General features: G+C 37.2%; 1 protein-coding gene and 1 non-coding gene across 2 annotated transcripts; one reads left to right on the plus strand and one right to left on the minus strand.

The window, feature by feature from the left end:
* Positions 1–38,467: 38,467 nt before the first annotated feature.
* On the minus strand, positions 38,468–39,073 carry LOC145099093 (uncharacterized). The gene has a single exon (XM_079036682.1). It carries the CDS (start codon positions 39,071–39,073, stop codon positions 38,468–38,470), a length of 606 nt encoding a protein of 201 aa, XP_078892808.1.
* Positions 39,074–40,019: 946 nt separating this feature from the next.
* Positions 40,020–40,126, plus strand: LOC145103591 (small nucleolar RNA R71). The gene has a single exon (XR_013706674.1). It is a non-coding gene; the product is annotated as a small nucleolar RNA R71 (small nucleolar RNA).
* The last annotated feature ends 31,963 nt before the right edge of the window (positions 40,127–72,089 follow it).

The following is a 72,089-nucleotide window of genomic DNA, read 5'->3' on the forward strand; positions in this document are numbered from 1 at the left end:
ACTTTTTCATGTAATTAGCATAACTTTTAAACTAATACAAAACATGAATCTATTGAGAATTATCTTTGAAATTGGATTAGCATGAACATTACCACATCAAAAACAAGTTTATAAGTTCAAAAATAGCTTCTGGTAATGTTTCTAGTCCAATTCCAGCCAAAAAATCCGAAGATATGCTGTCTGGAGGCCAAACTCGTCGAGTTCTTCATGGAACTCGTCGAGTTCATGCTCTAACACATGAACTCGTCGAGTTTTCTACCAGAACACGTCGAGTTTTAGGCCCTGACAGATTCTTGGCTTCGAAAAATCTATTTGCATCAAGTATAAGAGAAAGCAAGCCTAGTCTCTGATACCACTGTTGGGTTTTGAGCATTCTAACACTCCTAAGTGTACATGAAACCCTAAATACCTTGGATCTATGTTTTCTCTATTATACATGCAAATATGAACTTTCCAAGGTATTCATCCTAACTAACATAATAACATTGATTCATATGAATATATATAAATTTAGAATTACATACCTCTTTGATGTAGAATGTCTTCATGAAGCTTGAGTGCCTAGTCCCCCAAGTGTGACACCTCAAATGGTTCACACAATACCAAATACACTTGGAATAACTTGAGAGAACATACACACTTCATGAAATCGGCTAGCCCTTCATTCTCATACAAAGTCTAGTGCCGATTTTGTCAACAATAAGATGCTTATATAGTTACTGACAATTAGGGTAAACCCTAATTGTCATGGCTTCCCATTTCCTTGGATCCATGGGTTCAAATACACCATGGAGCATCCATGGATCATCTTATGGGTTTTAGCCCAACTTGACAATCCATGAAGAATTAGCCCACTATGCAAGTATGTATGGTTTATACAATCAACCCATATATTTAATTAGTCTTTTTTGATCACTTAATTAATCCTAGATTAATTCTCGATCAATACTAATTAAATAATCTTATTAATATATTAGAAATTATAATCTATTAAAAAACCTTAAGTGTTATTTCTCTCAATATAGTCTATCCAAATGCATGATGCCATGCAACCCAAAAGGACCATGTCAGGTCGGGTCAAGTGTTACCAATTATAGTTATGGACTTAGACATTAATCGAAGAATTTCGCCCAACGAACTCATCTCGAACCTATTTTTCATAACGTCCTCGAACTCCTTGCATAGATGTGGACTTGTTGACCCGAAAATGATGTCGTCTACATAGATTTGTACAAGAATTTGATCCTCACCGACATGCTTTATGAATAGGGTCTGATCGATAGTGCCACGTGAGTAGCCATGATTGAGCAAGTGCTATGTGAGAGTAGCATATCAGGCTCTAGGAGCATGATGCAACCCATATAGAGCCTTGTCTAACTTGTAGTCATGGTTGGGAAATTTCGAGTTGACAAACCCAAGAGGTTGATCAACAGAGATCTCTTTATTCACCTTCCCATACAAGAAAGCCATCTTGACGTCCATCTGATAGACAGTGAAGTTCATGTAGGAGGCAAAAGCTAGGAAGATACGAATAGCCTCCAAGCTTGCCACCAAAGCATATACTTCTGTATAATTAAGACCTTCTATCTGTCTGACCCCACGGACAACCAATCTCACCTTATTTCGGACAATTACACCCGAACCGTCTTGCTTATTCCGAAATACCCATCTTGTGTCGAGAGACTTCTTGCCTTTAGGCAATTCCACCAACGTCCAAACCCTAAGCTTTTCAAACTGATTCAACACGTCATGTATTGCATCCACCTAGCTGGGCTCATTCAAAGCCATTTCTACGTTCTTGGGATCTATTTGAGAGATAAAACAAGAATAGAGACATGTGTTGACGTCTCCACTCTAGCTTCTAGTTCTAACACTGTCGCCCAGCTAGCCAATGACATTCTCGATCAGATGATCGCACTGTATACGAGAGGGTATTTCTTGACTGATGTCGTTGAGTGAAACAGGAAGATGATGAATATTAATAGCTCCTTCATTTGCTGAAGAATCCATGGTAGATGAAACAATTTTGTTTGTTGGATTTGCTACAAACCCATCAGCGGTTCGTTCAGGAAAGAGAAGTTCCATCAGATTTTGAGTGACAGCAGAAGCATCTTGGTTAGAGGAGTAGCATTAGCATCTGGAACAGATTGTTGAGTTGAGGACTCTAGAGAAGCGATTGGAACAGATGACTCCACCGAGGGATCAGTAGCAGAAACCAATGGCGGTTTGTAAACAACCTCTTCATCATCGTCTTCAATGATATTCTTCGAGCCATAGGTAGAGCCAGCTTGGTTATCAGACGACACACTAAAAGATTTGAATAGAGATGTGTAGTCAAACAGCCAATTAGGACCCACCCTAGCATCTGTTTCATTCTCTTCCAGCCAGCGTACATCAAAAGATTCAACGATTTGCTTCGTCTTCGTATTGTATTCTCTGTAAACAATACGAGCAGCATATCTGACGAAATAGCAGTCATCAGCTTTTGCATTGAACATTCGGTTGGACTCCAAGTGAAGAAGGGTGCAAGGGCAACCAAATACTCTGAAATGGCTGACAGATGGCTTGTGTCCATATAGAATCTCATACGGATTTTTCCTCTCAGCTTTGTTGATCAGGACACGGTTTCGAACGTAGCAAGCAGTGTTGATCGTCTTTGCCCAAAAGAAAACTGGAAGTTTAGAATCACATGTGATAAGGTCAGCGATCATTACAATGAACTTCTTGATAAGGTCAGCGATCCCAGCTTTCTTGGATAGAAAGAAGACCCATGTGAAGCGAGAGAAGTCTTCTATCCCAACAGACAGTATGAATTTCGGTTGATGTTGAGAACGTTGACCGGACCAAACAAGTCTATGTGCAACAATTGGAGCACCTGACTGATAGAGTTGACCTGCTTTTCCAGATGTGGCTTTCGATGATGTTTTCCTTGAGCACATAACACACATTTTTCAAAAGTAATGAAGTCTCTGACAGGTAGACCACATACCATTTCGGTTTTGGCAAGACGGTTCAGATTCTTTGCATTTGCATGGCCAAGTCGACGATGCCACAACATAGCGTTTTGTTCAGAGACTTTTGAAAAGAGACAAGTGACTTCATCGGGTATGTTGTTGTTCATGTCAATGATGTAGGCATTCTCATCTCGCTTTGATTTGACGAGAGTCCACTCCTCTAGGATGACAATGCCAGGCTTTAAGATTAGACATTCCTTATCGGTGAAGTGTGTCGAATAACCCTTGTCGCAGATTTGAGAAACACTCCAAAAATTGTGCTTCAACTCAGGAGCATAGTTGACGTTCTCAAAATTAAGCACTCCATTTGTCACCATTCGTTTTTGCGTGATTTCTCCGCCCTCTCCACCGGCGAAGGAGACATATCCCGCATTAAAGGTCTGAATGTTGTGTAGTTGGGAGATATATTGTGTCATGTGTCGGGAGCAGCCGTTGTCGACAAACCAGGGTCTGACGACATTCCTCTGCATCTGTCCCTGCACGATGAACGGGATCATTTAGATTTCGGGACCCAGGTCATTACAGTCCTGGGTTGACCCTTAACGTTCACAAATGTATCTTTTGATTTTCCTGAATTTGAACCCTCATTTACAACAGATACAGAGGATGATGATGACTGATTAGAATTTAATTTTGGCACCCATTGATGTTTAGGTTTTGAAACAATTTTCTTTTCAGTTTGCTTAGAGCAGGTGGATTTTCTACTTCAAGAAGTTGAAGAACCAGACCTGCATTTTGGCGAAATCGACTTTGGCTTAGCTTTGGTCGATTTTGGCAAACTATTTGTGATTTTATTGAAAACCTGTTTGTTCTTATGAAACACTGCCATTTTCTTGTTTTGATTTGCTTTTCAGTCATCATCTCGAGAGCGAGTTCTTGAGGACTTTCTAATTAAAGACCGTCCTCTAGACTCATTCTCTCCTCTTTGTGACAAGTAATGCACAAACATCTGATTGAGACAGTTTCGGGCAATATGACCAGCAATACCACAATTGAAGCAAATTTGTTTATTATCATTGGACTTGGTACTGCTTTTTTCAGATTTCTGGCTTTTATTATCTTTTCTAGCATTTTCACATTTGCAAGAACAAGTACTAGATTGTGTAGCAAATGTAAAATATGTAGAAGCACTCGAACCAGATTTAACAACTTTATCAGAAAAAACATCATTATTTTCAAAATTATCAGTCTGAAACAACACACCACCAAAATCAAAAACATTAGTTTTTGAGTTTAACACAGACTCATCACAAAATTCAACACCAAATTTAGACACATAATTATTCGACTCAGACTTTTCAGCTTCTTGCTCCCCCTGAGCTACTGACACATCTGCACTTAAGCTAGAAATGTTAGTATCCAAAAATTTATCATTAGTTGTGTTGCTTGTTCAGAGGTTGGCTTCCCATAAACCAAGAAAGGTTCTCTGTCAATTTCCTATTAAGATAAAGGAATAGCAGTGTAATTATGATTGAAGGGAAGAGGGACACTCTCAAATCCTAATCCTACTTTTCTCTGGTTACCACAAGTAATGTCCTTCCACTGCATTTGTTCCTCAATCATTTTTGCAACTATATCACTTGACCCATCGTATTTTTTAAAATTAAATTCAGCATTTTCAAATCGGTTTTTCAATGCGTCAAGTTCAGCGGTTACAGCAGCAAGTTTTCTTTTGAGATGATCATAATTCTCACACTTGTTGTAATCCACTTGCAATTTCTTAAAATCTTTTGTTTTGTTCTCTAATTGAGTTTTCAAAGGCTTTTGATTTTTTCTAAGAGTATAGCCTTCATACTTAAGGTCCTCATTCTCTCTCTTAATTAATTCAATTTGGTCACGTAAGAATTTAATAGTTTTCATACAAGATTGAGAGCAACTATTTTCATTGACCTCGGGTTTGGCAGGCTCTGGAGTGGTTTGCACCATGACTGCAAATTGAAGATTCATCATTTCCTCTTTAGGATCCTTCTCTGCTTCTTCTTCCATACCATCCTTGATCTGGGCAAGATGTGCATTTTCAGGTCCTGAAGTATTCAGAGCCTGAATCTGGACTTGCCAATCAAAGGATTGAGCCACCATACCCAAGTTTGTAGTCTGATTGTTTGCAGAGGATCCCCTGTTGTTGTTCACCGGCACCATAGCTCGCTCAGAATTCTCTATTCGGTCAGGTTTTGGACATTCTTGGGCAAAGTGTCCAGGTTCATGGCAATTATAGCACCTCAACTTTCCTTTGTTGAACCCCACTTTCTTGTCAGAGTTCACACTCCAATTGTTCTTCCCAGTTTTCTTGGAGAATTGTTTTGCCCTAAAAACAGCCATAGCCATTTGCCATGTGATGTCCATCTCCTCCACATCCTCTGGATGGATTTGATCTAGGTCAGCAAATGATAATTATGGGGAAAGTTCTCCGGCCACAAAAGCATTGTAACAGTTTACTAGACCAATAGCTAGGGCCAGATTTTCTTCTTTTTCTTTCAATGATGAAGATCGAGGATTATTTCCATGAGCCTGAATAGGAGCATTTGAGGATGAACAGACAACAGAACCAGCTTGTTGAAGAGAAGATTGAGGTTGTGAAACTTGAATGTTTTGCATTGATGGGAAGACGTATGAAGGGGGCTGATGAGTCACAATGGGTTGAACTTCAGGAACATGAGATACTTGAGGAATAGAGACACTTGAAAAAGCAGTGTTGTTGGTGGTTTGGATTCCAAGATTTGCAGAGGAGTATGAATTAACATGATTAATCTCTTTTTTCTTATCATCGAGATCGCAAGCCTTAATGATAGCCATTGTTTCAGCCAAACTCTAACGGTTCAAATCTTTCGTCTTCTTTATCACTGAGACATTCATATCCCAAGATTTCGGTAGAGAATTCAACAGCTTCTTGTTGATCTCAGATTTTGTAACCATAACACCAACAGAGCTCATCTCAGTGGTAAGTGTGATAAACCTTTGCAATTGATTCTCAATAGATTCCCCCTAGACATGGTTAAACATGTTAAACTTCTGTTGCAACATGTCTTGGCGACTTTGTTTCATGTCTTCATTTCCTTTGTATACTTCAATCACTGCTTCCCATAATGCCTTTGCTGAAGTGTACTCATGGAAACCTTGAGCAATTTCTGGGGATAATGCCATAATGAGTGTGGCAAGAGCATTTTCCTGTTCCTCGACTCTCTCGAAATCATCATCGGTGTAGTTCTCAACTTGCTTATCAATTATAGTGTCATCTGCCAATGTTGTTGTGATACGGATTGGACCTCTCAGAATACTTCTCCGAATTTTAAAATCCTTCATCTTGATGTATTTTTCAATCCGATATTTCCATTCAAGAAATCCTTCTACTTATAACAATCGGGGAATTCGAGAAGTGGTACCCATAACAGCATCCAATTCATGATGAGCAGACAAGTTTTGAGATTCCATTTTTTTATATTTTTAATTTTTAATTTTTAAGACTTTTTTTTAAATTTTTAATAAAAATTAAATGGAAAAATAAACTAAAAATAAAAGAAAAATGGGTTTTCGGTTGAAGAAATGAGGTTTTCGGTTTCTGAATGATTCAAGAGTTTTTTGTTTCTGAAGAATCAAGAGTTTTCGGTTTCTGAAGATTCAAGAGTTTTTGGTTTCTGAAGATTCAAGAAGTTCTGGATTGAATAAGATTTTCAGTTGAAGAACACTAGAGTTTTCGGTTGAAGAACAGTTTTCGGTTTATGAAGATCAAGCCGAAAACTTCACAGATTTCAATGAAGAGCTTGGTTTTTCGACCAGATTTGATTTCCACGAAATGATAATACCAATTAAAGCTTCAAAAAAACTTATCAAAGAGAATTCGGTTGAATATGAGTTTTCGGTTGATGAAGATGAAGCCGAAAACTATAAGAATTTAACCAAAAAGATGAATTCCAAACAGATCTTGATTCCACATGATGTAAACTCCAATCTGATCTTCAAAATTTTATCAAAAACAATCTTGTAGTGACCGAGAGCGTGATGAATAAATGCTTCTAAGGCCGAGAACTAAATAATGAGCTTAATTGACACCGGTTTGAAGCTATGATACCAATTGTAAGGTCCTTGATGAAAGGATCTTCACCAATGATCAATTAAACAAATGAAATATAGAAGAAGATGAGTAGAAGAATGATTAAAATTGAGCTTGCATACAATTAAAGCTACAAACTGTCTGATACAACTCAATGGACCGAAAAGCACAGTGAACAACTGCTACAAATGACAACTTGACAACCTATTTATAGCAACATACATTGACCGAAAGAAGGTTTTCGGTCACACCCTGACCGAAAACCTTCCTAGAACGAAAACACCAAAAAGACTAAAAAATAACAATCTCATATGCCCTAACTCATCTATACATGTATTCCCTAGCCCAAACCATATAATTTGACCTTTCACCATATGTCATCCATATCTCATGCATGGACTCCATAAGCAACTACCATGTTGACCAATTACCCATATGTCTTCCATGGACACCATAAGAAACTACCATGTTGACCAATAACACATATGTCATCCATGGACACCATAAGCAACTACCATGTTGACCAATGACCCATATGTCTCATATGTCATCCATGGACACCATAAGCCACTACCACGTTGACCAATGACCCGTATATAATATATAGACAACATAAGCAATTACCATGTTTACTAATGACCCATATGTCATCCATGGACACCATAAGCAACTACCATGTTGACCAATGACCCCTATGTCATCCATATCTCATCCATGGACACCATAAGCCACTACAATGTATACCAATAACCCATATGTCATCCATGGACACCATAAGCAACTACCATGTTGACCAATGACCCATATGTCATTCATGGACACCATAAGGCACTACCATGTTGACCGATGACCCATATGTCATCCATGGACATCATAAGCAACTACCATGTTGACCAATGACCCATATGCCATCCATGGACACCATAAGGCACTACCATGTTGACCATTGACCCATATGTAATCCATGGACACCATAAGCAACTACCATGTTGACCAATGACCCATATGTCATCCATATCTCATTCATAGACGCCACAAGAAATTACCATGTTGACCAATGACCCATATGTCATCTATAGACACCATAAGAAACTACCATCTTCACCAATGACCCATATGTCATCCATGGACACCATACGCAACTACCATGTTGACCAATGAACCATATGTCCCATATCTCATCCATGGACACCATAAGCCACTACCATGTTGACCAATGACCTACATGTCATCTATGGACACCATAAGGAACTACCATGTTGAACAATGACCCATATGTCATCCATAGACACCAAAAGCAACTACCATGTTCACCAATGACCCATATGTCATCTATATCTCATCCATGAACACCATAACCAACTACTATGTTGACCAATGACCCATATATCATCCATGGATACCATAAGCAACTACCATGTTGACCAATGACCGATATGTCATCCATGGACAACATAAGCCACTACCATGTTGACCAATGACCTATATATCATCCATGGACACCATAAGCAGCTACTATGTTGATGTAACACCCCGTTTATAAAATAAATAAATAAATGTATAGAAGCCCTAAAATGAATAATAATTGAGCGAGGCGTTAGTTTCGAGGAGTTAAAAGTCATAATTACAGAAGTCAGGGTGCGTTTGGTAATTAATGGACTTAATTTGAAAATATTTGAAGGCTTAAGGGTTTATTGGTAATCTAGGGATTTATTATGAAAGGAAATCATAGAATCTGGTAAAGATGTCATATGGGTAGGTATATATGAAACCTTAATTCGCTAGAAACCCTAACCCTATGCACCACTTATGCAGCCACCATCTTCACCTTATTCCCCTTCCCCCTCGTCCCAGCAACTGCCTCCGTGAGGCCATAGAAGGATCGCCGACGACTCCGATGACGGGCCTATAGCCGGTGCCGACATTACCATGGTGTTCCCTCTTCCGAGACCGTTCCACATCAACTAGCCGTTGCCACCACTTGTATAACCAACGAAGGGAGGCTATTCCATCGTTTTTCTTGGACTGCCATGGGCCAGCATGAGGGTGGCTATGACTGGGTGCGTTCCCTTGCTTGGTTCACCGTCGCTTAGCCTTCTCTTTTCTCCATTTCTTTCCGATGGGTACAACATCGCTGCCTCTCCGTTTCTGCCGCTTCTGTCGTCGGAGGAGGACTCGTTTCTGTTGCTCCAGTCAGCGATTACCACCCTAAAGGGGGGGGCTGCTGTGTGGGTTTTGTGTGTAGTGGTAGTTGATACGTGTGTTGCTATGACTTTAGGTGTGTGATGGCGTATTGTGTTTAGTGTGGGATGTATGTAGTTTTGTTTGGCAGGAAAATTGAGAAAGGGCCACCGCCACCACTGTGAGGTGGTGGCTGCCGCTAAGCATCGCCGCCGGCCACCATGGTGTGGTTGTGTGTGTAGTTAGCTTAGTTAGTGTGTGTGTGTGTGTTAGTTTTAGAGTAAAACCTTGTAAGTGTAATTGGCATGAATAATAAAATGATAGTAACCACCACCGTAAGGTGGTGGCCGCCGCTGCGAGCCGCCATGGACCACCACTACCCGTGGTGGTAGTGGGTGGTGTCCCGCCAGCAAACCCTAATGGGCTTGCGGATTAGTTTTGGGCCTAATGGGCCGTGGTTTGGTGAAAAACCCTAATTAGGGTTTAGAAAACCATAATTATGAGTATTTGGCCTTAGACCTATTGGACCCACTTTTAGGCCCTTGAGATTGGATTGTGTAGTAAGCCCAAATATCACATATCACTTATCTAGTAGAGTAAAGGACTTAATGGATTAAGTCCTTAATGGGTTAAGTGAGAAACACTTAACCCTAATTGTCATTTCATGTGAAACCCTAATTTCACTTGGGCTTAGTGTTGGGCCATCCAAGAATAATCAAATGGACTAGAGTAATTAGTTGGGCTTTAGGGTAAGGCCCATATGAAGGATTGGGCCCAATTTGGAAAATTAGGCCATAGATGGGCCATAGTTGGGGCCTAGATGGTTGTATGATATTAGGCCCCTAGAACGATACATGTTGGACTGGACTGATAAATTAGGCCTTAAGGGAAGTCAATGTAGAGGCTTGGGCCCAATTTGGAAAATTGGGCCATATGTTGGGCTCTGATCCCTAGTTGACTTTGGGCCTATGGATTGGGCCTTGGGCTTGGTTAAGCCAAGCTAGGGGTAATGTAATAATTACCCAAAGTATGTATTTATAGTTATGTGTTAGAACCCAATTATTAATTGGGTGTTATTTTGGTGTTGACAGTTTGGGAATCTGTCATCTAGCAGCTGGGGTTGAGTCTGTGGGACTTCAGCAGTGTGGGATTGTGTCTACAGGACTTCAACAGTGTGAGGTGAGTTTCCTCTCAGTAGGAACGGGTCTACGGCCACAATGCCGACCCGTTTAGTTAGCAGTAGTTCCGGACTACAGTCTGATGCAGTAGTTCAGTATGCTTGGTGTCTTTGTGATACAGACATGGTATGAGTTATGTGTTCCGGACTATGTTCCGATGCAGTATGCGGTATATGTGTTCATATTATATGCTATGATTATGTTATGCTATGTTCAGTTAGTTCCGGACCTCGGTCCGATGCAGTAGTTAGAGTGCTTGATGTCTTTGCGATTCAAGCATGTTTTGTGTTATGTGTTCCAGACTCTGGTCCGATGCAGTATGCAGTATATGTGTTCATATTATATGCTATGATTATGTTATGCTATGTTCAGTTAGTTCTGGACCTCGGTTCGATGCAGTAGTTAGAGTGCTTGATGTCTTTGCGATTCAAGCATGTTTTGTGTTATGTGTTCCGGACTCTGGTCCGGTGCAGTATGCAGTGTATGTGTTCATGCTAGTTGATATGTTTATGATATGTTCAGTCAGTTCCGGACTTCGGTCCGATGCAGGGGACAAGGTCCTAGTTAGTTCTGGACTTCAGTCCCTATGTCATACATGGACACCATAAGCCACTACCATGTTGACCAATGACCTCTATGCCATCCATGGACACCATAAGCAATTACCATGTTTACCAATGACCCATATGTCATCCATGGGTGATACCATGACACCATAAGCAACTACCATATATACTGACATGACCCGTATGTCGTTTGTATATAAATTTTGGTTTAATCATAAAAGCATAGAGATGAATAGTTTATTAATGTTTAATCTTCGTTTATAATTTTAAATTAAAATTATACTATGAACAACTCGTTAGTGTATGTTCTCTCTTGACGTTGGCTAGATGTATATACCTTATCTATAAATCTGGAACTAATTTAATAAATTTGAATTACTAAATATTTAGCAGTAATTAGCACAGGTTCAATTTTTAATTAGCGGAGGTTCAAAATATTTCTAAATTTGTTTCCCTCCAACCTACACACGTTTAGGCTGCATATTAGGGTAAGTTTACTATTTTGAAATAAGGTTTATATTTTCTGTAATCATCATCTCCGACAGCTAATTGATCGAAATCTTTGTTGATTATACGTTTGTGCACTGACTTTGGCGATATAGGTTGTCACTCATCAAAAATTAATTTTTATTTAATTTACTATTATTGTGATGATCATTTATTGTTCTCTGATCGTCTTCATGTATATTATCATCTTAAATTAGAAGTAAATTGGTTTTGATTGTATTCAATACTTTGCATGCGTGGTAATGCCTTCATATATAATTTATTTATATTGTTTGTTTCTCTCTTCTCATCAGTACTTTATCATCTTTAATATATTGGTATTGACTATAGTTTTTTGTTAATTTTTAATCAAGAAAGATGTCAAACTCGAAAGAAAAAGGAGCATCCGGTGTGAAGCCAACTAAATACATTGCACCATACGTTATGAAACGCAACAGGATTTCAACTGCAAAATTCATAAACAACAGACAATTACAAGATGAAGAAATTGACTTCCCAATACCAACAACCACATCCAAATCACCTATAACAACTATCAACAACACCCCGAAACCTATATCATTAACATCAACCATGACTACCACTACCTTGGCATCACTTACAACATCCACACCGTCCATAGAAAATACATATAAAAATTCAGAAATTGGAACAATACAATCCTCAACACTTACATCAATAACCAAAACTTCAGCACCTACATCATCTAAACCATCCTCAACACCGACACCTACTACCACATCATCAACACTTATATCTACTACCACAACCTCAAAACCTGCATCTACATTGCCAACCTGCAAAACTACAGTAACTACCACACCCTCCTTAAGTAAAGTAACTACCACATCCTCAACATATACATCTATCCCAACACCTACCCAAGAATATACCTGATTAACAACACCTATCCAAGAATCTACCCCATCACCAACACAACCAACCATGAATGGATCTATAGTGGAAAGTGTAGAAGTTGAAAACAATTCCTCTGAAGATTGTGGACCAGATGAACATTTAACTGTTCGTGTTTGGAAAAAAATGTGAGTTACCAATCAAATCTTAATTACAACTTTTTCTATGTATAAAATTTTGGTTTACATGTACATATCAATTCATAACTTAGCACATCACATGTTTACTTGTAGGCTAAGTCAACCAGGCCCTTGTGCACACTTTATTAGTTAGTCCTTTAAACAAAGAGTAGATCCAAAAGGGTACTCTTAGGCAAAAGTAAGCAAAGAAATATGCAAATTATATTGGGAGGAGTGTCAAGTAATTAACTATATGTGATAAATTGTTGTTTGTTAAACATGTACACTTAAACTTATGTTTATATTGTTAATGTGTAGAAAAAGTATTGTTAGGGTGAAACAATAGACTCGGTGGTGAGGCAAGCTTGGGCGAGGAAAGCAGCAGAAAGTTATGGTCAATATGTCTTCAACAAGAGGAGCCCAAAAAGAAACAAACATGGCTTTAAACCAGCTCAGATTCCACAGGAAGTCTGGAACTCCTAGCAAGAAAAATAGGCGTAACAGTGTGGCTGATGGAGTAGCAAAACCTACACATAACGCTGGATCCGTAAGTCATTTGAAGATAGCTTCTAATTTCGTAATTTTTTAAATGGTATATCATATCAATGTTTGTATATGTTTATCTATATATTTGACATTTTATATGGTATTTATGCAGAAGTGGAAATTACGACATGAGCCACCCCATAGTGAATTGTTCCTGTATACATACACGAAGAATCACGATGCAGTCACTTTCACAAATGAAAAAGATAGACAAATTCATGTAATATTCATTTTAGTTTAAGCTTTTATATTGTAGCTACTCCATAATATCATTCCTAAATTTGATATCTTTTAAGTTGTAATATTTATATTTTGTAGGCGGCCTATATAGAAAAACGGGAAGAGTTGGAAGCTATAGGTGTTGAGTTTGAGGAGGACAAGCTATTTTATGCTATTGTTAGTGGTCATGATAAAAAAAAAATAAGACTTTATGGATTAGGATCTTTTGCAAAGGCGGTTCCAAATAGGAATGGTAAAATGGATGTATCTTACATTCCGGAAAAAATGATGAAATAGAAGAAATGAGGCAGCTTGTTGCAAAACAAAAACAACAAAACAAAGAGCTTAAAGAAATGATGAACGCCCAACAAGAGGGAAACAAAGCAAGGGTCGGGCATCTTGAAAAACACTTCAAACGACATTGGATCTTATTAATGGGTTTACAAAACAACAAGAGTAGTAGGTTAATATATGTTTATTGCAGATTACATATTTTAGAGTAGCAACTTTCTCTTTTCCATGTAATAAATAATTATTTTATTATTTTATGATATAATGGTTATGGTTTTTTTGATTGTTTTTGTTTTTCATATATTACTACAAAGTTATTTGGAGATAATTTATAAATCAATTATCCGTCGGTCCATATAGAATCTGGTATATAATATACACCACTAAAATTGCTAGGGATTCATGGCTACGAAATTTGCTAGGATGTCATCAAACGGAATTTGCTAGGGATTCATGACCACAAAATTTTCTAGGAAATCATCAAACGGAATTTGCTAAGGATTCAGCACGACGAAATTTGCTACGGAATCACCACCACGAAATTTAATAGGGAATGACCACCATGGAATTTACTACGAAATGACCACCACAAAATTTACTAGGGAATCACCACCACAGAATTTTCTATGGATTCATCACCACGAAATTTGCTAGGGAATCACCACCACAGAATTTGCTAGGGAATCACCACCACAGAATTTGTGATGGAATAACTACCATAGATTGTGCGATGGAATCCTACTACGGAATACCTGAAGGAATACCACCTACGACGGATTTCATTCCGTTGTCACATTTGTAACAGAATTATCTTGTCCGTTGCAAACCCTCGCTACAACGTTTTTAGGGACGGAAATAGGTCGTTGCAAATTTCGTCGCTATTTGACTTTTGCAACGGAATTTCATCTTTTCGCAACGGATTCCTTCCGTAGCAAAAACTCTTTTTTCTTGTAGGGAATTAATTGATCCCCAGACGTAGATGACTCCGACTCAATCTTCTCGATCCACATTTGCCTCTCATCGCTTTTTGATGAAACCCTGCTCAATTGATTGGTTAGGTTTGAGTTTGTTAACCGTGTTCGTTTCAAACTATCACTAATGCTTGAAAAAGTGAAGTTTAGATCGTTCAATTCAGTTTCATATTTAGAAACAGGTATATGTAGAGATTCAAGAAAGGAATTTACCTTGCTAATCAGTTGTTCGCATTCGTTGATCTGCTCTGGAACTGGTCATGCAGCGAAAAAACTATCTTCTCCTCTTCCACTTCTAATGGCACTCGTTTGTGATCCCTCATTTGTCACCATCAAACACTTGCCTGCAAACTAAGAATTTTCTTCCTTTGCAACGAATCCCCTTCCATGTGTGGGCTTGCGTACTTCATCATCCTCTGAATCTATTGACCAGACTTCGACCCTTCCAAATTCATCTTCTACAACATTTTCCTGCAGAATCAAAGCAGGAATAGAGTTATCAGTAGTTTTCTTCCTCTTAATCTCCTCTATCTTTCGCATGTCATACGCCTCATCATCTTCTCCTTCTTTTCTCTCATTCAACTTTCGCAGCATGCAATCCTTGGCCAAATGTTTTTTTCCATGACAATAGTTACAGTCACAGCCAGAGTTACCAACGACCTTTTTATCCTTTTTCTCAAGTTCCTTTTGAGAAGCACTTTTACTTTCTTCCTTCACCTTCGCCGAGCTATAACTTCCTTGCCAATTTCTATTCTTGTTCAATGGAAATTTCTTCCTTGCGAATCGCTTGGGATTCGAAACCATTAAGGCATACTCTTCATTGGTAATATCACATTCAGAGTGATCAGATTCAGATCCATCCACTGCAACTATTTTGCATTTTGCAACAAGAGCTATAGACCCCATACTGGAAACAACCTTCGCTTCCTTTAACACTTCACTCTCATCAGCATTAAGAATACCAACCTGCTTTGCCAAAGTATAACTCGTAAACTGCTCGTGCGCCTTAACTATAGAGACAAATGCCATCCATTCTGACCTAAGTCCATTCATAAATGTAACCTTTTGCTCGGTTACTTCTCTTCTAATGTCGTGTTTGGTCATCCTGCTGAGAAGATGGTTGTAGCGATTAAAGGTCTGACTTAGATTTTCTTCTGGCTTTTATGCAAAAGCCCCAAAATCCGAAAGCAGGAGTGTTTGAGTTGAATGTTCAAGGTTTGCGTTTGTGGAATACAGTTCCTTGAGCCTGTCACATATTTCTTTCGCAGTATCACACGAGCTTACCAAGCGAAACGTGTCTTCTTGCAGGGAAAATCTGATGATTCTCATAGCCTTAACATTGCTAATGAGTTTTTCTTTCTCACCTTGGGGCACGTATTTGACATCGAGAAGCAATTGGTTGTATTCTTTCCGAGTTTTGATTTTTCTTTTGGTCTTTGTGTGAAAGAATGGACCTAGAGTAGTGGCTTCCCATATTAGATAACCATTGTCGTCTGAACCAAGAACATAATCTTAAAAATGGAGCGCCCAAACTTCATACTCGTGAGGGAAGAGTATTGGGATCCTTCTTGTTGATCCAATACTGCTTGAGATATTCAAGGAGTTAATACTTGAGTCGTCGTGCTGCATCTTAACAAGATCTTTGTAACCTGTTACGGATCAGATGTGCAAACTAAACAGATAAAAGGGTAATATCAAGATCATAGTAAGTCATCTGAAAACTAAAAAAGATGACTAAATGAGATCATATATCATCGGAAACCCTAGTAGCTCAACAAACAAAAGAGATACATATAGATTACACAATCTCCAGCTCTGATACCAATTGCTAGGATATAAATCCTTAAAGATCAATTATATTCAACAGGCAAACAAAGAACACAAAGGTTTGTCGATTGGTTAACCAAATCCGCCCATTTCCTACCAATGGAAGAGTCATACAAGATGGAAAGGTTAACACGAATCTACATAAAATAAGTGGCAATCATTTCAGAAGGCACCGGGGACCCAGCTTGATATGAGCGGTGCTTATCACTGTCAAACCGACGACTAAAGCGAGCGAACCATTCAAACGTTAGAAGATATGCTTTGAGCTCGTGTAATAGATTTTGGCAGGGCATGGGATACCCACTTTCCCCTAATAAAATTCTCAAACAACAGCAACTATAACACAAGCATTAAGGTTGTTCTTTTTGAAGCCTTGTATGGCCGAAAATGCCAATCACCTCTATGCTGGGCTGAGGTGGGAGACACTCATCTATCAAAAGGGAAAACACTGAACATCACTCTTACAGGCCCCGAGATCATTCAGGAAATGATTGAGAAAATAGTTCAAATCAAGGCACGGCTCCAAGTATCGCGAGACCGATAAAAGAGTAATGTTGACAAACGGTGAAAGCCTCTGTAATTTCAAGTCGGAGATCTACTACTATTGAAGGTCTCTCCCAGGAAAGGGATGATCCGATTTGGGAAGAAGGGAAAAATAAATCCATGATACATTGGACCATTCGAGATCCTTACCCGGATTGGTCTGGTGGCTTATAAGCTACAGTTACCCTCAGAACTTAGCAACGTACATCTCGTATTCCACATGTCAAATATAAAAAAGTGCCTATCAGATGAAAACCTAGTTGTTCCCCTGGATGAGATCGATGTGAATGAGAATCTCCTATTCGTCGAAGAGCCAGTTGAAATCATGGACAGAGAGGTAAATTGTACAAAACAAAGTCTCATTCCGATAGTGAAGGTTTGATGGAATGCTAAACGTGGACCGGAATTCACATGAGAGCGCAAAGATCAAATGATGCAAAAGTACCCTCACCTTTTCTCTAGCTCTTAGGATTGACTTCCAAAAGAATTTCGGGACAAAATTCCCTCTAACGGGGGGATGATGCCACAACTAGTATTTTAAGGCTAGGAAATTCTATCCAAGTGTAATTACTTTTGGAGATAATGTTATACATGTTATTCATTCAACAACAACAATTCGAATCAAAATTCACACTTGAAGCGCTAAACCTAATTCAATGCACTACACTCACTCAACTGTGGGTTTGAAACCGTAACTTCCTGGTTCAAACTTTTATTGGACCAGGATCCTCTTATTGGGCCTAATGGACCAATAAACCCTCAACTTGATTCTTTTGGGCTAAGAAACCTCGTTTGGTCCCTAATTGGACCCACATTCACTAACTAATAGATTCTTGGGCCATAAGACTCATCATGGGCCTTATTGGGCCGAAAAATCACCCATTCAACCACATTGGGCCGAAAACCCATTTCTTTTACCATTTTGGGCCATAGGCTCATGTGTGAGCCCAATGGGTCGAAAAACTTCTTATTGGGCTATACAATCTCGATTGGTAATTAAATTCAAACCAAACATCTAATTTTCCCTCCCCTCTCCTAAATTCTCAGCCATAATAATAAATAATAAAAAAAGAGAAATGTGGCTTGGACTATAATGGAGACACCTCACTATTATATGTTGAATATCCATGGAAAACCTCCCATATATCTAGAATCAACATTATTAAACCAATGTGTATTACCCATTAATCAACTTGATCTTACCTCACTTCTCTTCTTATTCTCGGCCCTTCCACCCTCTATTCCAAACTTCATTCTACTTCCAAAATCCTCTCTAAACTCTTAAGAAGTCTCTCACTTTTCCTCCAAGAAATCGTGAGATAGTGTGAGTGTGTGCTTAAGAAGGTCCTTTGAAACTCACATACTAGGTAAGCTACTTCAAACTTAAGTTGAATAAATCCATTTTATACTAAGATATTCCCTCAAAACATCACCATTCTCGTGTTTATGTTCCTAGAATCATCTTGTTTTCGATGTTCTTCCCAAAGGAGCTTGCTAGGCCGAAAACTCCTTCAAACTTCTCTATAAAACCCAACAATCACTAAGGTGAGCTTCATACCCCCATTGTTTTCGGTTTTACTATGTTTTGGGGGAGAATACAAGTTGGTTTTGTGTTAGATATAAGTATTTATGCATGTATGTGAGTATCTCATGTTAAATGTTGTGAATATGTCATGAAAGCTAGCTAAAACCTCACAAAATTCAAAATACCTTCCAAATATTGGTGATATTTATATACAAACTCCTAGAAGCCACTTTGTATCATGTTGAAAAGATTAAACATGCAAAAGTTACTAGAAAAACAAAGAAATAATATAAAAAGGGCATTTTCGACAAATAAACAAAAAGTGAGCCTTATTGTGACGACTCACGGTTTTGAAAGGACCAAAAGAGTCATTTTTGGATAAAAATGGGTTTTTAAGACATTCACGGTTTTTTAGGGGTCAAAACTGTTATTTTTGACAAATTGGGCTTATTTTGAGCCTTTACGGGTTTTAATTGGCCAAAATGGACATTTTTCATAAAAAGGGGCCTTATGTCGAAATTCAGGTTTTTATGGGCTTGAAATGTAAATTTTTGGCCTTAATGGGCTTAAGACGTCATTCTTATCAAAACGGGCCTTATTTACAAAGTTTCGGTTTTTAATGGGCTAAAAATGTCATTTGAAAATGAAGATAGACCTTTGTTGTAGATTTTGGTTTTAGTGGGCCAAATAATTAAAAATTTCACAAAATGGGCTTTTATTGAAAAATCTTGATTATTTGGGCCAAAAAGCTCATATCTAAGGAAAGTGGGCCTTTTATGCCACTTTGGTAGTAATTGAGCCAAAACAAGCATTTTAATAACAAACGGGCTAATTACGTCATCTTCACTTTAGTTGAGCTTTGTATACTTCTTACATGTTTATTAGGCCTTATTGACCCATTTACACGTTTGATGGGCCTCGTATACTCATTTCATGTTTATTGGGCTTTAAATTCCTAATTACATGCTTATTGGGCGTTGCGTTCTCATTACATGTTATTTGGGCCTTATAGGCCCATTGATTTTATTATTGGGCCTCACAAAACCTTTTATGTTAATCGGGCCAATAACAAACAATACTTGACACCTTGATAAAAACAAATGGTATTTTCATCACCAATATTTTGTAATCAAATGCACACTCAAAATATTATGTTAAAACGGTAAACAATGTGATACAGTGTTCGCGTAAATTTAGTTAAGGTTCTTGTGAGACGTTCTTTCATTCGTACCTACCTACTGTATAATCTTAAGTCCTGTAGTTATAACTAGAGTCTCATGGAGGAAGAGAAATAGTTTGTGTATAGATTTATACGGGGTTGACAGTCCTGCACCTGAGTTGTTCGCTACAGCTAGACTAGGCCAGTCTAGGGTGACAAATGTCTTACCTTAAAGAAGTCGACGCCTGAAAAACGTCATGACAGGAAAATCAGTCATATCAAGCATGGTTATAATGACTCACATAGAGTTTAACAACATGATAAATTTACGGAATGCATATAATATACATTTGATACACATACGAGCTATTCATTTCTATAACACTAGGGTCTTATGGTTTAAAGACTACAATTCTTATACCGACAGAAAATATCGTATTTTCTGGGAAATAAACAGGATACCTTACATTTTATTTATTACAACAAATATATAAATTTCACTGGAATTCTCTTTATACGCTTTTAAAATATGAACACACATGCTATAATACAAGATTTGAAACAAAACGCTCAAACAATTTTTGCGGAAAATATCGGATTTTCTAGTGTTTACAAATGATACGAAACTTTTCATACAAACATTCTTATGAACTCACCAACATTATATATGTTGACCATTTTCAAAATAACTTGTATTCTCAGGGAATCGTTAAGCACGCTGGTCATCAACAACACGTGGATTTTTGCATATTATTGTTATCATCATACATTTGACATTTGGAATGTAATTTGTAAACCCACACATTGATGTAAACTATGATGGTTGTTATATTTCATGTGTGATGATGATGTTATCTTTGATTTAGTTATATACATTGTGATGATATTACAAGATGAAGTCACCCAACCCCCAGACGTTTCCACCATCTGGTTCGGGGGTGTGAGATTCATCAATGTTTTAACAATGATGTTACCAATGAAACTCCTTTAGTCACATAGTTTCATTTGCAATTCTAGCTAATTTCAATATACTCTCAGTTTATTGTTACAGCATCTATGGTGTATTACTTATTACTCTTCAAATAAAATACTTCACCATTTAGTAAAAGACACAAATTCCGACTACAAAAGGAATTATTTTTATAAGTGTGGAACTTAGAATTAGTGTAACATTCACATTGGTATCCTACATAATAATATCATATCATTTGTTCTCCTAAGATACTATGTATATGTCTTATTTTCGTTTCACGAAATTCCCACTCTTTGAACTTTCTTGTTGAAACAAAATCCCAATTACTCCTTCTATTTTCGACATACCTTATGGTCCATCTTTGTTTCTCGGAATTCAAACTCCTATAATTATGTCATTGAAGCAAATATCCTATCTTGCGAGATGCTTGTTTAGAAAACTAACTTCATACGCTTACATATTCTTCAAAACCTATCTTCGTTCGACTATGTGATTGTCCCCCCCCCCCCGGTTTGTCTTTCTTCTTAAAGATTCAATAACACTTATGGTTTTGATGTGAAAAATTTGATCAAATATGTTTTCAAATTTCAATAGATTGAATCTCACTTGCCATGTCTCTCGTCTATAGTGCATCCTTGTATGGCCTATTATCACTTCCAATAGCTAGCATACTCTGATTATTGTCTTTCGATGACTTATGTAACCTCAGTCTGTGTAACTAGGTATATGATGTCCTCTATCAAGTATATTTGGAAGATTTGGAGGCATATTAGCTTCCTCAATAACTCAACCAACTTTTGGTTCTTCATTGCGCGATTCTTGAGTCTTATCAAGATAAGTGTCGCATCAACTAACTCTTTTGGATATCATCCGCTTTTCGTAGAAGACTACCCCATGAGAAACAAACTTTCTGTTATGAAGATCTTGGGAAAATAAATTATCTAAAATTCATGTTAGGATGTCCGACGACACACCACATCTCTAATATAAGTCCTAGATTGTCAAGCACTTCACAAAGAACGTAAACCTTATTATCATAGAATTCCAATTCTACTTAGTGAGGGATGAACCCTTTCTCTACATTTTAGAAAGTGCTCCATAACCATACAAGACCAAGGACACTTGTAATACTATTCATCTTATAATCCATGATCTCTTCTACTAAGTGTAATATGACCTATCAAGTAACAAATCAAATAATGATTTGTTTCTCTTCTCCAACAACAATCACTATTATATTGTTTTAGGCAGAGATATCATATGAAATGTTTCATAATTACTTAGTTGATCGATATGGTTTTGACTAACATGATCACCAATCTTATTGGATATGAGTATCATATCCTTTGGCCAAGTTGATTCTTAGCTTCGTTTTATGAAAACTCTGAATAGCTAGAAGGTTCCGGTTTTAATGTTTCTTCAGATACACATGTTTACACAAGGTTAGCATTATTATGTATTATGGTTTACCTGAATGGTCCATTAGTGAAATATTTATGATATATGTTTATATTACTATGTGATGTGTTAAGCATTTATCTTGATAAACATGATTTACATTTATCATAAGCATTTTAGTCAAATTATATCCAAGATTTGACGCAAAAGGATACTTGGAAATGCATTTCATGTTTACATTTTCAAGATAACGATTCTGCGAATACATTTTTATATAAACTTTTAGATGCATTAGAATTAGTTTTAATTAATGATCCATTCAGACTATCCTTAATACTTACTAATTCTAATGCATTTCCAAGTATCCATTTGTGTCAAATCTTGTCATTACTGCACATATGATTCCCTTTGTTACAGTCCTTTTACTTCCACTTTTGTCATTACTGCACATATCATTACTTTATACTTTAGTAAAATACTCAAGGAATGAAAATGAAGTTCCAATGGCGTTTTAAATTTAAATATATCCATGACATTTGGGGCTAGATTAGGTATATTACCACAAATCGTATGGGAAACTGGCTTTCTTTCTTTTTGGCACTTCTATTCATGATAGTGAATAAAAGAGTATTTGAAGTTAGAGTTTCTATGATTAACTATGTTAGTCCCAAAGGGTCTCTACATCTATTTAACTCCTTAATGGGCATTTCTTAGTTGTTCATATTAAATTCAAAGTAAAATGATTATATGTACATGGTTTGCTTAGTTGATAATCATAGTCAACTCCTAACTAATGAAACTCCATATTACTTCAATATGTTAATTTAATAACTATTTTTAACAGTTTTAGAATGCAGTGGTTAGAGAAACCATAGGAAGAGCTTTAAATAAGACATGATCTTTCTATTCATAAATGAGAACTATTCCAAAACATGAATTTGAGCACCCTTCCAGCTAAACCTTTTTAGAGGTTTTATTGTAGTAGATTTTAGTGAATTATCATGTAGACATCATTCAATTTTAATTCCATTCTTGTCTATTTTATTTATTATTTAAATAATAACCCTAGTTCATAATTTACTAAGGTTAGTATCCATATTTATCTTTTCGATGTGTAGAGGGATGTCGTTAGGATACCGATAAGTTATTTAGGTAGGCAATGCACTTTTCCAATTTCAAAAGCTATAAAACTCTTAGATCTTTTGAGTTTCATTAAAAATATTTAATGGGATGTTAATCTTTGATTTGCAAAGCCTCTATTTATGAATGGGATATCGAGGTCTCACAAATAAGATAGTGAACCAACCATGCAAAAAAGTGTGACCCCTTGATTATGTTACGTTTGTCTAATTAACGTGTCAGATAACCACAAATGCTCCACCAACAAACCACGACCACAAGTGAAACATCTTATTCTTCTTCTTATGTCTTATATTTATGTGCCGGTTAACCATACAAACTCCATAATTACACAATAAGGAATAAAGTGTGTTTTTCATTGGTTAACAACTATTCACAATTTCCAACGTAACAAAGACTATAATTTTGTTTCGTACTTTATGTGTTATACTTTTAATGAGATATAGTTCTATCAAACCCTTTCACCTAATGACAATCAACCACACAAAAAAGCATTGAGTGAAAGGGAACTCATTCATCGGTCATTTTGTAAGTCGTTTCCTTATACCTCTATTATAACATGGCTTCACGAATGAGGCCTACTCTTGATTCGACTAAAGATCTTTAATTAAACATGTGAGGACACATATTGTATTATTGTTTTACATATAGCAATCATATTACATATATACGTTCTTTTTATTTTACATATTCTTTTATAAAATTTTGTAATTATATGTAAGGTGAATGTTAAACATTTTAAAATTATATGATTTAAACAAATTATCTTTAACTAACTGTTAAGTAATTAATTTGAAATCGCTATCTATAATTTCAAATCACTTAGGAATACTTATCCTTTCACATGAATTATCCAACTTTAACACATTAAAATAATATTTAAAACTAAAGATAAACCCGAAATTCAAAATTATAGCAAAAATTCCAAAACCTGAAAATCTATGAAAGTGTGTCGCGTCCAGATCTAGGCGCAACACGCCCTATGACTGGCAGGTTTCTTTTATTTTTCTTAGTTTTTTTTCAAGTAGTGTCTATAATTATAACTTAATGAATATGATACTACTTAAGGGACTTCTATGCATCTATACACTAATAATGAGAAAAGAAGCATTCATAAATTATCATAAGTGTACATGTACCCTAAATCTAGGTTTTACAATTATAGCAACCTACTTTCATGACTATGAATATAAAACTAACAAGATGGGTAGAAATACTAACCATTCAACAATAATCGAATATACTTGTAATTCCCTTGAACATCTTGAACATTTGGAAGCTCTTGGAAGGACTAGCCCCCAAAGTAGGAATGTCTCTAAAGGCTTACATGTGAAAGTCTAAAACCCTAGAAGATTAAGGAGAAAAGATAGAACACTTGAGAAGTCAGATTCTCTAAGTGTATAGACGATTACAAATGAAATTATGAATCCTCTAAGGGTCTATGTATAAATGAGGTAACATGTAGATAAAGTTCATTTGAATCAATTAAATAATCACATTTAATCCTGATTCAAATATTTTCCTTATTTGTTACATTGAAAAATTCTAGAAGCCTTCTTGGCCTCCCAAATATGGCCATCCGCTTTAGGGATTCTAGAATGTTCCTCTTGCTTAACTATTGAACAATTAACATTCAGTCCCTATACCATTAAATAATTTTGTGATTAATTCTAAGTAATTGCAATTATTTGAATTAATTCTAAATTAATTTCGACAAGTTTCTAATAAATTTGTCAAGACATGACAAATTAATAAACTATTTATCTCACTCTTTTGAATCCTTTTCTAGCTATTTTAGCTCTTGTGGGGCATTGAAAAAAGACTTTGTTATTATTTCCAAAGTTATATAAATTTAATTATGACATTGGACACATATTTCCAACATTTAGTTCTACAATATCTTATGCATTTTTTTCCAACATTGTTCGTAATCGGAACCCATTTAGGGAATGTTTAGATATGACGTGATGCATAGTGTCACACCCCCAAACCGAGACGGCGGAAACGTTCGGGGGCGGAGGACGTCATGTACAGTATCATAATAAATGAATAATAGTTATCAAAGCAACAACAACCATTGAATTGATAATACAATGTTTACATTGTATTTGAAACATAGCTTGAATGACTCCAAATGTGTATAGTAAAAACTAAGACTAGAAACTATTATGCTCCATCTTCTTGAAAACCTGTGTATGTACCTGCCTACTGGTTTCCTAAGAATACAATTAATTTTGAAAGTGTATCAACATTTAAGTTGGTGACTTCATAAGCATTTTGTTTTAGAAAATAAGTTCTTTCTTCCTTAAAAATGTTCGTATGATCCTCCAAAAAAATCCTATATTTTCTTAGTAAAATGGAATGTAGTCTTAGTCCCTTCGGACCAAAATGTATAAATGTTTTTGTATTCTTAAGTAGTAATATTACGTAGATTTTAATCTATATAAAAGCTATTTGGATGTATGATTTCTGAAATGAAATTTGTTTTGTACTTGAAAAGAGTGCAATGTAGTTTTATGATGATACAAGCCTTATGTATGCATGCCCCCGGGTAAAACTTACTCCATATATGTAAGTTTCTGTGTAATAAAATAGTGTACTCCTAGAAAGACTTTTAGCTTCCTTCTATAATCCCCCAATGTATACAAGTTATATAAAATCAAGATCGAATAAACTGTCGAATATAATGGGTCTACCCTAAACCCACAACCAAACAGGGAACAAGTTCTAAGGCGAACCCAACCATTTCCAAGTCGATTGTGTCTAAATTTTATATAACTCTGTCGTATACACCTAGCAATTATTGACGGAATATAACAATTCTAGATGAAATGTAGTCTTAACTACCCTAAGACCAATATGTGTGAATGTTTGTTCGTGAAAATAGTATATTGTAGTAGTACATAAATAAAACTTCTTTCTTTGTAAATATAATGTATGTTCAAGAAAAATCCAATATTCTTCTAATAAAATTTGTTGTAGTCTTAGGACTGAAGACTGAAATGTACAAGTATTCTCCATACTTATAATAGTAACTGTTGTTTTAAATAAATAAAACCCTTATGAATGTAAGAATCCTCGTAAACTTTATGTGTCGTTTTTTCCCTGTGTAATTTATTACAACCATGCAATTGACATAGTAAATCTGTTATGACGTACTTCGGACGTCAGAATGTTTTAACATTTGTCACCCCAGATCTGTCGGCCTAGCTGTTGCATGCAGCTTAGGTGCGGGATTGTCTGTCACAATATAGATCTATACACAAGTATCATGCTCACCCTACAATAGACTTGGTTATAATACAAGACTTTAACCAGTACTTTAAAGAGTACAATGAAGTAACATCTCACAAATTTGATTCAAAGAGTTTACGTCTAGTATGAAGGAAACCCTTTTTGTAATATAAATGAAACCTTCCTTAGTATGTTCGTAGTGTTAATGTACCATGAACTATACCTATTATAGTTTATCATATATATTTGTAATGATGAAAGACCCTTATATGAATGACTATTTCTATTTCATGGAAGTAAACTAACCTGAAATTCAATCAACATGTATCTATTTATTGTTGTACACTTTGCTCAACATGTTACAAAGTGTTAATGAACTTATAAACTAATTTACTAGTTTAAACTTTTCTTTCACTATTTTAGAAAGATCATAGAAAAATCAACGTAAGTCGAAAACTGAATCTGTAAACTCTAGGATTTCAGAAAATGTGTCTAGTTTGTTCATAATTTTTATTATGAGTTTTAGTAGTCTCTAACCCGTGTGAAAATGCCAATTTTCACAGACTGGTCCGAAATAATTTCTAAAATCATAGGCATTTTTGTAAAAATCGCCATAAATTGTAGAAACATCGTATGAACATGTGCGACTAGTCCTTAGAAAGGTATGAACCTAAACAATTTGCATGTTTAACAGTTTTGAAATATATTAATTTTAAGATGTTCAAAATAGTCTGTGAACGGACCATAACTTTTCTGTTGAAAGATGTTGATTAAGTTTATAATATGTTTTGGGTGTAGTAACTTGTATTCCCACCCCCCCCCCCCCTAAAACTTGAAGAAAAAATGAAAATGTAGGGGTATGAACTCACCTTGAGTGATTTCCTGAGGTGGAAGGTTGAGGAAGGGGAGTTTCATGTCAAGAACACTTGAATGATGCTTGAAGATTTGAAGATCCTAAGAACAAATATGTTGATATTTCTGAAAATGATCCATGATTTATATGAAGAGTTGTAGAATATTTAGGAGATGAATGAACATACTTACAAAGAATGGAGGAAAACTCATGAACTTCCTGGGGAAATTGGATTCCAGAGAGAGAGCGAGCGAGCGAGAGAGAGAGAGAGAGAGAGAGAGAGACAGAGAGAGAGAGAGAGAGAGAGTTTGCTTTGGAGGGAAGAGTGAAATCTTGGAAGAGAAATGAAACAAATCTCTTGGATTTGTTTATAAAAGTTGATTGGATGGGAAGAGTGTTGCAGAAGCTAAATGAATTGACTAGCTATATGGGAATAGTGACATAAAGTTGATGTGGGGATGGCTTGGTGTCATAACTTTATGGAAAAGTCAACAAGCCTTTAGATATTATCTTGAACAAAAGATATGATTTATAAATAATAAATCCTCAATATGGGAATAAAGTATAAGTCTAGGGGGTCTAATATGTCAAAAATATGAATTGGGCGAATATCCCACGTCAAAATCCTCAAAAACGGACTCAAAATGCAAAACTGGACAAAAACCAGACTTGAGAAGCGAGAGAATTCGCTACTGAGAGGGTTCTCATCCTAAGAGGGTTCGCATCTTAAGAGGGTTTCGCAGCGAGAGGGTTCGCATCATGAGAGGGTTTCGCAGTGAAAGGGTTCGCATCCTGAGAGGGATTCACAACGAGAGGGTTTGCTGCGAGAGGGTTTGTATCTTGAGAGGGTTTCGCAGCGAAAGGGTTTGCATCCTGAGAGGGTTCGCTGCGAGAGGGTTTGCTGCTGAGAGGGTTCGCCGCTAAGACGGTTCGCATCCTAAGAGGGTTTCCTATCGATAGGGGTCGCTTCTTGAGAGGGTTTTGCACCCATTGTGTTGTTTTTCGTATTTTCTTCCCGTTTTAAGTTATTTTCGACTAATTGAAGGGTTAGGATGGTACGAAAGTTTACGAAAAATTGGAAGAGATTTTGAGAGAGATTTAGGATATATATATATATATAGCAAGTGAGATTGAGAGAGACTTTTCTTGTGGCCTTTGTTAGTGTTTTGCCTCATAGTGCTCGGATTATAAATTCCACTATGCCTTTGTATGAGTGTTATACGCGCTCAAAGGGTACGTACTAGTGCTTTATAGAGTCGTTAGATCACTCACCCTGCTTAGGGTTTAGAATTTATGAACATATGAAACTTCTGAGTCACACTTTGTATTAAGATAGAGAGTTGTACACCAGTAAACATAGAGTAAGTCCCATCATTCCAATACTAGTTGAGTTGACCGGTTTGACTCGTTGACTTAGTTTGACTTTGACTTGACCAGAAATTGAAGGTTGTCACATCATCCCCTCGTTAGAAGGAATTTCGTCCCGAAATTAGCATTTTGAATGGGACTTCAAGGGTTTGGGAAAAGATGGGGGGTATTTTTGTTTTATCTGATCTTCTCGACCTCAAGTAAATTAAGATCCTTGCTTGGCATTCCAGCGGATCTTCGCTATTCCATCTACTGTTTTGATTAGTAAAGAGTGTGTGGGTTTGGCTTTACTTGTGTATGTTCGTCCGAATGGTAGGATGTCTACTTGTAGACCTGGGTAGCTTTGTCCTGAAGTTCATATTAGGACTCCTACTTGGTTCTTCTATCATTGCCTCACGTATACAATGAATATAATTAAGATTGACAAGACGGTCGAATGGGTAACTGTACTTTAAGTCCACAACCAGACAAGGAACAGGAAGGAAGGCGGAAATATACATCCTAATTCCGTAGAATCTTAATTATATACCAATCTCCATATATACTTAGTGATGATTAGTTAACCGTATTTGTCCTTAGCCTCTGTGCTTGAACTTGACATGTTGCCCCAGTGGTATTCCCAAAAGTTCTGTTGAGAACACATCGAGAAGGTTTCGGAAGATATAGTACTCCTTGCATGAGTACTTTTGGATTTTGAAGCCAGAGATGATTCGGGGGTTTGTTTCGGGTTTGTCGTTATGGGTGATGATGGTCTCTTTAGTCGGTCGGTTAAGGCAATGGGTCATTTTGCAACACATATAATTGGTATGGCGAGGACCAAGACAATCCATTTCAGATGATGACGTCGAAACTTCTTAGTGTAACGGGTATTAAGTCGATTCAAAAAAAGTGTTTGTTAGAGAGATAGTGCATTATGTGTGTACTTTTTAGTGCTTTTAGTTTTATCCATGTTATTACTACTTCGAACACTTTGTACCGCATTAAACGAGTACTAGCAATACGAGTTTCCTGATAACTGGTAATGATATTTCATATTATGATCCCTACTAGTCCTTCCATAATCACTTGGTGTCTACAATTCATATATAATTAAGGTTGAGGAGATAGTCGACTGAGTGACTCTTCCCTAACTCCACAACCAAACAAGAAACATGAGTTATGGTGGAATCACGCACTCTAAGTCTGTAGAATCTTAATTACGTATGGCCTTAATGTTTACACTAAGACATCATAGCTTAGTTGTAAGGACCCTCAGTTTTATATTAATGTGGTGCTTTGTACGGACAAGGAAGTAATTTATGATTAAAATTTAGTTGGTAATATTTTTCATAAGAAATTTAAGTTTTAACATAATTTCATTTAGGAAGCGTACCACTGTCCACAGGTGGTTCCAGAAGAGTTTCTCCAACGGTGATCATCAGCACTCTTCCATCGTCGCCAGAGTTCCATGTTATTGGACATTCATTCTTGAAGTGTCCAGTTTTGCCACACCTGTAATAGGCCTGGCTTACTCTAATGTTGGGGACCTGGGAGATTGGTTGTGCCGATGACCTGCAGAAACAGGCAGTGCCCCCCATCTTGTTGCAGTTTTTAAAGTGAATTACTCGACAAACTCTCGTGTGATGGATGTTGGACTTGGTACACTTTGGAAGGTTTCCAGCATATCGATTGGGGGGTGTTGGAGTGGCAGATGGTGTGGCTGTAGGGACTGCCACAAGTTGTGGTCTCTTGGGAGGACCTTGAGTCGAACTGCTCCCTTTCTTGTTCCAGAATTTTCGTTTCTTGCTCTTAGGTTTGTGGTCTGAGGTATCCTTGTCAGCAGACACTAGTCGGTGTCCCTAGTTGCTATTGCAATTAGCATTGTAGGTATAGTTTCCGTGGCCGCTTGTGTTGTCACCATTGAGTTGTGCCATGACGGTTGTCACGGCGGTTGTGACTACAGCTTGAAAACTAGCGGAGTCTATCTGCAGAATTGGTGTTTTGCCGGTTGGCTAATTACTTCCTTGTGAAGGCATGATTCTGTTGTATGATGAGAAATGAGATCGTTAGCAACTATGGTTGTTTCGAGTCATATTCCATCTATTTATATATAAATATATAAATTTTTCATTTTGTTAAACTCTTCTCAATGTTCCTGCCAACATCCATGAGATGTACTTATGGTTTAATTAGATGTAGGTATTTTACAAGTGTTAGGTTTACTAAAATAAACTATGGGTGCCCAGGGCTTTCTTCGTGGTTAGGATGGTTAGCACCATTACGCAACCCGCTGGTACCACTTGTGTTGATTTGAGTCATGGCAGCTGTTACAACGGCCTGAAAGATAGTAGCATCGTACAGTGAGGATTTGTTGACGTGTTGTTGAGGGCGCGCCTTATAGGTCTATGGGGAGGCACCCTTCTTCCATGAGGATTTTAATAGATGGAATGGTGGTAACTCCTTAGTAGTGGTTATAAGTCGAGTGTCGTTTGAACTAAGTTACCTTAGTTTAGTGTGTATCATGTTCCGACTTTTATAGTGTTTTCAAAACAATTCATAATAGAGGTCTATGAAAATAGACTTATGAATTTTTAATAGTAACCACCCTCAAATGAAATTATATGACATGATTCATTGTTACTAATTGCGATGAAAGAGGCAATCAGCCTAACACATAGTGTGAGTAGTATAATCACTAACTTACTAGTTATATTTGTTTATTAATTATTAGTGTGACGCATAAGGAGCTAGGCCTCCTCATGTGATTCGCGAATAGTCTCTTTTTCTCTCTGTCCTAGTTATGGTTTTGCTAAACTGGACCTAAATGTTCGATCGGGCTCTCTAGTTTGTTTCTGATAGGGTAAGGTTCGTTAGTGATCTCTCTAGTGCCTTTCTCTTCGTCCGATTTCTAAAAATTATCCTCGTGTCCCCTCTTTTGGTTCTTCCTCAACTCCTCTGTTGGTTGTGGTAGTGGGGTTACGATGTCTACATATTTCGTTTGTATGAGAATTAGGGGTGTATAAAGAATCTATGAGATTAACAAAACATTTTTATATATTTTTATGGGGGTGATCCTTACCGTGTCCTTCTATAATCACGTTGTGTATACAAATTATATATAACCAAGATCAAATAGACAATCGAATAAGTGATCCTACTCTAAGACCACAACCAAACAAGGAACAAGAAGTAGAGAGAAAATCACAAATTCTAAGTCTATAAAATCTCAATTATATATAACCTTAACGTATACACTTAGTAATTATAGACCTACCAGGAAGGGTATTTTAGTTTTCACATAAGTTAATTATAGTGCCTAAAATACTCCAATAGTATTTTAATCAAATGTTTGATTCTAGAACTTCTTGATATACGAAGTTGATAAGTTTTTAGACTTTTTGTAATGGTATAGTATCATAAAATACTCCTATGGTATTTTAAACTTTATGTTTTGTTCTAGTATTCCCTTGTATATAGAGTTGTCAAGTTTTAGACTTGTTGCAACACCACTATCACTCCCAAACACATGTTGGTCTCTCAAATAAATATAGTTGATCAGGCTATATTTATCCCAAGTATGATTACATAATTGTCTAGGTTTGACTGTAGTGTCCAAGCTCTAAATACTTATGTTTTGTTCTTCTTGTAATACTTGTTCTAGTATGTATGCATGTTCGTATACTTTTAATAAAATACTTACATTTTAAAAGTATATACTTCTAGTTAGAGCACTTCAGCCCCTTTGTATTTATAGTTGTATATCTTTTTATGGGTTGATATACTGAGTTCACTATAAACAATGCTCTGATACCAATCTGTCACACCCCCAAACCAAGACAGTGGAAACGTTCGGGGGCAAAGGACGTCATTTACACTATCATAACAAATGAATAATAGTAATCAAAGCAACAACAACCATTGAATTGATAATATAATGTTACATTCCATTCGAAACATAGCTTAAGTGATGTGTGCGTAACGAACTTAGTCTTAAACCTACTTTTAATTATAAAATAACACACAAAGGTAGTGAACCTATCAATTGTGGTATAGTTGAATAAGTAGGGTATCGAACACAGGGAATGGCAAATTAAAACTAAAAACTAATTCTATCTATATTAATTAATAAGTAGGGGTTTTCTCTAGTTTTACAAGACTAGAAACTTGCTAACTATTACTAATTTAAAAACTAGAAAACAAAGAATTAACTAGATTCAATAATTGGGAAGGAACTTCTGTTTAGTTCAACTCAATTGATCCGATGGTTGATTTCAAGGTAATGGTGCAATGGATTAATTCTTTTGTCGGTTACCGATTCAAGTGATTAGATTCACATTCACTACACTAATCCTTAGCAAATAAACTAACTTAAACAGTGGCCAGTTGTCTAATTTAATTAGATTTACTAGATTAATTATTCGGGTTAATTTAGACTTGCAATAGTTAACTAATTTAATCTTTTAATTAACGTCTTGTTGATGGTCATCACATAAGCTTGCACATGAATTTACTCAATTTTCTTATTAACTCTAGTTTCATGTTCATTAATCCTAGACATATGGCAAAGTAATCACATAGCATATGAGATTGATAATCAATAGATGTTCATGCTAATCAATTATCTTCCTATTAACAGAAAATTAATTATTATTTACACACAAGGTTCTTTAGCAAGCTAAAATAACAAAAATCACCAACTTACAATTAATCCTACCAATCTATCAAACCATAGTATGAATTTTGTATTCCCAAACAGAAGTCTGAAGGTTTTAGCTCATAATTGAAGTAAATAACAGCAAACAAACAGAGTCTAATTGTTTAACCATAATGACAAAACAAAAGATTAAGTGGAATGATGAAATTTTGCCTCAATTCTCCTTTTGGATTGAATTCTAGCTTATGACTTCGTCTTCTAGGGTTTTTCTGACTTCTTAATCGCAGCTAAACTCTTCTGAATCGTTCCAGAATTTTCCCCATCGTTCTGAGGAGTTATCTTTATATATACGAATCGACTCATCGAGTCAGGAGGCGACTCGTCGAGTCCGTTTCTCAGTCCCCGTATTGTGATAAGTCTCTGAGATCCCGAGTCTTTATCTTCTCGAATCTTCTCTTGGACTCGCCGAGTAGTCGACCCTACTCGCCGAGTAGGTGCTATTTTTAGTGTTTTTCTTCTTTGTTCCATTCTCGAACTCTCAACCGCTTCTCCTGCTTCTGAGCTTCATTTTTGGACTGAAAATATAATTCAATCACTTTTAAGTACCTTTTGTCCATAAAATGCAATAATTTAGCTAATAAATGAATAAAAATCTATACTTAATATGAACTAAATATGCACATATCAAAATACCCCACACTTGACTTTTGCTTGCCCCCAAGCAAAACTAAATTTTAAAACATTAGAATCACTTATGACAACTCCAATCTAACCCAACCATTATGCCAAGACCGCAACGCATACATGTGTGTCTAAATTTTTCCTAAGTACCCCCCATACTCCAAATACTCACAATCCTCATAAACATTCGCCCACTCACCCCGAACTATGCTCATTTTATGCAACCCTCCGAATCCATCCGTAGAAAATCTCTTACCCTCAAGATATTTTTAGATGAGCAACCCAAGCATACATAATCAAGTATTACAACTTTTCGATACCACTATGGAGCTTCTTCGAATTCTTCACTTTCTTGATAATTTGATCTTTGATCTCTTAGAATTCACCACCTTTATTGTTTGATTTTTGGTATCTTCAACTTTATGAATTTCTTGGAATTTTGATCTTTTGATCTTCACTTTATTTTCTCCAAAATTCTTCAACTTTTCTTGCAATTCTCTCTCTCTTTTTTTTACATGTACCTCTCTTTTTTCACTCAAAACCCCTACATGCTTAAACAGGGGCGCTCAACCTTAAGCTTTATTGGCTAACGATAACAATTTTCCTGGATACATTTCAGGTTTAGGCTGCTAAACATATTGCATCCCTCGGGCTAAGCGGGGTCGTGTTTTTGTCTCATGATTTCACTGGAATAAGGAAGCCACAAATGCACTAGAACGTATATAGGCTCAACTAAACATTTGGATCTTCATGCAATTATCAACACAATTCTAACATGGAATCCTAATTGCTTTTACCAAAATTTTCTAAATTAAGTCCTAAGTAATATTTATTTTTGGTATGCAACAATTTATTTTTTAAAAATTAGCCTAAATTAAGATTCTAAATTTTCTAATATGTGACCAACCCCCTACCCCACACTTATTTTATGCAATGCCCTCATTGCATATTATGAAAAAAATAAAAATGCAAATATATAGAGGGAATTGGAACAAACTCCCCTGGGATAGCAGTCGATAAGTTGATACTCTCTTCTTCAGCTCCTTCTTCTCTTGACTTTAGCCATGGGAACAACTCATCCATGACTTGGGCATCAAAATCTCGTGTGACAACTCCAAATATGCAGGGAAAACAGTGTAAGATCTTCAAGAATTGATATGGAAGAATAAGTGGTCAAGTGGTACACTCATCAGCATCAAATCAGCAGTCCTCTCGGTATAAAAATGAATGACTCGTCGAGTCATATATGCGACTCGTCGAGTATAAGCACGGACATCTTCGAATACGTGAGAATACAAGCCGACTCGTCGAGTCAGTTTATTGCACTCGACGAGTAGACCGCTGGACGAAAAAAATGATATCTTCATTTGTTCCAACCTCTAATAAATCTTCAAAATTTCTCCTCACTTCTAGACTCACTCGCTCATGTCCCTAAGGATCGGACTCGACACTTTGACTCTAACGCTTCCCTTTCTTGACTCTCTTTCACTTATTATAACCCTCTTGAATCTATAACTCTAAGCCCTTCTATGCAAGCACTCCTAATTTAATTCTGAAAAATAATCAAGGCAATCAAACATCAAGCCAAACAGTAAAAAGTTTTAACAAATTCCAAACACACCAAATAAGAACAAAAATAAAAATAAAAATTGTTCAATAAAAAACACAAAGAAACTAATCCTCCTCATCATAGTCATGATCCGGCGCCGCTCCACTTCCACTCGCACCACTTCTTCTCGCATTGATCACCTCTTCCCACGACGGAATATACGGGAAGTTACCACCATCAATATGCGGAATGTTGAAATGGTCAAATAACCGAATATGTTATTGATTGCTAAAGTTGATACCCCGCGCCATTTGATCTTGTAACCGCCTCATCTCAACATTGTACCAATCCATTGGTACTTCATCATTGTCTACCGGAATCACCGGCGGTTCCTACTCTACATCACGCTCTCGCCTCGATCGGACCCTCCTTCCCGGCGCCTCTGGACCAACAACAGGATCATCATGCGGGATAGCATAATGACCTCCACCATAGTCCTCAATGATCCTAGCCCTCCTAAAAAGAATAGGATTGAATGGAGGGGTAGGAATCATAGTCATCAAATTCCACGTGCCACGAGTCATCAATCCAAACGAATTGGCGAGTCGTGTGACAAACATTCCACCATTAATCTTTGATGTCTTGCGGTCTTTGACCGTACCCTCCGCCAAGTATGAAGCTAAACACCAAGGAATATTGTAGAAAGTATCGGGTGTGATACTGCTCCATAAATAGAAGACATCAAGGTTAGAAACCTTGTCATCATCCTTCCTTTGGTTAATGGTGGAAGAAATAAGTCAATGAATAAGGCGGTGTGTAGGCGACCGAATGCTTCCCTCCTGGGCTGATTTCGGAATATACACTTTGTTGGCAATCGTATTCCACCAACCCGTGCTCGTCACTCCATCGGGGAACACCTTGTGAGAGAGTTCCATAAATGCACGGAAAAAAGCGGTCGAGACCAATGACCGGTCATAAATACCCATCCGACAAGCGAGATCAACCACGGAGCACTGATAAAACTCGCCCCCAAGACAGAAACTGACACTCGTCGGGTGATAGCAGTCATCTCCCCCACGAAAGGATACCGTAGAGAAAAATTCCAAGCAAAGCTCCCGGTACACCGACTCTTGAATATGGAAGATCTGGCTCCACCCATTGCATACCATCGTCTCTCCCTCATAAACAAACTCCTTTAAAAGATAAGGAGCAAACTCCTCTTCATAGTGCACACCTTGCAACCAACCCCAATCAATTTTGTTGGGCACGCAAATTTCTTTCTTCTTTACTTCAGCTAATTTCTTCTTCCACCTCGTCATGGTAGAAGCGGACTCGATTTGAGGGAAATTTAACCAAGGAAAATCTCCTTGGCGTCCACTTGAACCTTGCCCCCTGTGAAACATTATTCCTGCAAAACAAAGAACATAACACCCAGAAAACACAGAAAATCATTAAAATAAGTCACAACTGTGTCCCCGACTCGACTCGTCGAGTCCATGAACAACTCGGCGAGTCGCAAGAACTGCGCGAGTCGGTCTAAATTGAACCATGAAATCTCAAAATTACTTCAAGGGTTTTGTCCAGGGACATGTTCATAAGGTATTAGGGCAAGAATAATCATGCAAAACAACATAATTCATAGAAAATCGAAACCCTAGAAATTCACTATTCTTCAAAATCGGGTTTTCTATGAAATTACTACCCTAAATCATCTTAAAATCATGCTTTTAATAGAAAATAGGAAGAAATTAGTTACCTTTCGTGATAGAACTTGAAAAACTTGAAGAACAATGGAAGAAGATGATGAATGCTTGAGAGAAAAAATTGGAGGGAGGCGCACGACGAGTGGGTTGTGAAAAAGAAACTGATTTCTTTAGGGTTAAAACCCTAGTTACTGGTTGTAAAAGTAATTCCATTATTATTTTTTTCTGTAAATAATACCGACTCGTCAAGTCAGGGTTAGACTCGGCGAGTCTGGTCGTGATGTTATTCTTTTCTGAAATCTAAATGGACTCGTCGAGTCATGGTCAGACTCGGCGAGTCTCTTGCAAACAATTCAAAAATTATAAAATTTTGTCATTTATTTTAGAAAAGAAAATTTATTCCACCCCACACTTAGTCCATGCGCACTCTCAAGCAGACATGTCCGATGATTCGGAAGATTAAAATTCTAAAAAAAAAACGAAAAAAATTCAAACAAAACTAAAAAGGTAAAAGAAAGCAAACTCTAAACAACGGGTTGCCTCCCGCCAAGCGCTTCTTTTTAAGGAGTCGTTAGCTGGACTCCTTCCCATCTACGTTTCGTCATCTTCCTGCATTGGGAATGAACGCCTAATATTTTGTGGTTTGTACTTCGTCTTGTAAGCGTGAATCTTCTTTCTGTAAGCCCGTTTTAATTCCTCTCTCTTCTTTTTTACAGCATCATCCTCAGCTGCTTGGGCTTCCCTTCTCCTTTTTTTCTTCTTCACCCCATTCTTTTTCACCTTTTCTTGCACCTCCTTTTCATCAAACTTAATTACTTCATATTTTGTGAAAGTTCGTGCTCTAGGTTTGGTAATGAATGGTTGATCATCCTCCACTCTCCTATCCTTTGTCTTCTCCTCTTTTTCTGTGCTTACCCCATCTTCAAGCGGAATTGCATCAAGACATGCTATATGGACGTGTTGAACTTCCATATCCATTTCTCCTCCTGCCGTTTGTTCTTCTATAGAATCATGAAAAATATCCAAGTCCATAATATGCATAGAACTAGCAACAAGCAGATCTAAGTCGTCCAAGTTGTTGGCGATTTCGACTGGACTCGTCGAGTCCAGGAGAGTGACTCGATGAGTCGGATCGTATTCCACTATTTCCTCTGTGTTTTCCGAGTAGGCTCCTTCCAGTAGCTTTTCTATCTCCTCGAAGTCCTTGTTAACATCTCCATCCTCTCCAGAAGGTAGCAAAAACTTGCTTGGATCTTCTTCTTGCAAAAGTTCCAGTTCTTTTTGTAGTATCTCATCATCCAAATAGATAAATGAGATCTCTTCTTTTCATTCTTCTTCTTGCTTGGCTTCTGGTATGGCTCTAAACATTGCGGACACGTCACCTACCCTCAACGTTAGTATAGACTCACATACATCAATTAAAGCACATGCGATGTTTAAAAATGATCTCCCCAAAATAATCGGAATTTTGGGGTCTTCTTCCATGTCAACCACCACAAAGTCTACTGGAAAAATGAACTTGTCAACTTTAATGAGAAGATCCTCACAAACGCCTCGTGGATGAATTGTTGTCTTGTCTGCCAAATGGATCTTCATGTTTACCGGTCTTGGCTCCGGTAAATTCAGCTTCTTAAAGAAAGAGAAAGGCATCAGATTGATGCTTGTACCCGAGTTGGTCAATGCTTGAGTGACAAATGCATTGCCAAACTGGCATGGAAGTATGATACTCCCCAGATCACCCTTCTTTTCGGGTAGCTCACCCAATATTATCTCCGCGACTTCAGCTAAGTCTTTCCTAGCAGCAAAGAGACCTTTTTGTAAGTTGAAGTACTTGGGTGTTGTGAGCATTGTTTCTACAAATGGCACATTGACTTGTAGGGCTTTAACGTGCATCATAAAGGCTCTATAGGCTTCAACTTTTTCCACAGGCATGACTTTGATTGGGAATGGAAAAGGAGGATTATATGGCTTTAAGGGAATGACAGTTTTGTCATTTACGCATGGACTCATCGAGTCCATTAGAGAGACTCGGCGCGTCTGGTCGGGTTTAGCTGGAGCCGACTCTTATGCCTTTTATGTCTTCCTCTTGGAGATCCTCTGTGCATGTGTGAAAATTTCTTCATTGTTGGAGGTCACTGCACTCACATTCTCCATTCTCGGATTGGCTTCGGTATTACTTGGAAGTTGACCCGGTCTTCTTTCGTTCACTTGGTGTGCAAGCTGTCCCAGCTATTTCTTAATGTTGAGAATGGATGTCTGCTGATTCCTTAGCATATTTCTGGTCTCATGTATTGCAGCATCGTGATCATTGTATCTCTTTTCGGACGCGGCTATGAATCTAGTGAACAATTCTTCTAAATCGGCTTTCTTTTCCACTACCGGTTCTTCCTTTTGATAAAATCCCCTCTCCTTCTGCTTGTATTTCTCCTCCTTAGCCTTCTTGTATTCTTCGTATGGGAGCCATTCCTTCTTCGGTTTCCGCTAATTTTCGTCGTATCGATCACCAATTGAATAGAATACTTGAGCCTATTTGTTTCCATTCTCATCCAAATCACAATCCTTTGTGAGATGGGGCCCTCTACAATTTTCACATCCAACCCGAATAGCATGGATTGTTTGATCCATTTTTGTCATCCTTCTATCTAGACTATCGAGCTTAGCTATCACCGCCGCCATGCTATCAATTGCCGAGTTCACTACCCCCCGACTTACTTTGTTTCTTGGATTGTGGTATTCTCTAGAGTTCTTAGAGAATTCTTCAATTAACTCCTTGATTACCGGGGGCGCCTTCTTCGTGAGCGGGCCTTGAGAATCGAGCAATTGCCTTGTGGTGACATTGACTCCATCATAGAAAATGGAGACCTCTTGTTGGCTATTAAGGTCATGGTGTGGGCAATTTCTAAGCAAACTCTTGTACCTTTCCCAAGCTTCATAAAGAGATTCTCCAGGTTGTTGCTCGAAGTTTGCAATGGCTTTCTTTAGCTTGGCTATTTTGGAGGGAGGGCAAAAGTGGTCTATGAACTCTTCTTTCATCTTGGCCCATCTGGTGACCGATCCGGGAGGAAGTGACTTTAGCCAATCTTTTGCAGCACCTTTAAATGTGACTGGAAGCATGCGAAGAAGTTGGGTCTCGCGTGGAACATTCGGTACATTGAAGTAGTCAGCCACATCATTCACTTCGTCCAAGTGCTTGTAGGCGTCTTCGTGATCCTTCCCATAAAAAAGGATCTCCTTGAGTTGGGCAAGAATATGGCCTTTTAGTTTGAAATTAGCGGTTGTGGGAATTGCGGGCTGCACAAGTCCCAGGCCGGTGTCATCGCGCATTCTCTTCTTCCATTCCCCCATGGGGACTTCATCGATATTGGCCATAGTGATAGCTAAATCGTCTTCAAATTCGGAGTCGTGCTCGTATGTGGGTTCTTCTTCTTCCTCGGTCTCGTACTAGATATCTTCTTGAATTGGGTCTTCGATTGTCAAAGAGGCACTGGATGCTCCGGATTTGCTGCTCCTCTTCTTGCTGAAAACAGACTTGAGGTTTTTGAGTGGCGAGTTCTTTGAAGAAGCGGATTCTCCAACGACTTTGGCTTTGCTCCTCCTTAGTGCGGATTCTGGGTCTTCAAGAGGAGGGACCAGAGGTGTATCAGATCCTCGGGTCATGAAACAACTGTAAATAAAACAAAAAAACGCGTAAAAAGAACAAAAATAAAATAAAAAATTAAAGTTGTAGCAGCGATGTACTCGTCGAGTCGGCACGAGTGCACTCGGCGAGTTCAAGGCAAAAACAGAAAAAAAATTTCTAGTTACTCTAAAAACGGAATTTTATTAAAACTAATTCTACTTACTGAATTACCTTTTAAATAACTTTGTGTAAGATAAATCTCACACAAAGGATCGATTAAATTAGAATTTAATGTTAATTTTAGAACCGTTCCCCGGCAACGGCGCCAAAAACTTGATGTGTGTAACGAACTTAGTTTTAAACCTACTTTTAATTATAAAATAACACACAAAGGCAGTGAACCTATCACTTATGGTATAGTTGAATAAGTAGGGTATCGAACACAGGGAACGGAAAATTAAAACTAAAAACTAATTCTATCTAAATTAATTAATAAGTAGGGGGTTTTCTCTAGTTTTACAAGACTAGAAACTTGCTAACTGTTACTAATTTGAAAACTAGAAAACAAAGAATTAACTAGATTCAATAATTGGGAAGGAACTTCTATTTAGTTCAACTCAATTGATCCTATGGTTGATTTCAAGGTAATGGTGCAATGGATTAATTCTTTTGTCAGTTACCGATTCAAGTGATTAGATTCGCATTCACTACACTAATCCTTAGCAAATAAACTAACTTAAACAGTGACCAGTTGTCTAATTTAATTAGATTTACTAGATTAATTATTCAGGTTAATTTAGACTTGCAATAGTTAACTAATTTAATCTTTTAATTAACTTCTTGTTGATGGTCATCACATAAGCTTGCACATGAATTTACTCAATTTTCTTATTAACTCTAGTTTCATGTTCATTAATCCTAGACATATGGCGAAGTGATCACATAGCATATGAGATTGATAATCAATAGATGGTCATGCTAATCAATTATCTTCCTATTAACAGAAAATTAATTATTATTCACACACAAGGTTCTTTAGCAAGCTAAAATAACAAAAATCACCAACTTAGAATTAATCCTACCAATCAATCAAACCATAGTATGAATTTTGTATTCCAAAACAGAAGTCTGAAGGTTTTAGCTCATAATTGAAGTAAATAACAGCAAACAAACAGAGTCTAATTGTTTAACCATAATGACAAAACAAAAGATTAAGTGGAATGATGAAATTTTGCCTCAATTCTCCTTCGGGATTGAATTCTAGCTTATGACTTCGTCTTCTAGGGTTTTTCTGACTTCTTAATCGCAGCTAAACTCTTCTGAATCGTTCCAGAATTCTCCCCCATCGTTCTGAGGAGTTATCTTTATATATACAAATCGACTCGTCGAGTCAGCTGGCGACTCGTCGAGTCCGTCTCTCAGTCCCCGTATTGTGATAAGTCTCTGGGATCCCGAGTCTTTATCTTCTCGAATCTTCGATTGGACTCGCCGAGTAGTCGACCCTACTCGCTGAGTAGGTGCTATTTTTATTGTTTTTCTTCTTTGTTCCATTCTCGAATTCTCAACTGCTTCTCCTGCTTCCGAGCTTCATTTTTGGACTGAAAATATAATTCAAACACTTTTAAGTACCTTTTGTCCATAAAATGCAATAATTTAGCTAATAAATGAATAAAAATCTATACTTAATATGAACTAAATATGCACATATCATTAAGCGACTCCAAACGTATATAGTAAAAACTAAGACTAGAAGCTATTATGCTTCGTCTTCTTGAAAACCCGTGTGTGTACCTGCCTACTAGTTTCCTAATAATACAAGTAATTTTGAAAGTGTATCAACATTTAAGTTGGTGAGTTCATAAGAATTTTGTTTTAGACAATAACTTCTTTGTTCCTTAAAAATGTTCGTATGTTCCTCCAAAAAATCCTATATTTTCTTAGCAAAATAGAATTTAGTCTTAATCCCTTCGGACCAAAATGTATAAACGTTTTTGTATTCTTAGGTAGTAATATTACGTAGATTTTAATCTATATAAAAGTCATTTGGATGTATATGAAGAGCCGAAACAAGAGATCCAGGAACACCTATACTATTCATGGCATAAACCATGCCTAGATACCCGAAGATTTCCGAAATGAAAGTTGTTATGTACTTGAAAAGAGTACAATGTAGTTTTATGATGATACAACCCTTATCTATGCATGCCCCGGGTAAAATTTACTCCAGATATGTAAGTTTCTATGTCATAAAATAGTGTACTCCTAGAAAGACTTATAGCTTCCTTCTATAATCCCCCAGTGTATAAGTTATACAAAATCAAGATCGAATAAATAGTCGAATATAATGGGTCTGCCCTAAGCCCACAACCAAACAATGAATAGTATCTAAGGCGGACCCAGCCATGTCCAGGTCGAACGTGTATAAATTTTATATAACTCCACCGTATACACGTAGTAATTATGGACGAAATCTAACAATTCTAGACGAAATGTATTCTTAACTACCCTAAGTCTGATATGTGTTAATGTTTGTTCGTGAAAATAGTATACTATAGTAGTACATAAGTAAAACTTCTTTCTTTGTAAATGTAATGTATGTTCAAGAAAATCCAATATATTCCTTATAAAATTTGTTGTACTCTTAGGACTCAAGACCGAAATGTACAAGTATTCTTCATACTTATGATAGTAAGCACAGTTTTAAATAAATAAAACCCTTATGAATGTAAGAATCCCCGTAAACAATTTGTGTCGTTGTTTCCGTATGTGAGTTATTAAAATCGTTAAATTGACATAGTAAGCCTGTTACGACGTACTTCGGGCGTCGGAATGTTTTGACATTTGTCACCCCAGACTTGCAGGTTTAGTTGTTGCATGCAACTTAGGTGTGGGATTGTTACTCCAGCTTAGGTGCGGGATTGTTAGTCCCAATATAGATCTATACACAAGTATCACGCTCTCCCTACAATAAACTATGGTTATAATACAGGACATTAACCAGTACTCTAAAAAGTACAATAAAGTAACATCTCACAAATTTGATTCAACGAGTTTACGTGTGGTATGAATGAAACCCTTTTTGTAATAGAAATGAAACCTTCCTTAGTATGTTCATAGTGTTAATGTACCATGAACTATACCTATTATAGTTTCTCATGTATGTTTGTAATGATGAAAGACCCTTATATGAATTACTATTTATGTTTCATGGAAGTAAACTAACATGAAATTCAATCAACATGTAGCTATTTATTGCTATACACTTTGCTCAACATGTTACAAAGTGTTAATGAACTTATAAACTAATATACTAGTTTTAAATTTTATGTCACTGTTTTAGAAAAATCATAGAAAAATCAACGTAGGTTGAAAACTGAATCCATAGAGTCTAGGAGTTCAGAAAAAGTGTCTAGTTTGTTCAAAAATTTTATTATTAGTTTTAGTAGTCTCTAGCCAGTGTGAAGATGTCCATCTTCACAGACTGGTCCGAAATCATTTCTGATGTGATAGGCAGTTTTCTAAAAATCACCATAAATTGTAAAAAAATCATATGAATGCATGTGAGTAGTCCATAGAAAGGTTAAAACCTGAAATATTGTCATATTTAATAGTTTTGAAAAATATTAACTTTAATATGTTCAAAATAGTCCTTGGACGGACCATAACATTTCTGTTGAAACATGTTGATTAAGTTTAGAATATGTTTTGGCTGTTGTAACTTGTTCCCCCCCCCCCCTTAAAACTTGAAGAAAACTTGAAAATGTAGGGGTATGAACTCACCTTGAGTGATTCCATAAGGTGGAAGATTGAGGAAGGGGAGTTTCAAGTCAAGAACACTTGAATGATGCTTGAAGATTTAAAGATCCTAAGAACAAATATGTCGATATTAGTGTAAATGATCCATGATTTGTATGAAGAATTGTAGAATATTTAGGAGTTGAATGAAGATACTATAAAAGAATGGAGGAAAACTCATGAACTTCTTGGGGAAATTAGGTTCCAGAGAGAGAGAGAGAGAGAGAGAGAGAGAGAGAGAGAGAGAGAAAGTTTGCTTTGGAGGGAAGAGTGAAATCTTAGAAGGGAAATGAAACAAATCTCTTGGATTTGTTTATAAAAGTTGATTGGATGGGAAGAGTGTTGAAGAAGCTAAATGAATTGACTAGCTAGATGTGAATAGTGACGTAAAGTTGATGTGGGGATGGCTTGGTGTCATAACTTTATGGAAAAGTCAACAAGCCTTTAGATATTATCTTGAACAAAAGATATGATTTATAAATAATAAATCCTCAATATGGGAATAAAATATAAGTCTAAGGGCTCTAATATGACAAAATATGAATTGCGTGAATATCCCACGTCAAAATCCTCAAAAACGGACTCAAAATGCGAAACTGGACAAAAACCAGACTTGAGAAGCAAGAGAGTTCGTTGCTGAGAGGGTTCTCATCCTAAGAGGGTTTGTATCCTAAGAGGGTCTCGCAGCGAGAGGGTTAACATCCTAAGAGGGTTTCACAGTGAGAGGGTTCACATCCTGAGAGGGTTTCGCAGCGAGAGGGTTCACATCCAGAGAGGGTTCGCTGCGAGAGGGTTTGTATCCTGAGAGGGCTTCGCAGGGAAAGGGTTCGCATCCTGACAGGCTTCACTGCGAGAGGGTTCATTGCTGAGAGGGTTCGCTGCTAAGAGGTTTTCCATCCTAAGAGGGTTTCACATCGAGAGGGTTCGCTTCTTGAGAAGGTTTTGCACCCATTGTGTTGTTTTTCATATTTTATTCCCGTTTTAAGTGATTTTGACTAATTGAAGGGTTGGGATGGTACGAATGTTTATGAAAAATTGGAAGAGATTTTGAGAGAGATTTGGGAGAGATTTAGGAGATGTGTCAAAATACGAATTGGGTGAAAATCTCACGTCAAAATAATAAAAAAACGGACTCAGAATGTGAAACTAGTCAAAAACTGAACTTGAGAAGCGAGAGGGTTCGCTGCTGAGAGGGTTCTCATCCTAAGAGGGTTCGCATCCTGAGAGGGTTTCGCAACGTGAGGGTTCGCATCCAGAGAGGGTTTCACAGCGAGAGGGTTCACATCCTGAGAGGGTTCGCTGCGAGAGGGTTCATATCAGGAGAGGGTTTCGTAGCGAGAGGGTTTCACATCGAGTGGGTTCGCTTCTTGAGAGGGTTTCGCACCCATTGTGTTGTTTTTCATATTTTCTTCCTATTTTAAGTGATTTTCTACTAACTGAAGGGTTGGGATGGTACGAAAGTTTATGAAAAATTGGAAGAGATTTTGAGAGAGATTTGGGAGAGAGGGAGAGAGAGATAGCAAGATAGATTGAGAGGGACTTTTCTTATGGCCTTTGTTAGTGTTTTGTCCCATGGTGCTAGGATTATAAACTCCACTACGCCTTGTTATGAGTGTTATACGCCCCTAAGGGTACGTAATATTGCTTTATAGAGTCGTTAATCACTCACCCTGCTTAGGGTTTAGAATTTCTGAACATTTGAAACTTCTGAGTGACACTTTGTATTATGATAGAGTTGTACACTAGTAAACATATAGTATGTCCTATCATACCAGTACTAGTTGAGTCGACCGGTTTGACTCGTTGACTTAGTTTGATTTTGACTTGACCAGAGATTGACGGTTGTCACACATAGTTGGGGTCTATGTAATAACAGTTTATTTGTTCCTTCTATCATAATAAGAAAACCAATATCTATATGACCCACCATGATTTGGCGTTGACATCAAATGTTTGGCCATTCTTTGACTAAGTTGATTAGATCAACATAACATTCTTATGTGGTCATCACAAACCCCTATCAAGTGACCTAATCATTAACACTTACGTTGCTTCCATCTTTCATGCTCATATAGAGGTTTTGTAAAACGAAGGAATATTTGATCACATATCAAAGGGATGTCTTATACCTAGTTCGTATAACTACAACAATTTCAAATGATGAAACACTTTATATTTATTATTAGGGAATCTTGGACCATATAATGTTGGTGACTTCATTAGGATGTTATTTAAAAATTGGTTCTAAAACACAAGATTAGCAACGGAAGACTTTAAAATTTAAACAACATGAAACTACTTTTACATCCACAAAAGGATCTACTAGAAAAGATTGGGAAAAAACAAAAACAATAGATGTAACAGGCCATTTTCTCCTTATAGTATTAACGACCAGTCACATTAATAGACCTCATTTATAAAAGATTATTTACGATAAATAGTCTTCAGAAAATTCATAGTAATCGCAACACCGAGAGCATGGTAGATAGAACGTCTGAAATGACTTCATAAGAGGAAGTTATGATTTTTAGAAGTTTTAGCGTAGCTATGTATGGCACAGTAACCGAAAGAGAGGTCGTTCGTTTCTAGGAAAAACAATCTAAACAAGAATTGAAGATCTTGTCCATATGATTATGTCAATAAAAAGACAGCCGAGAACAAAATTAATATGAGAGAGTGGACTTTTATATGGGCGATAATAGTTTAAGCCTGTTAAAAATATAACTATAAAAATAATGTCAAAATAGCCGACGAAGTCTAAATCAAAGTTGTAGATCCCGTCGACAGCTATGCATGGATATAAAACTCGTCGAAAATATGGCTCGTACGAAGATAATATGGAATTCTTAGGAAATCATAAATCTTTGCGCGCAGCCACATGCATAGACCAGATGCGTGGCGTGCACTGACACTTCACCCAAAGTTTGCCACATGTCACTTTCGGAATGGATCCACATCAGCAACCCCGACTAATTGTGTGGCGCGTACCCGACCATGTGCGCAGTGTGCACCCTAAAAACAACTATTGTGACAACCTGATATTTCGAGTCAATGTAATGTAAAACCGATCAAAATTAGGTCAAAATGTAACCTTCCTAAAATCTTGTTCGGATTAAATAAATTAGTAGGAATCATATCAAGGTTTGCGTACATAAAAAGAACGTCCAAATCTGACTTCGGATGAGGAAGTTATGAAATTTTGAAGAAATTCCTTAATCACGTCATTTTAATAAATAAATAATAAAAAAAAATAATTTCGGAATTTGCTAACGGAATCTAAACGAAAGTTGTAGATCATGGTCTCACCTTCGCGTGGATATAAAGAACGTCAAAAACGGAGTTCGTATGAGGGAGATATGAATTTTTGAAGTTTATTTATAATAAATATAAATTTAATTATAAATTCCCGGTAATATCCGAAGGGGAGTCATTGGATTGGACCGAAGTACGCCCTGCGTACCTGCGTACGCCCCGCGTACTGAGATCGAGGGTCTCGGATCGTCCACGTCGCACTATCCGAAGAATTCTAAACCGTCCGACCCGTCCGAAGCTCCGACCCGTCCGACCCGCTGTCCCGTCCGACCCGCCGTCCCATCCGACCCGCGTACCCAGCAACCCGTCCCATCCGAACCGAGGTAGTCGAGGCTTCGGTCATGCATGACGTACGCGTACGGAGGCAGTTCAGCCTTCCTATAAATAGGATGCGAGGCTTTCTAAAAATGTTGCTCATTTCTCTTCTCTCTCTCACAACCTTGCCTCATTTTCCGTGCCCGTTATAACCCGAAGCTCTGGTCTTTTTGCTCAAGTCCCGAGGGTCGATTTTACTCCCGAGATTCCCGAGAATCCCGAGAAAAATCCGTTTTCCGAGACGAAACTCTGCCCGGTTTTCCATCTCGCTTTCTTCAACCAATCAAGTGAGTTTCATACCCCTTAATCAACCTGTTAAATATTCTAAATGCTTTTATATGCTTTCAAAGGGGGGGAATACAAGTTAAATACTTATAGTTATTGTTTCAATCACATGTGATTGCACTAATCACATGTGATTAATAACTAGGGAAATCAGTGATTTTATCACTATTCAAACTATCTATCAAACTGTTTTACTTCTAAATGTTTTCCAAACCCATTTACTTTTCGAATTTACACTGCAACTGTGATTTAAACAAATGTTCCTTATACTTAATCTGTTTTAATCAAATCTACGCCTTCAAATTGTTTTATAGATTGACATCAAGTCAATCTTTCTTTAAAAATAATACTTATGTTTCAAATGTCTTATAAATACTTATTTATGTTTTTATATTATAAATTGCATGCCCATACATGTATAGACGTATAAATAATGTTTTAAGGGCTTAGGAAGGCCATCCACCCTATTTCCTTTTCCTCGATTTGGATGTGGTCTGGTGGGATTTTGGGTGACCATCTGAAGGTCGTTTCCATGTTAAGTATATATCAAATATACATATATAGACATAAAAGTACTTCCATAACCATACGTACTAGACGCACCGTTAACAAGTTACCATCGGGGTAACACAGAACCATACTATTACAACTGCTAGATCAATGAGTCAGTTCATTCATGAGTCTATACTAGGAAGAGAATATATACAACTATACTACGAGAACATATACAACTATACTAGAACAAGAAACATTTCATCACATATGCAAGAGTACGATAACAAATGTGATCCACTGTATTGGAGCATGCCTTAAATGTCATGGCCCGAGTTGTAGCCAGAATTCTCTTGGAGGGAGAGCGTTGAGTTTGCGTATAGATCTATACTGGATTGACTATCCTACACCTTGCTGCTAGCTACAGCCGGACCTGCAGGTCTGCGGGTGCCAAACGTCATTCCGTTATTACGACCGTTCTTTATGTCGTTGTTATCAGTCGATAGTATGGTGCAATTATCACATTATACCTTAATATAAATCCGGTTTAAGGTAGTAGTAATTAGTACAACAGTAGTTCTTATTATACAAAACTACAGTACTACAATGATTTACCCATTACATATTTTGGTGATGATCTCACTTAAGCATTAATGTATGAATTATATTTTATCAAATGATAGTTATACTTGGGTAATTACACACTTTTACAACAGACGAGTTTACAAAACATTTAAGCCTCGGTAGAAGGTTACTTTTATAGAAAATATAGGATTTTCTGAGAGATTCAAACTTTTGCAAACACTTTTAAACATTTACTTACATTTTTACAAACTTATACATTGAGACAGGTTCAAACGTTTTTGACAACGAACATTGACACTAAAATACTTATGAACTCACCAGCTTAATGCTGATAAACTCTTTCAAAATAACTTGTATTCTCAGGTCATCAGCAGACAGGTACCGATGCCAGCTTTTGAGATGATGGAGCGTACTCAAGACTCATCATTTTATTATTTTGATTTACGTTATATTTTTGGTGTCTAAAACTGTGCAGAACACGCATGTATTAAATTTATATATTTAATGCAATGGATGATGTTGTTTGCCTATTTACATTTACTGTGTTGTGATTACCTTACATGACGTCCTCCGCCCTAGAACGTTTCCGCCGTTCTTGGTTTTGGGGTGTGACAGATTGGTATCAGAGCATTGTTTATAGTGAATTGAGTATATCAACCCATAAAAGATATACTAAACTATAAACCCATTAGGGATTAAACTCTGACCAAGAGTCTATACTTTAAATAATAAAATATTTAACTAAGTATACTAGTCTGCATTCATACTAAAATAAGTGTCACAATGACAAGAACAAAAGTATTACGATTGTTAAATATCACAAGTGAGCTCGGGGATGTATGGTCAGTCCTGGGAATGGCATAGCCTGATCAACTATGCTGATCCTAGGAGTGATTAGCACATGCCTTAGAATGGTTGTGATAGGTTAACAAGTCTAAAAACTTACCAACAATACCACAAGAAGATCAATAGAACTTAAACTTAAAATACTATAGGAGTATTTTGCGCTACTGGTTACACGTATACTATATTCTTATACCTCTATTCTCGCGTAGATCTTGATGGCTAGATATCCATCATGGCGACCCGTACTTTCCTAATGAAGGCAATGTCGGGTGGATCGATGAAGAGCCCGAAGTTGATCATCCAACCCCTTTGGATGATCACCTTGCAGAAGGCTTTTCAGATGGATCCGACTCCGAGCCTAAAGTCAACAACCTGAACCGCTGGAGTAATGATCAGGGTCAACCCTTACAATACTTTGGGGACCGAACCTTTTACAACGTCAGCGATGGTGGCTCTACTGACCGGGCTCTGCCTATCAGTATCCGTAGAATAGCTCGTATTGTCGAGCAAGGTGGAGCAGCCGTCGACCGGGTCATAGAGATTGATGCCGACTCAGGTATCAACACAGTCAGCATCCGCCGTCTTGAAGAAGACATGGAACGGACCCAGAGGACAAATAAAACCCTGCAGTAGCAGTTGGCTGCCTCACGAGCTGAAATATTGGAACTTCGAGCTCGTCAGAGGACTCAGGATCGACCCATTCAAGAGGTGTTTCGTCAAGTATCCGACCGCAGTACTCGCCCGGGACTTTCCCATCGCCGTTGGTTGATGTCTAGTACATCTCCGTCTTTTAATTAAAGGATAGCCTTTAACATCTGTGCTCCAAGTAGCACTTGTGTGTAAAATGTTTCTAACTTCCGTACTCAAATTTGAAATCTAAGAACTGTCAAACTTTTCTATATGGTATGATGTATGACCTACTGTTAGGTCGATTTTCCCTGAACTTATTACATCAGTAATGCCAGTATTTTTGAGATCTATCTATCTGGGAAAAATCTATACACTTATGCTTTCCTTCTAATATTTCTTATTGTGGTTTCAAGCACTCTTTCAACTGTTGGACTATGGTTAGTTAGTCCATGTGTCACTCTCACGTTGCTTACAAATTGATTCTTACCATCTTTCTTATCTTTATAAACTTATAGCTGAAGGATGCCTCCTCGCAAGTCTCCCAGGAATAGGAATAATCCTGCACCTCCACCACCTCCTCCGCCTCCGGTCATCGATACTGTAGCCCTGAATGCTGTCGTAGCTGCAGCAGTGGCAACTGCCATGGCTCAGTATCACTCTTCTGATGCCAGCAGTGGTGGAACCCCTGTGGAATCTATCCCGATCGAAATCCCTGTGCGCTCAAGGGAGTGCTCTTACGAGGATTTTACAAACTGCAAGCCGAAGCCTTTCTATGGCACCGGCGGAGTCATTGCTCTCTCGCAATGGTTCGAGAAGACTGAATCAGTCTTCGAAATCTGTTCATGCCCTGCTGCGTGCAAAGTGAAATATGCCGCATGCACCTTTGAGGGTAAAGCCCTAATGTGGTGGAACGGCCACGTCAAAGCCCTAACTCTCGTCGTAGCCAACGACATGGGCTGGGAAACAATGAAAGACCTCATGACTGAGGAATACTGCCCGAGGGGCGAGATCCAGAAACTGGAGCAGGAACTCTGGAACCTGTCAATGAAGGGCACCAATGTGGTCGCTTATACTGCCCGCTTCAGCGAGCTGGTGGCCCTCTGCCCCAATATGGTTCCCACCGAGGGGAAGAAGATCGAGAGGTACATATGGGGGCTAGTGCCTCCGTATCAGGGGAATGTGCTAGCGTCAAACCCCGCTACCTTCGACAGTGCCAAACGATTGGCACAACGACTCATTGACCATGGAGTCAAAACCCCTGCAACCACAACCACCCTAGCCATCCCGGAACCCTCCAAACCCGCCGATACTAAGCGGAAATTCTGGGATGAAAGGAAGAAGCAGCAGGCTGCCAAAAGCAGCAATTGGTGGCAATTCATGCCGCAGTAACCCCTACTGCTACTACTACTGCTCCGGTGAGTCGGTATGCTGGAAGTTCGCCCAAGTGCAACAAATGCAGCTACCATCACAACGGCCCCTGCCGTGAATTGCAGTGCTCTAACTGCAACAGGAAAGGACACACCGTCCGATTCTGTAAGTTCCCGACACAACCTATCAACCAAGTCCCTGGCTCTGGCGCGAGCCCAACCTGCTATGGATGTGGTGAAGCAGGCCACTTTAAGAGGGACTGCCCCAAAGCGAGGAATGTGGGAGGAGCAGGGAGGGTACTAGCTATTGGCCACGGGGAAGCAGTTGCTGACCCGACAGTGGTGACCGGTACGTTCCTCCTCGATAACTCCTATGCATGCATTCTGTTCGATAGTGGAGCGGAGCGAAGCTTCGTAAACCATAAATTTGCTCGCATGCTTAATCAACCACCGCACGCACTCAAAGAACTATTCACAGTAGAAATGGCTAATGGAAAAACTGAAAATACGAGTAGCATATACTTAGGTTGTACCCTAACTCTAGATAACCATTCATTTCCAATCGACCTCATGCCAGTCTCAATAAAAAGTTTCGACGTCATCATTGGCATGGACTGGTTAAGCCTTCATCGTGCCGACATCATGTGCTTCGAGAAAGCAGTCCGTCTAAACCTTCCGTCTAACGAAACTCTTATAGTCTATGGCGACAAACCCGGTGCAAGTCTTCGCATCATATCAAGTATTCAAGCACAGAAATACCTGCGTAAGGAATACCATGCATTCCTTGCTCACATCGTCGACACGAACCTAGAAACGAAAGAACTAAAGAACCTCCCAGTAGTGAGCGACTTCCCCGACATTTTCCCAGAAGAACTACCCGGGTTGCCTCCGCAACGACAAGTCGAGTTCAGAATCGACTTAGTCCCAGGAGCTACCCCAGTAGCCAAGTCGCCCTACCGTTTAGCACCAGCTGAGATGCAGGAACTCTCTGGTCAACTTAACGAACTGCTCAGCAAGGGCTTTATAAGACCGAGTTTCTCACCTTGGGGAGCACCGGTCTTGTTCGTTAAGAAGAAGGATGGATCTTTCCGTATGTGTATTGACTACAGAGAACTCAACAAACTGACGGTCAAGAATCGTTATCCTCTACCACGCATAGATGATCTATTCGACCAACTGCAAGGGGCGAACTCTTTTTCTAAGATTGATCTGAGATCCGGATATCACCAGTTACGAGTGCTATAGGAGGATGTGCCGAAGACCGCCTTCCGAACTCGTTACGGACATTACGAGTTCATGGTGATGCCATTCGGATTGACCAATGCGCCCGCAGTCTTCATGGATCTGATGAATAGAGTATGCCGACCCTACTTGGATCAGTTCGTCATCGTTTTCATTGACGACATCCTAATCTACTCCCAAAGTAAGAAAGAACATGGCGATCACCTACGACAAGTTCTAGGGACATTACGAAAAGAGAAACTTTATGCGAAGTTCTCGAAATGTGAATTTTGGATCCGAAGAGTCGAATTCTTAGGACACGTGGTAAGCGAAGAGGGAATCCACGTGGACCCATCCAAAATTAAGGCCATTGAGAACTGGTCAGCACCGAAGACGCCTACAGAAATTCGTCAATTTCTAGGTCTCGCTGGCTACTAGCGCAGGTTCATTCAGAACTTCTCACGAATAGCGAAGCCTCTTACAACCCTAACCCAGAAAGGCGTGGCCTTTGACTGGGAAGAGAAACAAGAAAGAGCGTTCCAAACGCTCAAACGAGCCTTGTGCACCGCACCAATACTATCCCTTCCAGAAGGAATAGAAGACTTCGTAGTTTATTGCGATGCATCGAATCAAGGGCTCGGATGTGTTCTGATGCAGCCAGGTAAGGTCATCGCCTACGCCTCGAGACAATTGAAGACACACGAGGTTAACTACACGACCCACGATCTTGAACTAGGAGCAGTAGTGTTTGCTCTGAAGATCTGGAGACATTACTTGTATGGAACGAAGAGCACTATCTTTACCGACCACAAGAGTTTACAACACATTTTCGATCAGAAGGAGCTCAACATGAGACAACGACTATGGGTCGAACTACTCAGTGATTACGAATGCGATATTCGTTATCATCCGGGTAAAGCCAACGTAGTAGCAGACGCCCTAAGTCGGAAGGAATATTATGGTCGCAAAGTCAAGTCGTTATCGATAACCATCCATTCACACCTGACTAAGCAAATTCAGGCGGCTCAACTTGAGGCCATGAAACCTGAAAATGTGTCGAATGAATCCCTTAGAGGAATGGACAAGAATTTAGAGGCCAAGGGTGATGGAGCTTTACATTTCCTGAACCGGATCTGGACACCGAAACACGGTGGTTTCCGAGACTTGGTCATGACCGAGGCGCACAACACTCGGTATTCCGTCCACCCAGGTTCAGATAAGATGTATCGGGATCTTAAGAAGCTATACTGGTGGCCTAATATGAAAGCAGAAATTGCCACCTTCGTAAGTAAATGCCTTACTTGCGCGAAGGTTAAGGTTGAGTACCAGAAGCCCTCTGGCTTACTGCAACAACCAGAGATCCCGGAATGGAAGTGGGAGCGGATCACTATGGATTTCATAACCAAGTTGCCCAAGACAACGGGTGGACTTGACACCATATGGGTCATCGTTGATAGATTGACAAAGTCTGCACACTTCCTGCCTATCAAAGAAACCGACAAGATGGAGAAACTTATGAGAACATACATTAGGGAAATTGTACGACTGCATGGTGTACCTATGTCCATTATCTCCGATAGGGATAGTAGGTTCACCTCAAGATTTTGGCAATCACTACAACATTCCCTAGGAACGAGGCTGGACATGAGCACAGCCTACCATCCTCAGACCGACGGACAGAGTGAGAGGACCATCCAAACTCTGGAAGATATGTTGCGAGCCTGCGTGATTGACTTTGGGAAGGCATGGGATACTCATTTACCCCTTGTCGAGTTTTCCTATAATAACAGTTATCACACGAGCATCAAGGCTGCTCCATTTGAAGCTCTGTACGGCCGTAAGTGCAGATCCCCTCTGTGCTGGGCTGAGGTGGGTGATACCCAATTAGCCAGGGGGCAAACTTCCGACAGTACTCTCACCGGTCCGGAGATCATTCGGGAAACAACAGAGAAAATCGTTCAGATCCGTGAACGATTGAAAGCCTATAGAGACCGACAGAAGAGCTACGCTGATAAGCGAAGGAAACCTTTGGAATTTCAGGTGGGAGACCGAGTCCTCCTCAAAGTCTCACCCTGGAAGGTCTTGATACGCTTCGGCAAGCGTGGAAAGCTTAATCCGAGGTACATAGGGCCTTTCGAGATTCTTGCAAGAGTCGGCCCCGTAGCTTACAAACTCGAACTACCAGACGCACTTCGTAACGTACATTCTACATTCCACGTATCTAACTTGAAAAAGTGTCTATCCGACGAGACTCTTGTAATCCCACTCGACGAGATCGAAATCAACGAGAGCCTCAACTTCGTGGAAGAACCTATAGAGATCATGGACCGTGAGGTCAAGCAGACAAAGCAAAGCCGTATCCCTATCGTGAAGGTTCGCTGGAATGCCAAGCGAGGACCGGAATTCACTTGGGAACGTGAGGATCAGATGAAACTGAAATACCCTCACCTTTTTGCTTAGTTATTTGTAATTTCTAACTTGCTTAAAATTCTAATTTCGGGACGAAATTCCTTCTAACGGGGGGATGATGTGACAACCCGATATTTCGAGTCAATGTAATGTAAAACCGATCAAAATTAGGTCAAAATGTAACCTTCCTAAAATCTTTTTCGGATTAAATAAAGTAGTAGGAATCATATCAAGGTTTGCGTACATAAAAAGAACGTCCAAATCTGGCTTCGGATGAGGAAGTTATGAAATTTTGAAGAAATTCCTTAATCACGTCATTTTAATAAATAAATAATAAAAAAAAATAATTTTGGAATTTGCTAACGGAATCTAAACGAAAGTTGTAGATCATGGTCTCACCTTCGCGTGGATATAAAGAACGTCAAAAACGGAGTTCGTATGAGGGAGATATGAATTTTTGAAGTTTATTTATAATAAATATAAATTTAATTATAAATTCCCGGTAATATCCGAAGGGGAGTCATCGGATTGGACCGAAGTACGCCCTGCGTACCTTCGTACGCCCCGCGTACTGAGATCGAGGGTTTCGGATCGTCCACGTCGCACTATTCGAAGAATTATAAACCGTCCGACCCGTCCGAAGCTCCGACCCGTCCGACCCGCTGTCCCGTCCGACCCGCCGTCCCATCCGACCCGCGTACCCAGCAACCCGTCCCATCCGAACCGAGGCAGTCGAGGCTTCGGTCATGCATGACGTACGCGTACGCGCTGCGTACGAGCGTACGCCCCGCGTACGGAGGCAGTTCAGCCGTCCTATAAATAGGATGCGAGGCTTTCTAAAAATGTTGCTCATTTCTCTTCTCTCTCTCACAACCTTGCCTCGTTTTCCGTGCCCGTTATAACCCGAAGCTCTGGTCTTTTTGCTCTAGTCCCGAGGGTCGATTTTACTCCCGAGATTCCCGAGAATCCCGAGAAAAATCCGTTTTCCGAGACGAAACTCTGCCCGGTTTTCCATATCGCTTTCTTCAACCAATCAAGTGAGTTTCATACCCCTTAATCAACCTGTTAAATATTCTAAATGCTTTTATATGCTTTTAAGGGGGGGGGGGAATACAAGTTAAATACTTATAGTTATTGTTTCAATCACATGTGATTGCACTAATCACATGTGATTAATAACTAGGGAAATCAGTGATTTTATCACTATTCAAACTATCTATCAAACTGTTTTACTTCTAAATGTTTTCCAAACCCATTTACTTTTCGAATTTACACTGCAACTGTGATTTAAACAAATGTTCCTTATACTTAATTTGTTTTAATCAAATCTACGCCTTCAAATTGTTTTATAGATTGACATCAAGTCAATCTTTCTTTAAAAATAATACTTATGTTTCAAATGTCTTATAAATACTTATTTATGTTTTTATATTATAAATTGCATGCCCATACATGTATAGACGTATAAATAATGTTTTAAGGGCTTAGGAAGGCCATCCACCCTATTTCCTTTTCCTCGATTTGGATGTGGTCTGGTGGGATTTTGGGTGACCATCCGAAGGTCGTTTCCATGTTAAGTATATATCAAATATACATATATAGACATAAAAGTACTTCCATAACCATACGTACTAGACGCACCGTTAACAAGTTACCATCGGGGTAACACAGAACCATACTATTACAACTGCTAGATCAATGAGTCAGTTCATTCATGAGTCTATACTAGGAAGAGAATATATACAACTATACTACGAGAACATATACAACTATACTAGAACAAGAAACATTTCATCACATATGCAAGAGTACGATAACAAATGTGATCCACTGTATCGGAGCATGCCTTAAATGTCATGGCCCGAGTTGTAGCCAGAATTCTCTTGGAGGGAGAGCGTTGAGTTTGCGTATAGATCTATACTGGATTGACTATCCTACACCTTGCTGCTAGCTACAGCCGGACCTGCAGGTCTGCGGGTGCCAAACTTCATTCCGTTATTACGACCGTTCTTTATGTCGTTGTTATCAGTCGATAGTATGGTGCAATTATCACATTATACCTTAATATAAATCCGGTTTAAGGTAGTAGTAATTAGTACAACAGTAGTTCTTATTATACAAAACTACAGTACTACAATGATTTACCCATTACATATTTTGGTGATGATCTCACTTAAGCATTAATGTATGAACTATATTTTACCAAATGATAGTTATACGTGGGTAATTACACACTTTTACAACAGACGAGTTTACAAAACATTTAAGCCTCGGTAGAAGGTTACTTTTATAGAAAATATAGGATTTTCTGAGAGATTCAAACTTTTGCAAACACTTTTAAACATTTACTTACATTTTTACAAACTTATACATTGAGACAGGTTCAAACGTTTTTGACAACGAACATTGACACTAAAATACTTATGAACTCACCAGCTTAATGCTGATAAACTCTTTCAAAATAACTTGTATTCTCAGGTCATCAGTAGACAGATACCGATGCCAGCTTTTGAGATGATGGAGCGTACTCAAGACTCATCATTTTATTATTTTGATTTACGTTATATTTTTGGTGTCTAAAACTGTGCAGAACACGCATGTATTAAATTTATATATTTAATGCAATGGATGATGTTGTTTGCCTATTTACATTTACTGTGTTGTGATTACCTTACATGACGTCCTCCGCCCCAGAACGTTTCCGCCGTTCTTGATTTTGGGGTGTGACAACTATCAATAGGCGATGATTTTCATTCATTTCTCACATCTATTTCCCAACACCTCTCTCGTACTCTTAGTCCCTAACTTTCTTGTTTATGGGTACTTTACAAAGGCCTTGGAGCAGCTGGGATATAGAGCTTTCATATCAGGGTTTTGCCCACATTATTTCAGGGTTTTCCCACGTAATTATGGGTTTTCGTATAGGGTGAGTTCATGGCAATAGCAACTTAAGCGATTGTGAGCCTAGAAAAGGGAAATAGGAACTTAAGCGATTCTGAGCCTAGATACTTAAATGGCGAGGTGATGGCAATAGCAACTTAAGCGATTATGAGCCTAGAAAATGGAAATAGTAGCTTAAAAGATTGTGAGCCTAGATACTCGATATATGCATGTATATGTATTCTGATATATGGTATTTTAAGGAAGCTCACTAAGCCTCATGCTTAACCAGTTGTTAATAATGGTTTTTAGTCACTTCATTAGTTTGTGAGAATGGAAAGGTTCGACTGTACACACGTGCATTCGCAATCCTATTTCCGCTAAATGTAATTATATTGTCATATATTAATAAATTAAAAATAAAATTTTTGTTTGTAAATCAGGATGTTACAAGTTTGTATCAGTGCCCTGGTGTGAGTGAACTGGATGAACACTCGTGGGATTCTAGAATCAAACTAAGGATCTGGGTATTTAATAAATCTTTTCACAAAGAGAATAATACAAAAATGGAAATAATGCGATGTGTGCAGTCAGCCAAAGCTCAGAAAGGAAAGTGATTCCCAAAATATCCATGTTTGTTATGTTGATAAGTGAATTGTTAGAAATACATGCTAGTATGTAAGCTAGATAATTGCTTGTTATTTTCTACTTATAAACTATGCTAATATTAACTAGTTATTTCAAAAATACATTAGGTTGCATGCTCCCAAAATTAAATAGTTTTAGATTGCTTGATTTTGTGTAATTTCGTAATTCTCATATTAGTCTAACCGTTGTACCAAATCATTCAATCAGTAGATTGTTTGTTTTTAAAGGCATGCCATCGTATTCGTCCAGTGATTAGTTAATATTGGTAGAAGTTTTTCCTTATCTAATAGTTGAGAGACGTGGAAGGAATCCTAGAATAAGTCTTTTATGAATTTCATGTTAGAATTGCCTAATAAATTAGATTCCATATAGCCTAAGGATTTGCTTGTTGATTGTTGCTTAGAAATATTAATTAATTATTTGACAAATACGTTAGGTTGCATGCTCCCAAAATTAAATAGTTTTAGATTTCTTGATTTGGCGCTATTCGCAGCTCTCATACGATTCCAGTCGTTGTAGAATCAGATGTTTCATTAAACAGACTGTTTGATTTTAGAGGATACAATTATAATTATCCGATATTTAGTTAACACTGGTAAAAGATCTTCCTCAGATAATAATAGGGTGGAGTGGGAAGGAATCTTAGAAGGAAAATATAGAAATTTTAATACATGCTTGATAAGGCATATATTCTTAAGGTTAGGCATTGATAAAAATGTAAAGTTCTATTAGAGTTCAGGAAAAACCTGTTGTATTTGCTCATGGAACACACACACACACACACACACACACATATATATATATATATATATATATATATATATATATGATTATTGGTTATTGTTCATGGTTTAAGAAGTGTTACAGAAATTGTGACATAATATTTGGTACAAGTATGTGTAGGTGTGAAACATAGTGGAGGCCTATACTACCTGAAGCAGAGGACTTGCACTTGGATCAGGAAGAGTCACAAAGTTGCTAAGGCATGGGTAGTTAGGTAGATAGTGTGACCAACACTACGAATTTCTTTCGTTTCCGTCTAGACATATTGCATGGTGATGTCAAAATGTCCATATAAGTTCGAGTATGATTTATATAAGTAAGTTAGGTTCTGAAAACCTTGTGCGACATAGTGCCAAGTTTAGTCTTGATATTTAAGAAGGAAGTAATCAAGCTAATCAACAAAAGATTTTTGGCCCTCGTTGGGTCAAAGCAACTAGCAACTAGCAACTAGAGTTGCTAGCTATTATGGACGGTTGAATGTTGACCCCCACAACCCAAGGAGAGAAAGATGGAGTGAATTCAACAATAGTTATTGTTGCTAGTAGTTAGACTACGTTACAATTACCCCTTATACTAATTAGTTATACGTGTTCGTTAGTGCATTTCTAAACAACATTGTGCTCGTCATGACCTTATCATGGTTTGGTCGTGCTATGCAAGAAGACCACTTTCAGTAGGCATAATTAATAGTACTTCAAAGAGAATGTCAAAGGTAATTGGATATGAAAAACATGAGTTTCTTCAAAGTCAAAAGGAGCCACGAATCACATAGGTAAAGTCAGCTTAGACTTCGGATACTTACAAACAACATCATATATCCAACAAAACCAATTCGTTTCACACCTTCGAAAATAAGGAATTATCCTCGCAGTAGAGGATAAATAATCTAGTAGGTAGTATAGTTGCCATAGAGAGCGTCGAGTACTCTAGGGATACACCAGACATAGGAATTTGACTTCAACGATAGTAAGAATTCAGTTAACCCTTGCCAAAGGATTTTAGAAGTAGGATCATCATCATTGGATAGAGTATTTTCATAAATACGATTAGAGACCTATAGGAAGAGATGATTTAAAAAGGACTATACCCATTAATACTTCAGTGTTATTTTAGGCTTCAGGATAGACTACATGTTTAGTTTAGTTATTCTTGTAGTTAATAAGAGTAGGAATTAATAGAAAATTATAATCAAATTTCAACGTTCATAGGTTGAGATAGGATGATAAGTTAGATTTTAAAATCCATATAACATAGATTAAGGACCTCTAAATTATTTATAGCCACAAAATTTGGAAAAAAAAAGAATATCAATGTTGATAAGTAGATATCAAGGAAGGATGATAACTAGGACAATCAGATAATGGATATGAGTCTTTAAGGCCACCAAAAGGCTGATCATGGATATTCAGGCCCAGGGGGATGATGAAAAGAGTGATCTGGCACCGAAATCCCAATAGTTGGATAAATGTCACAACGTATCGTGAGCCAAATGCTCGAAAAATAATTGTACTTTGATATAGATAATGTAGTTAAAGCCTTGTGAGAGGAATGGTAAGCAACCTAGTGTTCATTATAATCTATTAGATTAAAAGATAAGTAAACCTTATAATAAGTCCTTCACCAATGTTAGAGTATTGGTTCTAGTGTTGCCAAGCCAATAAACCTATTATAATAGTTCTGGTTAAAAGTCAGATTGTTGGAACACCTAAATTAAGTGGGAATTCCATTTGTAATCTAGTTTCATGTGTGTCTTATCAATATAACATAATCCTTTTAGAGGCATATTCTAAATGTGGATTATGCTACGATGCCATAGATGAATTTTCAGAGTTAAACAAGATGACTTTGTCGACATTTCCTGTCCGAAGGAGATCATCCGTCAAAAACTGTAGATTCTAGAAATCCACACTGACGAGTTCCTGGTTTTGGAAGACTTCACAAGGGTGCTTGGGAGTACGTCTACGGTATAAAACAAAGTTACACAACCGACTAAGTACAGAGGGACACATTTGGTGCAGCAGCGTCAGCTAGATTTTAGGTTGATTTCATGAAACCTCGGTATGATAGTGTCTAGGCATTATTCTGAAGTTCGTCAAGAGTATAATTTTGGGGACAAAATGTCTATAAGTGGAGGAGAGTTGTAAAATCCCATTTTCATTTTATAGTATAAACGACTAGTCATGTAAATGGACATATTAGATACAAGACCATTTATGATAATTAGTTTTGACAAAAGGTTTAGTAATAAAAAAAACGAGAGCAAGCATAAAGAGAATGTTTGAATCGGACTTCATAAGAGGAAGTTATAATTTTTATAAGTTTTAGCGCAGCAGTGTACGACATAGAAACCAAAATAGAGGTTTGTCGATTTTTAGTAAAAACAATCTAAACAAGAATTGAAGATCTCGTCCATATGATTTCATTGATATAAAATAAAGTCAAAATTAGCTGACAGAGTCGAAATGAAAGTTATAGATCTCGTCGATAGCTACACATGGATATAAAATCCCATGAAAACGGGGCTCATACGGAGAAGATATGGAATTTTTAAGCAATCAAAAATCTTCGCGTGCAGCCGCGTGCACAAACTAGATGTGTAGCATGCGTAGATACACCACCCATATTTCGCCATGTATCATTTTCTACATGGAGCCACGTCAGCACCCCTAACCAATTACGTGGTGCTCACCCAACCATCTGCTCCACATGTACCAAAAAATCAACTATAAACAGGAGATGATGTTCATTCATTTCTCACATCTGTTTTCCTCTAGAACCTCTCCGGAACTCTCTCGTACTCTTAGTCCCTTATTTTTCTAGTTTCCAGCTACTTTAGCGAGGCCTTGGAGCGGCTAAATTATAGAGCTTTCGGATCAAGGTTTTGCCCGCATAATTTTGGGTTTTCGCTAGGATCCCTATAAGTTAAGCTACGTTTTTAGTGTAACTTATATTTATATTCATGGTAATTATTACAGATATATAGATAAGATTGATCAATAAATCCAGTTATAATGCTGATTGATCTACTTACGGGAAAGGTGTCTAGAATGGTCAATTTGGCTTGGTTGTTGGATTTCAGAAAGGCTCTACGCCGAAATGATCATGCCTCCCGACTATTCGGCCTGGCTGATCATTATTTGATTGAACTTTCTGAATTCATTGGGATTAGCAAAGGATCTAGTTTTCATTACCATATCGTCATAGAAATTACTATCTTAAAGTATTATAGGTTAACACTTGTCCGACACGTCACCCTTCACACCGGATAGATATTCGTCAATCATTTGAGCATATGTCAAGCTGAGGCTTCATCACTATATGGTGTATAACAATATATAACCACGTATGTTAGAATATAAGAATAAGTAGGATAAACCGGTAGTATAGTATGTTTGGGACCAAAGGGCTTCTAGCCTAGCGGTATCTGGTGTTGCCCTCCCTCCTTGAGGTTGAGGGTTCAAGTCCTGCCGTGGACATAGGTGGATTTAAGGTGTAGTTTTAGGAGTAGGCTAGATATTCCTTGTAAAAAAAAAAGTTAATTGGTGGTGGTTGTAGTATGCTATTAGTCAATTAGATTAGTTTTGTTACTTGCCTATTTGTGGACTGTTTATGTGATTCCTATATATGTATTGATATGTTATGGGAGAGTTGAGGTAGCAGACTAGCTTTATGCTAAAGGAAAATGGTTAGGTTGATGGCAATAACTACTTAAGAAATTGTGAGCCTATAAAAGGTGAATAGAAACTTAAGTGATTGTGAGCCTAAATACTTAAAAGGCGAGGTGTTGGCAATAGCAACTTAAGTGATTGTCAGCCTAGAAAATTCTAATAGAAACTTACGCGGTTGTGAGCCTAGATACTCGATATACGTATGTACGTATATGCATTGTAATATATGACATTTTGGGGAAACTCACTAAGCCTCATGCTTACCGAGTTGTTACAAATGTTTCAGTCGCTCCATTGGTTCTTGAGAATGGTAGGGTTCAACTGTACACACGCGCATTTGCAATCATGTTTCTACTAAATGTAATACCAATGTGATATATTAATAAATAAAAATGAAAAAATTGGGTAGAAAATCTGGTGTTACAATAGAGGGGATAAAAGATTAAAAACATGTGTAGTCTATTGTGTCCTTACGAGGGGGGGGGAGGCTTGATAGTTGATGAAGAAGACAAAGATCCAAAAGGATAATCTCTCATTATGAATCCACCAAAAAGTAACCAAACCACTATGTAGATGCTAGTCCTTTACTTGTATTTAGTTGTTCTTAAGCGTAAAGGACTAGTAACAAATTAGTCTTCAGAGGGGAAGCAACTAGAGAACCAAAATCAAAACAACAAATTTGCTAGATAAAGGAGAAAGGAGAGTGATATGGTCTTGACTTTTCAAGGAAAATGTAAAGAAACAAGCAAACTAGTTAAGGTATGCTCTCTCCTTTATATACTCATACATCCATATGAAAGTCCATGCTTTCGTTAATTGAGTTGAAGTCTTGCAATCAACGTCACGGTGTAAGAAGAAGTAAAAGGAAGTAACCAACCATGCCTTTTACCAACATGGACGGTTGGAAGTTAGGGTGATAGTGCAGGTGCTTTCCACATTATTCTTTCTTACATTAATGTACACAACATTTTCTAATGGACATCAATAAGAACAAAAAGTCTTGCACAACTTGTTTAACAATGCCATATCATGTAAACTACTAGTTATGATATCTTTTATTATTATTTTCTCAAAAACAATAATTCCCTCATTAAATATAAGGGTTGACTGATTTTTTTAATAAACATATTGCTTAATAAATAAGCAATTAGTGTTTATTTGTTATTAGGTGCGACCCTATCGTATGTTATTAGAAAATATAATTTCATAATGATTCTTGAGTATAAAGATCTTACAGACTTGTGAAAGCATGAGAGTATTAGAAATATTGTCTATGGTCACAATGGTTTTGTTATGTTACTATTAAAAATAAAGTTCTTTTGGGTTACATGCAAGAACAAATTCAACCAATAATTAACAAGACAAAATATTGTAGATCTAGTTTGTTATATTATTAGTGTTTAATAAATTAATAGAACTTGCAGATTCTCAAAGGTTTAAGGTGTGAGATTTGAATTTCAAATATTAGGGATTATTACTTACTGGCAAAGTAATTATCATATAATGAATCTTAACGGTGCCGTATAATTAGAGGACCCTAAAATCGGATTTTGACTGATATATTCTTGATATTAGGTTACAACCTCTATCTCCTTCTTTCATCCACGATCTGCCTTGAAGTATGCATCACATCCCTTCTACCTATGTATCATGTCACATTAATATTAACTGTAATCATTTAGGATTTTGTGTTCAAGGTTCTTTGGAGATTACCAATTTTCAAGTGGTTTCAGAACCGCTTCTTGGTTATGACAACGAGAGAGGAACCTTGGTTTGGATTCTACACATCTGCACAAGTGGCTCGAAAGAAGACAAAGGCTACAAAGGTATGTCTTCAGTTTTCTTTTAAATATGGTTGTTTGCATCTGATTTTGAACCTGAAATCCTCTTGTGGGATGTGTTACTGATTGTATGCTCACACTGCCTTTGTGACTATCATTTTGTTATGCACATATTCTATCACATAGACATGTTATCTTACTCCTTTCTTTGTGAACCTGGTGCATCATCTTTATCAAACTCAATCATAATAAGTCTAGACTCTTTCTCTTACAAGTTAGTTGGAAACAACTTACAAATACCTCTAACCTTCACCATATAAATGTTACAATCAACTATAATCGTCACTTAGTCTAATATTATTGAAAATGGAGATGTTTTTTATACACACCATTCTACATGAGATGTTTTCACATTGATTATTATCGAGGAACATAACTTTTTCCAACAAATTCACTACCTTATCGAAAGCATTCGGGTTAAAAGCCGACAAATAGCAAACTATCAATCTCCACCCACACCATATATATAATCTTTTTTTGATGACGTTCTTTGTGAAAACTTGGATCTCCTTGAATAAGCATTTGATAACATTGTATTATCTATAATTTTTACGCCCACATCTTGATTTCAATTCTTGCCATTCCTAAGATCCTCCTTTGTAACTTATCTCCACACCATGAAAGCCCCTCATTCGAACATATTTTATAAAGATTTGTAGTATTCTTAATATCATGATTATCTCCAAGTTCTACACACAAAGAATTGGAACAACAATAATATTTGTGTTTCCATTGCCCTTACTACCCTTCTCTATGAGCACTATTGAAAAAGATTTATACTTGAGGTCCATATTTTCAACCACACTAGGATTAATCAAAATCCTATTGTGATTATTTGATTTTTTGTGTGTTCGGCACGTAGCGTTTTGGATCTTTTGATTATTAGCTTTTAAGAAAACGTTTGTAAAAAAGAAAAAATTTTGTTTGACGACAGGAACATTTAGCTTTTAGCCTAAAGAAAACGCTCCAAAATCAAAAGCTACATAGAGAAACTTTCTTCAAAACACTCTAAAATCAAACGGTATCCGTTAGTTTTGGCGAACACGCCCTTCATCGATTCAATAGAACCTACCCATAAAGGCAAACATATCTAATAATTGTCAAAACAAATAGTGCTCAACTGTTTAACCATAGTATTCTCATCCTCGAGCTTTAGCAAACGAACAAAAACAATGTTATCTAGTTTTCACATTTTTCTAGCAATATAAACATATGCGACATTCACATACTTTCACATAAAGACCATAATATATTCTTTCAAAATTTTCGGATTTTGGTAATGTAAAAAAGACATTGAGACGTTACCAATGTCCAGAAAATTAGGGCTAAAAGGGTTAAGCCTATATGAACCATTTTTGGATATCTAGTGTATCTCTTTTCAAACGTCACACGCCAAACCCTATTGTCATTTGTGAATATCCAAAAAAAAAAATATATGATTATATTCTTTTGGATTTTGGATGTATTTGAAATAAATATATATTTTCATTATAAAGTAGTAAATTATTATTATTATTTCTCATACTGAATTCCATTTTTTTGGATCTTTTTAACAATTAAACATTTTATTCCATTAAGCATTAACAAGATAATTTATAGTTTGATCCCGTAAAGAAAGAGGTAACGACTCAAGGCTCAACATCACCACAATAATGAGGCAATTATTAATTCAAAGTTGTCCACATGTAAACCAAATTATTAGCAAACCATACTCTACCGTAAACAATTGACTATTAAAATAATTTGACCAAAATAACAATAAATTATTGAAATCGTACATCTAATTTGCTCAAATTAATTATATATTTGGTTCGTAATTATATTTTTTATTCGGACCGTTTTTAGGGAATGATTTTATTGAGTTTATCTATCTTCACAAACATATAAAGATTATTATCTTTTATATTTTCTCTAACATTTTTTTTAATTATTTGATTATTCTTTATTAAATAGAAAAAAAACATTAAATCATTTATAAAAACATGCAACCTACTCTCACCACCACCTGTCACAACAACCTCTATTCAACACCAACAACCAGAAATAACCTTCAAAATCTCAATGACCACCACCACATCACCTGGGTTCTTATTTTGAATTTTAGAAACTTACCATGAAACCAAAAACAAATTATCACAAACCCCATCAAAACCTAAGCCTAGTATGTTTGTAGTGACGGTGGAGGGGGAGATGGGAGAGAAGTGAGGAGTGAGCACATGGGTAGGGTTGCACGAAGAAGTAGGGGTGCAAACGAGCCAAGCTACTCGTGAGCTACTCGGGATCGGATCGATAAAAGCTCGACTTGAAACCGATTTTAAACGAGCACGAGCCGAGCTCGAGCTTAATATTAAGCTCGTTTATTAAACGAGCTCGAGCTCGAGCCTATGTCACTAAGCTCGATTAGGCTCGCGAGCCTAAACGAGCCTTTATATAAAATAATTTATTATTATTTTTTTATATTAAAATAAAAACATATTTCGGGATTAGGGATTTAAGGTATTAGTAAACGAGCTTCTTAACGAGCTCGAGCCGAGCTTAAGCTTATTTAGGCACGTCAGACAAAAAACGAGCCGAGCTCGAGCCTAAATCGAGCTTGTATAATTATTTACAAGCTCGAGCCGAGCTCAGTACAAGAAGCTCGAGTCGAACCAAGCTCGAGCTCGAGCCTTGCATAACTTAAACGAGCCCGAGCCGAGCCTGACCAGGCTCGGGCTCGGCTCGGCTCGTTTGCACCCCTACGAAGAAGAAGAGAGTGGTATACAAAAGAGAAGGTATATATATATATATATATATATATATATATATATATATATATATATATATATATATACTAGTCGTTTACCCTCGCTAAGCGCCGGGTGAGGATATTTTTTTCATAAATTATTATAGAGAAGATTGGTTCTTTTACACAAATAATTTAGGGATGAGAATTTGGCCCGAAAACCCGAACCGAACCGAACCGAATTAAACCCGAATAAGTAATTCGATTCGGTTTTCGGGTAATTAAATAAGTCTTATTCGGTTTTCGGGTTATTCGGTCCGGGTTACCCGAATAAGGGCTTATTCGGTCCAAATGGACCGAACCGAATATGAAAAGTCACATTTTTTTTCCACCTGCACGATTGTTTATTCGGTCTTGTGTTCTATCAATCGTTACCCAAAATACCCACGTAATGTTTAATGTTTAACTTATATACTTATAGATAGTTTTTTAGGTGTTTTGGATGTTTAATGTTTACTGTTTAATATGTTGCTTAATAACTATATCTTAAGATTGTGGTGGTTGGATTTTACATTTTATATATCAAGAATAGTTAATCCGTGTTATTCGTGTTTATCATAAGCTACAAAATTCATACAAAATACAATATTTATAATCACATTGTAAATGTTATTTGGGTTATTCAGCTCCTTAATCATCTTGTACATGTTATTTGGGTTATTCGGGTCGGAACCGAACCGAACCGAATAATACTCGAACCGAACCGAAGTCGTATTGCTTATTTAGTTCGGTTTTCGGTTCATACAATTACCCTTATTCGGTTTTCGGTTTATTCGGGTTCGGTTCGGTTCCGACCCGAATAACATCCCTAAAATAATAAGTGAATTTGTTCAAGAGAGGTTCTTATAAAGCAATTAAATAAAGCAATTAAAATAAAATGTTTTTATGGGTTCTACTAAACAGAATAAGTGAATTTGTTCAAGAGAGGTTCTTATAAGAAGTGTCAAAAAGAAAAACATTGGTGAAATCCTTGTTGAAAACAAACTGTCATTAACAACAATGAGAAATCCATAAACCAATTGTCCTTAGATATGTCCATTAACATGTTTTGCAATTTATTATATAAATAACACTAAACTCTAAGAAACCAAAGTTTATAACATTATGTAATCATTTTTAAAGTGTAGTTGCTAGTTTGTATTTTGTAGTAAAAATTAACGAAGCAAATATACATTAAATTTGGGTTCCTCACATGATCTGAAAGGGGGATTACTTCCATATTTCAATCCACCAATTGAAGGTTAGAGGCGGCTCTAAAAATACCGCAGCAACAACAAAGAAATAACAACAATGATATAACCCAAAAACTCAACATAAGAGACACGAGGGGCCAAATGGTCAAAGTTTAAAGGCAGCAAGGGTTATTTGTAGGAAGTAGAGTAACATCTTCCTTAATCATTACCAAAAAACTTTCATTTCAGATAAATCACCACAAAACCATAATATCATATAATGTGTTTATGACTAATTGTAAGAAATGGTAATTTATTTCCATTTTTTTACCAATAATAGAATTGTAGTTCGGCGATTCCTTTAAAAAAACTCTGATATCTTGACACTCTGATATCCAAAGCCTTTTAACTTTCACTCTTGTTGTAACAACCTACAAAATATAAAGAAAATCGAATAAAAATACTCGAGAAAGATTTTCAACCGCACCCTAATAAATTCCCATATAAAATTAAGTAGAGATACCAATAAATGATTGAGTAATCAGAAAAACACTTAATATTTCCAATCGTGGACACAAAAATTAAGTGACAGAGATAGAATTAACCTCGAATGCTGGCATATATATCATGTACATGACAGAGTAATTCTTTAAATTTGGAGTTCATATTGGAGTTAAAACAAGGTAATACTGTACTTTCAGTTATTTGTATACAATAGCATCCTAGTTTTATTTTTATTTTTTACAATTAGACAAACGAAAGTCACATGCTATATTATAGAAAAACATGTAACTACATTGCTACATAATTTCTACAAGTATTCATGTAGTTTTGTTAACCGTTGACAAACTGATGCACATTCCCCAAATCCATCCCTGGTAAACATTTTCATCCAAGCACTTACATCCTTCATTACATAAGGATCTTTGAATACATAAATAATTTCACTCAAAGATTGATAAAAGCCAATAAAACAATAGATATTTTGTTATAAAAGAGAGGTCTACCTGGCCAAATTGACCGTTAAAGAAATGAACTCATGTAGCCATTATCTAGGATAAAAATAGAATAAGTGAGAAATGATTTTATGAAAAAGGAAGCAACAATATTTCAAAGCCTTGAAATTTTAAGTTGCATACATTCAAGAATTGCATCAACAAATGGATTAACTACCATCTAAGCCCCTGACATTTGATACTTTATCTGAAAAAAGAAAGTAAATCAAAGTTAAAACGAATATAATGAGACAGAGAATATGGAACAAAACATGGTAGTTCATTTAAACAATGAAATTTGGTACCTTGTCGACAAATATTCCATCATCGAAGGATACAATTGGCATTCTTCTCTTCCCCTATAATTATTGATATACAAATAAACATAAAAAACATCATAAATCTCAAATTAGTCTTTGAAAAGAAAAAAAACAAATCTAATTCAAAACTTGATAATTTTAACTAAAATCATTAATTTGAAAAACTGAAATGATCATGATTATGTTAGGTTTACTAACCAAAGTAGAATGAAATTTACCAAAAAAGCCTTTTTTGAACCTCATATAATCTGAAATCGAATTATTATGTAGAAATACAATCAATGTCGTCAGAATAGATAAACAATATCATCTTTGAGTAGTATACCAATAAAAATTCAAGTGTGTAGAACTCACTGTTGAAATTTAGGGTTCGAAATCATAGGTTGTCTCCTATCTGCATAAATATCAAGATCAAGAGTGAGTTTGGGGATTAAAATCGAGATAGAGAGTAAGATTAAGGGCTCAAAATCATTCCAAACACACATAGTCAAACAAAGGTGAAAATGAAAAGGTAACACAGAACAAATTAAATCAATATTTTCATTTCAGAGAAACCAAAAATCTAGCAAAAATGTTGACGAAAAAATACTTTTGGAAGTACCTGATAGAGATAAGCTTATCTAAGAACAAATCAAAGAGATTTTCAAATCTTGCAGATTTTCCCAATTTTATTTTACAACAAAAGAAACCTGAAAATGAAAAGATAACAAACAAATGTCACAATTTATCATTAATAAAAAAGTCGACCTTTTGGATATAAGTTTAAGGATTCCATCATCCTTTATTTCCTGAAGACTTCCATCAGCCTTCATGTTTCTGGACAATGTTAGACATAAACCACTGACAATAAAAAATCCATTCGGTAAATTTTTGATGATCTGACCAACGAAGATGGAGAAAAAAAGCTCCGATGGCTAAAAGAAACCCTAATATGAAATACCTGGTTGCAGGGTGAGGACAATGGTGCTGTTAGTGACGATGAG

Source organism: Lactuca serriola, chromosome 4 (genome assembly GCF_051521515.1).
Source record: "Lactuca serriola cultivar US96UC23 chromosome 4, Lser_US96UC23_V15, whole genome shotgun sequence".
NCBI lineage: Eukaryota > Viridiplantae > Streptophyta > Magnoliopsida > Asterales > Asteraceae > Lactuca > Lactuca serriola.

Excerpts from the sequence above, each read along its gene's own strand:
- LOC145099093 (XM_079036682.1), bottom strand. The coding sequence starts at position 39,073 with ATGCCTGTGGAAAAAGTTGAAGCCTATAGAGCCTTTATGATGCACGTT.